The sequence below is a fragment of the Cajanus cajan genome, chromosome 9, assembly GCF_000230855.2.
Source record: "Cajanus cajan strain Asha chromosome 9, NIPB_CcT2T_4, whole genome shotgun sequence".
NCBI lineage: Eukaryota > Viridiplantae > Streptophyta > Magnoliopsida > Fabales > Fabaceae > Cajanus > Cajanus cajan.
The window spans coordinates 50,655,815-50,725,069 of record NC_138525.1 but is presented as its reverse complement, the minus strand read 5'-3'; the positions used below and the strand labels follow the sequence as shown (position 1 = coordinate 50,725,069).

Here is a 69,255-nt window from a genome sequence, read left to right as displayed (position 1 = left end):
AGTTCTTATTCATCTTTGGGTATATAATTATAGGATTTGGTTTTTTAATTAATCATCTATATATTATAAGAATAAAGTTTTTTACAACTAATCATATTTTTTAAATTATTTTATTTTATTTTTATTTAATTAAATAAGTAAATAACATGAAATTATTAAAAGATATGATTAGTTGCTAATATATAAAAAATTTACACTAAGATTAACTTTTTTTCTTCTTCTCTCTTTTTATCATCTAAGTCCTTCGTAGCATTCTTATACAAAATGGTGAAACTATATAAGTATATATATACCGTCTATTTAATTTAAGTATAAAAAAGAAATTGAATCTTATAGTCATGGCTGGACCATATATATATACATAACAATGGTTGGGTCCAGAGGACATATATTCCTTAGTTGACTTCATGTACTTGGACAACCTTAAACGTTGAGGAATATGCATATTCCATGCATTGAAAGTTATTAGAATCAACTTTATTTGATCGGATACATTTTGCGAGCCACTAGTCTAATTTTGAATTTTATTAAAATATATATTTTTTTTATTTTCTATTTTCATTTTTAAATTTACAAAATTGTAATATTACTTTTAATCTGTTTCTTGTTTTTAAAGATTTGTACATGAAATAGAGAAAGCAAAAAGAAAATGTTGGTTTTAATTTTTCTTCTACAAATATTTGAAAACAAGGAATAAATCGAAAACAAGGTAACCGTTCTATAAATTAAAAGTGATAATAGGAAATAAAATTAGGAAATGAAAGTACAAGTAATTTTACCTTACTTTTGTTTTTGTTTCTTATTTTCATTTATTTTTTCATCTTTTTAATCACAAAATTATCTCTTAATTTTCAATTTGTTTCTTATTTTCAAATACTGTATAGAAAACAGAAAAAATAAAATAAAATAGTGCTTCTGAAAAAAAAAGTTGCATACTTAAAAAAAATGAAAACCAGCTTGCAGTTTTATAATTTAAAAGTAAAAAAACAGAAAATAAAAATAAGAAATGAAAATGTATTTTCTTAATAAGTTCTATCATACAAAAACAAAGAAAAATAAAATTACATGCACACTTATATATCCACTCTCATCTATCTTTTGAAGGGAAAATTTAATACCAGAGCTTGGGGTCGGAGACGGGTTTTCTCTGATATAAATATTCACCTCTAATGCGATCATTATTGACTTCTCAATAACATTTAAATTATAGTAAAGTTAAATTGTGAGTTGAATTTATATTTCAAATGTGATTTTCTTCTAAGATTCTCACTATGTCAAAGTTTTATTATTAGAGTTAATCACCTATATACTGTCCGTGTAAATTTTTTTTACACTGACAACTAATTATATCTTTTAATTGTGTTATGTCACTGTTACAAGTAAATGTGTTTATAGTGACATAGCACAATTAAAAAATATAATTGGTTGCCAGTTTAAAAAAACTTTACATTAGCAGTGTATAGGTGATTAACTATTATTCTTATTACTATGTATTATAAATCTAGCTGTACTTGATATTTGTTTTTAGACTAAAATCCTAATTTGGTCCCTTATAATATTTTTTTGTTTCAATTTAGTCCCACTTTAATTTTTGGTTTCAATTTGGTCCCTAATAATTTAAATTATTGCAATGTCAGACTTCCGTCCAAATTATTTAGACAGAGTTAACTGTTGGCCACGTGGATGCATAGGTGGATGCAAAATTTTTTTAATGCATCTGGAATCAGAACGACCTGTTCTGGTTACACTATTGGTGTGTTAATTTTGCATCTGGAACGGACCATTATGGTTGCAAAATTAACACACTAAGAGTGCAACCAGAACGGGCCATTCTAGTTTCAGAACGGGCCGTTCTAATTCTAGAATGCCAAACACAAACGGTCGATGATTATAGTCAGTGACGGATCCATAAATTTTAGATCGTGGGGGCAATACTTATTCATATATTTGTAATATTAAAATTTTTACATATAATTTTTAAAAGTATAAATATATATTATAGTTATTTTTTATAAGTTTTTATATCTACGATTAAAGATGAAAATAAACTAGGTCAGATTATGTTTATTATAATTTAACAAATTTAAACCTAATTTTCATTAAAAATACATTTTATAAATATGATATATTTATCTGTCATAGACATTTGTTAAAATGTTTGGTTATAACTACAATCTTAAAAACCTACTTAATATTAATTTAACACTAATAAAATCATAAAAAAACATGTTAAATCTTATAAAAATCAAGTTTAATTTATTTATCATATAAAGATGTTTTTAATATGTAATATAAATTTTTACAATTTTAATTTTTTTTATCAACATGTACAATAAATAGAAAACACAAAAGTTTGACAAATATCAGATAAATGAATAACTCCTAAAAATTTATTTTTTATACATACGATAATTTAAATATATATATATATTAGAATATTATTTTTATTCTTTAAAATATATTATTTTTTAGATAAAAAAAATTGTGTATGTGTAAATGTTTTATTTTCAATCTTTGAACCACATTGTTGCATTGTGTTGAGTGGTTGGCGTTCTGGAACGACCCGTTCTGAATCCAGAACAGCCAGTTTTGAGAACTAGAATGGTCCGTTCTGATGCACTCATTGGTGTTAAATAATACATCTGGAATGGGCCGTTCCAAATGTAAATTTTACACACCATGAGTGCAACCAGAACAGGCCGTTCCACGTGACATTAAATTTACACACCATGAATGCATCTACGTGGCATCCATGTGACCAATAGTTAACTCCGTCTAAATAATTTGCATGGAAGTTCGACATTGCAATAATTTAAATTATTAGGGATCAAATTGAAACAAAAAATTAAAGTGAGACTAAATTGAAACAAAAATTAGGTTTTTAGCCTTGTTTTTATTATTAATGTAGGTGTTTAACCATGAACATTCCTTAACTCTCATGGTTTTTTATTGAGAGGGAAAGATTTAAAGAAAAAAAAAAGAGTAGAAGAAAGATAATAGGTGATAAATGATTTGATTAAAAATAGATAGAAAATAGAGCTAAAGTTGCAATTGTTTTATAAAGTAGAATTAAGTGAGAAATTGAAATTTTTGAATTGTATTTTATGAAATTAAATATTTATGTAAAAATAAATTATTTAAATAATTACCTTTTTACCTTTTCTTACTTTATGTGAAAATAAATTTATTTAAATAATTACGTATATGTAACCATTTTTAATTTTTTTTTATATTTTACATATTTAAAAATTTTGTAATTATTAGGATTTGAGCCTTTTAGGATTTGGGCCATTTAGGATTTGAGGTGATGGGCCACAAGTATGATATCGTTGCTATATAATGTAACACCTCTAAAACGGCAATTGTTATATATACCTTTCATTTTTAATAGATACACTTTCTTTGTTTATTTTATTTTTTAAAAAATTAAATATTTTTAAAATAAATTTTATTTATAAAAATTATCTTTTTCATTCACTCCATCTTCCATCACTCTTTTTTTTTTTTTTTATGCCACTGTATCCTTCTCTAATTATTTTTCTTTGTTTTTTTTTTTTTTAAATTTTCTTTTCTCCACCAATCAAGACAATTTTTTTTATTCATCTTTATTATTTTTTGAACTCTATATTTTTGTACTCATAACTTCAATATTTATTAAACCTTACCCATCCTCAATATTACATTGAATATAAGGTTGTGAAATTTTGAAGACTTCATTTCTAAAAGTATGACTCATTGATTTTATAGAATTATTAATTAAAAATAATATCTCTTTGTTATTATTGATCTAAAATTGTGTTTTTTAGTTGTTAAATTATATTTTCAAAAAATACTTTTTAGAATCATATTTTATCAAAAGTATATTTTTGTCTTTTAAAAAATACTTTTTTGAAGTATGTTTTTTCTCTTCTAGGAATTACATTCTGAAAATGTATTTTTATTTTTTTGATTTGAGATTGAGTGCTAATTTTTTTTCTTCAAAAAGTTCTTTTAAGAAAAAACATAATTTTGGAAATTACTTTTTGGAAGGCAAATTTATATTTATCAAGAAATAATACTTTTTATAAGTATATTTTTCTACTTTGAAAGGTACCTCCTAAAAAAAGCATTTAAGAAATAAATAAATGGTAATGAGATGTATTATTAATGAATGTAGGTGTATTTAACATAAGTTTTCTAAAACGACATATATAATCTAAAGCATCACTAAAGTAGGATTAGGGTACCAAGTCATACAAATCATTATATCATTATGAGCAATGCTACAGCCTCCAAATACGCGTCTAAATCGTCATCTGAAATATTAAAATATTAATATTTTTAAAAATTTATTATAAAATAATTATTTAATTTAATAATTTATAATTTAAATTAATATTTTAATTATTCAGAATGATTTCGGAACATGTTTTCAGACAATCCATCATTTCCCTATCATTATTATTGTACAAGTATATTTGTGAATCTGTTCGTAAGTTTGAATGACTCATGTCAATCACATAAAGATTCAAATGTCACATGTCAATCATAGATGGATAAAGATGATATGTCAATCAAGATTCAGATATCACATCTTAATATATGGTACTTCATAAATAATGGATTCAAATACAAATCATAATTATTTTTCAAATAATTATGTGATTAATGGTTTAATACATGAAATAAACAATCCTATAAATAATATTATATTATAAAATAATCGATCAACATTAAACATAATAAATGTCATTATAATCGATATTTACAATACACAAATCATTGTTATATTTTATATATATGTTTAATTTTATTTTCATTGGATAAACTATAATCAAATTAAACTTAATTTTTTTATGAGACAAAAGGGATAAATTAAAACTTAAATGTATGTTTAATATTTTCAATAATTTTTTTTAATATCTATGATTTTATTATATGTAATTCAAATTAAAACTGATTTGTAGGATTTTCCACCGCAATTAAGAAAGTAATTAGAATCTAATTTTAACTTTAAATGTGCACCATTTTGAATAATTTAGAAGATCATTGAGGTCAATCCTCATTTATTTCATCTCAAGTAATTAAAATGGATAGTTGATGCATTCTTTTTTAAAACAATTATATCTAACAATAAATATTTAAGATTTAGGGTTTAGTCTCTATACTCACTTTTTATATTTCTTTCCCTTTTTTTCTTCTATTTTTTTTTTATCATTTTATCTTATCCAATATACTACATTGGAATTGGTTTTTTTTAGGTTAAAGTGTGTGTGGGTTAAAGATGTAATGACCCACCCTAATCTCTACATTTAACAACTTATAACTAGTAGCGGGACAATAACTAATAACTTAGAGTTATATGTCTTTTGATAACTAAACATGTACAATATATCATTCATGTGAAAGTGAAATAGCTATACAAAAATATATGATATAAATACAAAAGTTCAATAAAAGCAAACTATACATCCTAAGTTGTTAATCAAACAACTCATTTCTAAAGTACTACACTATGGTAACACCAAAATATAAACGACATCGTCATCCTCTTGATAGCCACCTCAAGAACACCTCATACCTATCCCTGCTCTACTCTTATATCACGTATGATCATCGCAATCCAAAATACATGGAAATACACAAGAGTAAGTTAGAATTCAAAGAAATTAACTTATATTACAACACAAGGTATAAACGACATCAATATATCATAACATCATGTAATTTACCACATGCATCTCACAACACTTTCAACATTATCAACATATAATCTCTCAACAAAATCAGTATCAACTTCTTAGACAAAACATTCCACACTATCAACAACATTTCACCACAGATCAACATTGCACATTAACAATACATTTTAAACAACACAATATATGCATAACACAAAAAATACATACATTGTTATATATTTCAACCAAAGATCTCCTACAACACAAGGTGAGCAATTTAAGTAGCTTGACCCCACCAAACCAACAACACAAGGTGATCTATTCACTACTAGAAAGATTGTATTCTAAGTCGGTTATTTTGCCATATCTACATCGGTTTTAAAACTGACTTAGATAAGGCCAACGTAGATGAATGAACATATCTACGTCGGTTACGTAAAAACTGACTTAGATGTATTTATACATCTAAGTCGGTTTCAAAAACTGACTTAGATATATTTATACATTTAATTCGGCTTTCACAAAACTGTCTTAGATGTGCACATACATCTTAGTCGATTTTACAAAAAACTGACTTAGATGTATATATGCACATCTAAGACGGGTTTTATTCAAAACCAACTTATATGTGCATATATACATCTAAGTCAATTTTTACGTAGAATCGCTGTAGATTGTATTTTTTTTAACCAGGTTAATTTTTAAAATAAAACTGATTCAATTATAAATAACCTGCAAAAATTGATTGAATTATCCGATGTAAGAGAAATCAACAGAGACCAATTTGGGATCGTTATCATTATAGAAATGACTCAATTAAATCATTATATAATATATATAATATTAAAGAAACAATATACTTGGAAACCAAGTATCCATTAAAGAAGAGTTTTTCTCTTACAAGGAGAATAGAAGCTCAAAAAAATTAGGTCACACACTACATTAGACATGCACTGGGTAGCCTAATATTGAAACCACATTCACCTATTTCTAAATTTTACATGTAATACTAGACCTTTCAACATGATCTATTTCTAAATTTTTCTAAAAACAAATTTTTCCAATGAATTCGAATGCATTCCAATTTGGTTTCCCCCAATGGTGTAGCATCTTCAAAAAGCTGCAACATATATACATCATAAAAAGCATTAAAAGAAATTAACAATATTTTTAAATGTACCTCACTCCAACCATTTGTTACTTCCCTTTCAATTATTTCTGACATCCAATTCATGACATAGTATCCACATTCATAATGTCCTTGTTGTTTATAACTCTAAAACGAACACCAAATAAAGTAGTATAAATAGTTTTGTTTAATTAAGGTAATAAAAGAATTTGTTAGGCACATTGACTTTAATTACGAACCACTTACTTACCATGGGGTAAATCCATTCTAAGTTCTGTGATAGTGCAGTAGATATACCACTCATGACATTATACACAGCCATAACACTAAAGAAAATAAAATGAACGTAAGTTACATAATTAAAATTTTATAATAAAGAGCATAAAAGTAAGTGTTTTTTATCATTGATTTTCTTATCTCAAGTAACAAAGAAGAGATCGGTTTATATAGCTTACAGAAATAGTACATGAGAAGCTACAGATTTAGCTGATGTGGCAACAAAACACAAAACAAAGTAACTTGTTTGTGAATGACCCAACATTGGTCAATTAGCCATAGCCTTGTCCAAAGAACTTCCAAATGCACCCTGCCTGCCACAACTTTCCTACAGGTCATATTCTATACGAAATTTACATAACTGTTCCTATAAAACTAATAACTGTCTACCATCAAACCACACAAAGTAAATTTGATGACTTAACGAGTTGGAAAAAGTAAAGAACATAAATAAATTTGCAAATATCAAAAGTGAAGTGTAAAGGAGAAACACTTGAATTAAAAAAAAGGAACAAAGATAATCACATTCCTGTCAATGTACCTTTCCAGTTTTTGTATCCACCACAGTTGAAATTTGCAGGCGCGAGAGAGCTACAACCCGGAGATAATCACATTCCTGTTAAGATAAAATAATTATATTCAGCAGATGATTTTTTTTAAAAAATACTGTTTATTACCTATTCAGAAGCAAAAGTGGCAGCCAAATACCAAATATAAGAATTACATATAATAATTATTAATCAATTATCCTACTTCGTCTAACTTTAACAAATTAAAATCAGTTGCTTAATATTGTGAGTTAGGTTGATAACTGCCGGGTTCCAATGGCTTTGAACATTCCTATCTAAAGCTGGAAATATGATGGACAGGATCACTTGACGGTTATGTGCAATCAAGTTGACAATGTGGTCATTGTTCCATAAGAAAAAGGCCCTTTTAGCTACCTGCAACAATCCATGTTGAACAGAAAAAGAAAATATTTTTTCAGCTATTAACAAACACATCCGTGGAAACAAATGATTCTCAAAAGTATGGTTACAAGTGTCTTAAGGTAACAAAAACAACTTCCTTTCCACGGGTTCAAGGAATATGGAATTTGTAGAAACAGAAAGAATATTTATCCTTATTCCCATAAAACTTTAAGATCCAACAGGAGTTTGCAAATGAATTCAGGATGACAAGAGTGACAAGCTGCTTTCATATCCATCATAGACTTAATTAACACAATCTAATTAAGCATCTTGCACATATAAATTGTTGAGCTTAGCAGAGCTTGAAGCCTAAAGGAGTTTTGATGATCACAACATAAGTATACAACAACAACTTGGAAGCACATGTACAACAACAACTTACAACTTGGAAGCACAAAAACAAAGTCAAAGAAAAGTCAAGAAAATGCTATGTAATGGAGCAATGTAATAGAGTCTAGAAATTAAGTTGTTTTGAATGAGTTTTTATATTGTGTGTGCTTAGTATGTTTTGTGCATAAGCAACTCTATATCTAAGGCTAAGTAGAGAGTATGTGATGATGAATTAAGAAGATTAGAAACTTATTTTGAGGTATAAAATGAAGTTTTAAAAATTAACTCAAAATAATCGATTATCATTAAATATAATCGATTATTCCAGCAACAGGAAAAATGGGATGCCTTGCTGCAATAATCGATTATTTTCCAAAATAATCGATTATCCCAGAAACAACTCTCTGGAATAATCGATTATCCAGCAAAATAATCGATTATATTGTTCTTGGTTGATTTCTAGAAAATCTAAAGAACAAAATAATCGATTATTCTTTTAAAATAATCGATTATCTGCGTCTGAGACTTTTATAAATAACTTGAACTTTTTGAAACTTCAGACATTGAGTTAGAACTGATAATCAAACTGTGAAAAGCATTTTGTGGAGTCTTTGTGACCATCTTGGAGAGTTTTCTTTGTGAAATCCAAGAGTGAAAACGTTTGTGAACAACTTTGTTAGAAGATCATCATCATTATATCTTGAAAGGGGAAGATAAAAGATTTGCTTCAAGAATTCTAGGTGAATTCGTTCCTTTGTTCTTTGTGAATCTTTGTAAAATCTTGAGAAGGGTTTCTCAAGTGGTAAGGTTTCTTGTAGTGGGTTTCTACAAGGGGTGCTTTCTTGGGGTCAAGAAAGTGGTTATCTTTAGTGTTGAAGTATATGCATGTATGTGTGCTTGTAAACCTTCTTGCTTAAGATAGTGGAACAAATCTTAATCAGGTGTTGATTAAGGACTGGATGTAGGTCACATGTGGAGTGGCTGAACCAGTATAAAAGACTTGTGCAATCTTCTTCTACCTTATCTTTTACTTTGAGTAATTGCTTGATTGAACATTAAAGAAGATAATTCTTGATTAACATGTGTGTGTGAAAATTGTTGGTTTAAATCTGAATTAGAACATTATATTTGAACCTCACAATTTTGTAATCAAGAAAGCATATTGCATTCATACTTTCATAACAAGTCTTTAAGAGAGCTTCATTTGAAAAATTTAGTCTTAGAAAAGTTTAAGTGAAATAAAGATCCTAAATACTCTGATAATTTTTAAAAAGGTCATAGAATCCAATTCACCCCCCCTCTTGGATTGTGCCATTCTTTTCTAACAATTGGTATCTAGAGCAAGGTTCTTGAGAGTTATTCAAGATTTCAAAAATGGCCAACAACAACCTACCCCATGGTGAGGGTGTGTCTATTCATAGACCTCCTGTTTTCAATGGTGAAAACTATGTCTATTGGAAAATTAGGATGAGAATTTTCATAGAAGCTATTGATATTGCTGTATGGGATGCTATAGAAAATGGACCCTATATCCCTATGAAAAAAGATGGTGATGAGTTAAAGGAAAAACATTGGAGTGAATGGAGTGATGAGGAAAAGAAAAGAGCCCAACATGATAAGAGAGCCAAAAACATCATAACATCTGCATTGTCTATTGAATTTTTTAGAATCTCACAATGCATATCTGCTAAAGAAATGTGGGACACTTTGCAAGTCACTCATGAAGGAACAAGTGATGTGAAGAGATCAAGAAAGCATACTCTCATTAGAGAATATGAGCTGTTTAGAATGAAAAATGGTGAATCTATTTCTGACTTTCAAAAGAGATTTACACACTTGATAAATCACCTTGTTGACCTTGGCAGGAAATTTGAGAAGGAAGAGCTGAATTTAAAAGTGCTGCAATGCTTGGACAGATCATGGCAAGCAAAGGTGACAACCATTGAAGAATCAAAGGATTTGACCTCCTTGACATTAGCTACTCTCTTTGGGAAGCTGAGAGAGCATGAGCAAAAGCTGCACATATTTGATGAACATGAGCAGCAAGATAAGAAAGGCAAAGGAGTGTCATTGAAAGCCTTGAAATCTGCCAAAGGAAAATAGGTGTGTGAAGAAACAAGCTCCGATGATTCCGAAACCGAGAACTTCAATCTGCTGGTGAAGAAGTTCAGAAAGTTCATGAGAAGAAAGAAGAATTCTCCCTACAAATTCAATAAAAAGACAAACAAGAAAGAGGAAGCAAGCACATCCTCCTTCAATTGCTTTGAATGTGGAAAACCGGGACACATGAAAGCTGAGTGTCCAAATCTCTTGAAGAAGCAACAAGAGGAGAAGAAATTTAAGAAAAATGGAAAAGGGAAGAGAGCCTACATTGCTTGGGAAGATAATGACTCAAGCACATCAAGTGATGAATCCGAATGTGAGGAGAACAACTTGTGCTTGATGGCTGGAACTGACCAAGACACAATTGTAAGTGACTCTGACCTTGAATCAAATCCGGATTATGATCAACTCTAACAAGCTTTTATACAAATCCATGAAGAAGCTGTCAAATTAGGAGCCTTAAATTCAAAGCTGAAAAACAAGCTGAAATGGTATGAAAATGCTTTAATTAAAGTTGAACAAGAGCTTGAAGATTTGAAGCATGAGCATGAAAATCTTCAAACTATGTTTAACTTTAGTGAAGCTCATTCCTCAAAAGATGTTTGTGAACATTACAAGACTTTTGAAAAAGAAAATGATGATTTGAAATCCACTCTTGCAAAGTTCACAATGGAAATTCAAACTTAAACATTCTTTTGGGAAGACAAAGAAACACTTTTGATAGGAGTGGACTTGGTTTTAACCAAAGCATGAGCATGCCATTTAAGTCAAAGAAAGAAGCTTTTGTGAAAAACCAAAACTTTAGAAAATTTAAAAGCAATTTCTCTAGACAAACAACTTGTTTCTATTGCTGTAAAAGATGCCATACAATTAGGAACTGCTATTCTAGAAAATATGGAGTTCCAAATGGAGAGATGGTTTGGGTTGAAAAGAGTCAAAGGCTGAGAACTAACCAACAAGGACCCTTCACATGGGTACCTAAATTTTTCCTCTGAATTTGTGTTGTAGGAATGCTTGAGGGCCAAAAATCTACTTTGGTATCTTGATAATGGCTACTCAAGGCATATGACTAGGGATCCTTCAAAATTCTCAAGTCTGAAATTGAAGAATGAAGGGTATGTTACCTATGGTGACAACAACAAGGGGAAAATTCTTGGCCATGGCAATGTTGGTAATTCCTCCTCTCAAACATTGATTGAAAATGTATTGCTTGTTGATGGTTTGAAACATAATTTGCTAAGTATTAGTCAACTAAGTGATAAAGGCTTTAAATTTGAATTTGATGATACATGTTGCTTGATTTGTGATAAAAAGACAAAAGAAATCAGATTCATAGGAAAAAGAATTGACAATATATACATGCTTGACTTAGAACACTCAATAGCAATCTCAAGTACTAAGTGTCTAATAACCCAAGAAGAAAACATATGGCTTTGGCATAGGAGAGCTGCACATATTCATATGGATCATTTGAATAAGCTGTGTAGGAAAGAATTAGCGGTTGGTCTACCTAAACTCAAGTTTGGTAAGGACAAACTATGTGATGCTTGTCAAAAGGGCAAGCAAGTGAAGGCTAGCTTTAAAAGCAAAAATCAGATTTCCACAACTAGACCTTTACAATTAATTCACATGGATTTGTTTGGTCCTTCAAGAATGTAACACCCCAGTTTTCAAAAAGGTTATTGTTATTATTATTATTATATGGTATTTGATCATAATTATTTTAATAATTATATAGAAATATTATTTTGGACAATTATTTTGTACGTATTAAATAAGTATTTTTATTAGTATTTTTAAATAAATATTTATATGTTTTAAGAGAAGGTTGATTTTATATGATATTTTGTTATTGAAATTTATTATTATATTTTGGGTAAGAAATATATTATTATTATAGAGGAAAAATATTTTATAATATACATGTATTTATTTTATTTAATTATTTTGAGGAGAAAGAGAAGTGGGTTAGAAGAGAAGGAAAATGGGTTGGGTTGACCCAGCCCAATAGATTAATTTTAAGAAAGGAATCAGGTAGTGTTAACCCTATCTGCCTCATTTGCATTCTGAAGGGTTAGAAAAAAAAAAGGAGAAACAAAGAGCTCTAAGGAAGAGTACTCAGGAACGATCTTAGATCACACCAAGACCATCCGTCTTCTGCTCATCCAGGTAAGGGGGGGAGTGAGAAACCTCGCTCTGGGTGTGGGATTATATGCTGGGTAGTGGGATTGGCCCCTAATCCTGTGTTTGTTGCATTTTTTGTATGCTTATGTATGAGGGGTTTTTCCCAATTGTATCTGTTTTGCCTATTATTTTCTTATATGTGATTAATCATATGAATTGAGATTTCTATGGGTTCCTATGGGAAACCCTAAGGGAATGCATTGATAATTGTAAGAGGCAAATTTTAAATGTTTTCTGTTTTACCTTCTGAGTTTTCTGTTGTGTTTCTTGATATTTGCTGAGTGTAAATATGTATATAATCTTGAAAATAAACAATTTTTGATATGAATTAGAGTGCTCTGTGGGTTCCTGTGGGAACCCTATGAGAAACGGGCAAAATATGAATATTTTCTATTTTGCTTTCTGATTGTTTTGATGTATTCCTTGTTGAATGAGATGTATAAATATGTGTTTATTTTTGAAAATAGATCAGTTTTGATATGATTTTGAGTGCTCTGTAGACACTATGTGAATATGATGAGATGATGTGAAAAATGATGATTATGTGAATATGATGAGATGATGTGAAAAGTGATGACTATGTGAATATGATGAGATGATGTGAAAAGTGATAATGAGACATGATAATGTGATATGGGAATGAGAAATGATAATGAGATATGAGAATGCATAGAGTCTTGAATGACATGCATCATTTGCATAAGTGTTTTAAGGGTACGATATGGAATACACCGCCAGAGAAGGCCCCCTAGTGTAAAAGCTTTGGGGATTAGTCCTTGGGGATAGCTCGGTTTGGAAGCCCCAGTCTCGCCCATTGTGTGCATAGGATGTATCTTGCGCGGCTTAGCTATCCCGACGAGACTCTGGTAGTATATCCTTCTAGTGAGAGTGCGCAGAGGGTGTGACCCGGCATGTACTCCTAGACTACTCTTCATGTATTACTAGCGGCAATATGCCATGTGATGTTTTACTGGCGCCACATGCATGATAATATGTAGTCCGTGTCCATGCATATGCATTCTTAATGTTATATGATAAAGTGATGGTTTATGTCTTGGATGAGTGTGATGTTATTATTAATTTATCTATGTTATACTTATTTTGTTTGTGTTTGGCTATTCGGCGTATATTTCTACACTGTGAGCCAGAGTGAGATGTTTCTCACTCCCTTTTCTCGTGTTGTTCTGTTTTGACTGTTATGCAGGTGATCATCAGCGTGAGGCTGAGGATGTTGGTGATGAAGCTTAGGCTTCTATGTTGGGTTTTGCTCTGATAGGACATGTGACATCGGGACATAGATAGAATTAGTTTAAAGATGTTCTTATTAAATTATTTTAGAAAATTCAGTTTTATTTCTTTGTAATTTTACCGGCATGTTATTTGGATTAAGTTTATGAATGTGAACTCTTTACCCTTACGTGATTGGAAATTTGATTTTTATTGATGAAAAATTCTATTTTTTTTTATAATTACTGTATATGTATGTTGGGGTAGAGGGTGTCACAAATAACCATGAGCCTAGGCGGAAACTACTATGGTTTAGTGATTGTTGATGACTACTCAAGATATACATAGGTTATGTTTCTTGCAAATAAAAATGATGCTTTTAATGCCTTTAGAAAATTTGCCAAACTTGTTCAAAATGAGAAGTGTTCAAACATCACCTCTATAAGAAGTGATCAAGGAGGTGAGTTTCAAAACATAATGTTTCAAAAATTCTGTGAGGAACATGGTATAAACCATAATTTCTCAGCACCTAGGACACCTCAACAAAATGGGGTTGTTGAGAGGAAAAATAGGTCCTTAGAAGAACTTGCTAGAACAATGTTGAATGAAACAAACTTGCCAAAATATTTTTAGGCTGATGCTATTAACACTGCTTGTCATGTGTTAAACAAAGTTCTGATTCGGCCTATATTAAAGAAAACACCCTATGAAATATATAATGGTAGGAAGCCTAACATTTCATATTTTATAGTGTTTGGGTGTAAGTGCTATGTGCTGAACAATGGGAAAAAATAGCTTGGAAAGTTTGATGCAAAGGCTGATGAGGCAATCTTTCCTCTATAAAGAATTTCAAGCTGTATCAAATGGATGTGAAAAGTGCTTTCCTCAATGGGTTGATACAAGAGGAAGTGTATGTTGAACAACCACCAGGTTTTGTGGACTTTAAGAATCCTAATCATGTGTATAAGCTCAAAAAGGCACTCTATGGCTTGAAGCAAGCTCCTAGATCATGGTATGACAAGTTGAACAAATTTTTGATTGAGAATGACTATGAAAGAGGAAAGGTGGATAATACATTGTTTGTAAAGAAATTTAAAAATGATACAATGTATGTACAAATATATGTGGATGATATTGTGTTTGGATCCACAAATACCTCTCTTTGTAAAGAATTTGCTAAAACCATGCAAGGAGAATTTGAAATGTCAATGATGGGAGAGCTTACATTCTTTTTGGGATTGCAAATCAAACAAATGCATGATGGAATTTTCATAAGTCAAAGCAAGTATTGCAATGAACTTCTGAAAAAGTTTGGTATGGAAGGGTGCAAGGAGGCTGCCACACCTATATCAAACAATTGCAATCTTGACTTAGATGAGAAAGGAATTGTTGTTGATAGTTCAAAGTATAGAGGCATTATAGGATCACTTTTGTACTTGACAGCAAGTAGGCCTGATATAATGTTTGTTGTGTGCCTATGTGCAAGATTCCAAGCTAATCCTAAAGAATCTCACATGAAGAGTGTGAAGAGAATTCTCAAATACTTAAAAGGTACAACCAATGTAGGTTTGTGGTATCCAAAGGGAGTCTCACTAAGTCTGATAGGCTACTCAGATTCAGACTATGCTGGGTGTAGACTAGATAGAAAGAGCACAAGTGGAACTTGTCACTTACTAGGTAGTGCACTTGTTTCATGGCATAGCAAAAAGGCAAGCTTGTGTTGCTTTGAGTACAGCTGAGGCTGAGTATATAGCTGCTGGAAGTTGTTGTGCTCAAATTCTTTGGATGAAACAACAGTTAAGAGATTATGGAGTTGAGCTGAATAAAATTCCTTTGAGATGTGACAATACTAGTGCAATAAATCTGACCAAGAATCCAATTTTGCACTCTAGGACAAAACATATTGAGATAAGACACCACTTTTTGAGAGATCATGTGCAAAGGAATGATTGTGTTGTAGAGTTTGTAGAAACTAGCAAATAACTAGCTGATATTTTTACAAAACCTCTACCAAGGGAAAGATTCAACAATTTGAGAATTGAATTAGGAATAATCAATGAATCATGTTTGAATTGATCATGCTTTGAGAATGATAATTAGAGATGTTTGGAAGAGATTATTTAAAGTGACAAATAAGACGATGAAATTTGAGAAGTTAAATTTCTGAGAAGAAAAACTTCTCTGGAATAATCGATTATCTTAAGTAAACCCATGAAAATAATCGATTATTTGGGTAATAATCGATTATCTGGAACATGAAGAATTCCAAGAGCCTTTGAAATAATCGATTATCTACTAAGAAGGAACTCAAGAGTCACTGTAATAATCGATTATCTTGGGAAATAATCGATTATCTGGGAGTTGGAATCTGAGAAGTCACTGGAATAATCGATTATTCTGTAAATAATCGATTATCTGGGCTGTGTAAGGAGATATTACCCTCTGTAATAATCGATTATCCTTAAAATAATCGATTATCCATATCAGATTGCGTTTTTAAGGGATTTTCCTTATGCAAATAATCGATTATTTGTATAAATAATCGATTATCTGGGCGGTTTTTTTAAAATTTCCTAAAACGGTTATCTACGCGCCAAACCCTTGGAACCTCCTATAAACCCTCACTCAGAAAGTGTTAGGGCATAATCCTCCTCTTCTCTCATTTTCTCTCATTCTCTCTCAAACCCACAAACCCTAATTCTCTCAAATCCTTTCAAATCTCTCATTTTCTTCATCTTCTTCAACACCCACTCATGGCATCCTCATCAAAGAGACCAAAGAAGCTTGAAGTGAGGGGGAGCAAACGTCCTCTACCCTCTGGGCAACTGATTACGAAATGGTTTGTTGATGAGAAAGCTCAAGAGTACTATTTTGAGTGGTACGCCGGGCAGAGAATCATTCCTCCGAAGACCCTTAAACTTGAATGGTTTAAGAACGAAGGTTTTAGTTTTCCAACACTTTTAGAGCACCAAGAACTGGGCAAGTTTTTGGAAATGGAAGGTCCCTATTATCCTGAGTTAATCAGGTTATTTCTCTGTTTCGCCTCGAGTAACGACGGTATTATGCAATCGGTGGTGAAAGGAAAGCTGATTAAGCTGGACGGGCCAACTTTGAAGGCTGCTGCAGGGCTGAGCGGCACTGGAAAGGAGAAACCTCAACCTTTCAATTTTGGGGATTTTGAAGAGCTGATTACCTTCCGGGACTGTCAAAGGAACCCCGTGAATACCAATTATGAGAATTCCTGGCGGGAGGTATGAAAAAGAATTCCCGTTTAATTTCTTTCATAATTGCTTGGATGTTGAAACCCAGGTTGCACAATCATGCTCAAATGTCACGGGATGACATTCTGTTAATGCATGTTATTAAAAAGAAAATCAAGATCGATTGGGTATCGGTCGTAAATGATTGTATATGGAAAGCTAGGCGGAAGGAAGATGGTCCGATTCCGTATGCTTTGTTATTGTCCAAGATTTTTGAAATTACTGGTGTAGATTTATCTGGGGAAAGGAAAATCGTTTTACATGCTTCGAACAAAATAGAGAAGTCTTCTTTGCATCACATAGGGATGCTCAAACAAGAAGACAAATGGGTGTTTAAAGGCGATGTACCCCCTACTCCGGAGCAGGCAACTGATGAAGACGGTGTTCCGTCCCATGATGAGGATCAACCACCACAGGTGGAAGCTGAGCCTGGCAGGGAGCCTGAAGCGGAGCTGAAGCCGTTTTCACCTTTTGAGCAATTGATGATCAACAAGATTGATGCGGTCATGGAAATGTCAAGGAGACATGAATCTTTGTTCTCTGGGATTCTTGACAGGTTTGATGACCTGGATCATGAAGTGAGGCTGCTCAAGACTCACCTTGGCATACCGAAGGATGAGGATTGATCTTTGTTGTGTTTCTGTTTAGTTTTAATTAGGAGTTTAAATTCTGGTTTTGAACAATTAATTTCGGTTTGGTTGTAATGATTTCAATTTCTGAACAATTTTAATACTTTCTGTTGATTGAATAATTAAATTCTGATGAATTTGGAGTTTATTTTGCTGATATGATGGCTTGATTGTGGTTCCAAATTATGATTTGGAAAGCTGGTGCTGAAATGCTCTGTTTTGTGAGCATATGTGTTGATATTTTGGTTTTGATTTTGCTGGTTGAAATGCTCTGTTTTTTTTTGTAGTAATGTTTTTCTTGGCTTGACTTGTTCTGAGTTGTGGATCATTGGTGCACAAATGATTTAATTTGGATTGCTGAACCAAAGTTTTTTTTGACTTGGTTATTGATGGATATACTCTGTACATGGCTTATAATTGTGAAACTTGGCTTACTTTGTTTTTGATAATGCCAAAGGGGGAGAAAAGGTTGTGTTGTGTTGTGTATTAGTTGTTGTTTTTGCAGGTATTGTGCTTGTGTGTGTATTGTGTAGGTTGTATATGTTGGAATTAGGCACAATGGCTAAGAAGTTTGAAGCACAATTGCATGAGTTGATGTAGTGTGAATCATGGGTTGTCATCATCAAAAAGGAGGAGATTGTTGAGCTTAGGAGAGCTTGAAGCCTAAAGGAGTTTTGATGATCACAACATAAGTATACAACAACAACTTGGAAGCACATGTACAACAACAACTTACAACTTGGAAGCACAAAAACAAAGTCAAAGAAAAGTCAAGAAAATGCTATGTAATGGAGCAATGTAATAGAGTCTAGAAATTAAGTTGTTTTGAATGAGTTTTTATATTGTGTGTGCTTAGTATGCTTTGTGCATAAGCAAATCTATATCTAAGGCTAAGTAGAGAGTATGTGATGATGAATTAAGAAGATTAGAAACTTATTTTGAGGTATAAAATGAAGTTTTAAAAATTAACTCAAAATAATCGATTATCATTAAATATAATCGATTATTCCAGCAACACGCAAAATGGGAAAATAATCGATTATTCCAGAAACAACTCTATGGAATAATCGATTATCCAGCAAAATAATCGATTATATTGTTCTTGGTTGATTTCCAGAAAATCTGAAGAACAAAATAATCGATTATTCTTTAAAATAATCGATTATCTGCGTATGAGACTTTTATAAATAACTTGAACTTTTTGAAACTTCAGACATTGAGTTAGAACTGATAATCAAACTGTGAAAAGTGTTTTGTGGAGTCTTTGTGACCATCTTGGAGAGTTTTCTTTGTGAAATCCAAGAGTGAAAACGTTTGTGAACAACTTTGTTAGAAGATCATCATCATCATATCTTGAAAGGGGAAGATAAAAGATTTGCTTCAAGAATTCCAGGTGAATTCGTTGCTTTTTTCTTTGTGAATCTTTGTAAAATCTTGAGAAGGGTTTCTCAAGTGGTAAGGTTTCTTGTAGTGGGTTTCTACAAGGGGTGCTTTCTTGGGGTCAAGAAAGTGGTTATCTTTAGTGTTGAAGTATATGCATGTGTGTGTGCTTGTAAACCTTCTTGCTTAAGATAGTGGAACAAATCTTAATCAGGTGTTGATTAAGGACTGGATGTAGGTCACATGTGGAGTGACTGAACCAGTATAAAAGACTTGTGCAATCTTCTTCTACCTTATCTTTTACTTTGAGTAATTGCTTGATTGAACATTAAAGAAGATAATTCTTGATTAACATGTGTGTGTGAAAATTGTTGGTTTAAATCTGAATTAGAACATTATATTTGAACCTCACAATTTTGTAATCAAGAAAGCATATTGCATTCATACTTTCATAACAAGTCTTTAAGAGAGCTTCATTTGAAAAATTTAGTCTTAGAAAAGTTTAAGTGAAATAAAGATCCTAAATACTCTGATAATTTTTAAAAAGGTCATAGAATCCAATTCACCCCCCCTCTTGGATTGTGCCATTCTTTTCTAACATAAATCTCCCAACAGAAGATGCAATAGATATTATCTTGAATCAAAAGTAAAAGATTATCAAGCAAAGAACCATTTACTGTATGTCCCCAATTGATGTTTGTTCCATCATCAGTACAAATTCTCTTTTAAACAATCAATAAAAATTACACGACATTGTGTCTAAGAAAAAGAGTCCAAGTTCAAACTTCCAATAAGATCAGATAAGTTATCAATTTTTTTGGTGTACAATGGCAGCAATAGGATTTGACATTTTGAACATAAGACTTGATCCAAACTATTCAAACTTCTTACCACTAGGTCGACCTTAGTAGGTTTATATATGTAATTAGTCTATTACCATTATAACTCAATTTCAAGTCAGTAACTGAGCTACCATCTTACAATATATTCACAGCAGGCAACAAGACTGTTTCCCAAAAATTTGAATCCTGTGAAAACCTTTGGGTAGATATCAAATACTGAAACTAAATATAGCTGCGATATAACAAGAGATGGTAATATTTAACTAAATTATCCTCTATAGTACCATTAATATTTAACTAAATGTCACTATAATTTACACAAAAACAACACTTCACAAAGAGCTAGGCCATAAATGCCCAAAACTAACTCAAATATAGAAAAAGATAAGAGAAAAGGGTTTCAATAAATTGACATAGGAAAGTGAAATTAGGAGGAAAATGATGCAGAGAAAATCGGAGAAACGATAGATCGATGAAAAGCAACATAAAAGAGAAAAGGGTAACGGAAAAGAAAGAAAATCGCAGCGACTTATGGATTCGAAAGCGAGGAGATGGAGAAGCGTGGTGTTCTCGGAATGGAATGAAAGCCTAGTCGCAATCGATTCTCTCTCTCTCTCTCTTAGTCGCAGGTTTTCTTTCCTTCTCTGTTCGTCTTTTCGCGTTTTTCTTTTTTTTTATTCACTCACGTTTTTGCACATAGTTTACGGAATGAAGACCGCGCATAGCGCCTCTCCGAACGTCAAACTCGAATGGGAGAATGAACTAAGAAAGAAAACAAGGGTTGCCGGTGGTAGGGCTGTGGGTGGGGGATGAACCGAGAGAGAACAAAGTGAATGGCACGCATGTTGAGAGAGAACCCGCGCGAATTTGGGGTTCATATCTAAGTCGGTTTTAGAGAAAAAAACATCATAAATCACAAGGGTTATCCAATTCTACTACGGTTATAATGTGAACTGTCGTAAATTACATTACCTTTATTTACAAAATTGTCACCGCATCTTATTCTACATTGTTTTTTAAAAAATCGACTTAGATTGAGCGACTTAGATAGATCAGTTTGTAGTAGTGATTGAGGTTTACTAGATCAACAACAAATTGGATATCAATCCATAATAGAATAACTTGGTTTCTCGAATGTCACCATTTAAATAATGAATTTAGTACCAATGTTAGGATAGGATAGCTAGGTATGGGTCTACCACAAAACGAGCTAACTTAACCAAGTCTCTTATGGGACTAGTCCATTGGCTACCCACCAAACACTACACCCTTCCGATACTCGGTTACGAACTAAGCTATCGACTTTGTACTTTGCTCAATTGGTCACTTTATATATGTGTACCTCAACCTTATCCACACACGATACCAACTAAGGTTCTAGAGAAGACTCTTTTCAGGGTCAATTTCCTAAGAAGAATTTTCAACAAATTAAGCTCTCGGAGAACCACACCACAATATCCATACAATGAGATATGCAACTTTAAAATAATTTCTACTTTAGTCCTAAGTTGATCAACACAACTCAACAACACTATACCTAAATGCCTAAAACATTCTCAGCATTCATCATCTCAACAACACAACAACATCTTGCATATATCATATTTATTAGAGTTAGTTAGAGTGTAACAGAAAATATATAAATACTTGTAAAGTGTGTTCTGAATCAATTGAGGAAATGAAAAATGAATATTACACAAGTCTCATTTTCTTCTTCTCTGTTTTCTTCTAACATGGTATACAGAGCCTTTTCTTCTTGGGCCTGATTACTCAAGGAAGTTTCCGCCATGCTCGGTTCTTCACCGGTTACGTTTACGCACTCTTTATCAATTAAACTCGATGATAGCAATTTATTACTGTGGAATCAACAAGTTGAAGCGATTATCACAGCACACAAGTTGCATCGTTTCGTAGTGAATCCTTTAATTCTAGCAAAATTTGCTTCTGATGTGGATCGTGAACTTGATTTTGTTACTGATGCGTATCAACAATGGCTAGTTCAAGATCAGATGTTATTTTCGTGGTTGTTGTCGTCTCTTTCTAAATCTGTTCTTCCTCGTGTTCTTGGTTGTAAACATTCCTATGAAATTTGGGATAAAATTCATAAACACTATTACTCTCATCTTCATGAAGAAACGTCAACTCCGCTCCGAACTCAAGAGTTCGAAGAAAGGACCTTTTCAACCTATTTTTGAATATATCTTGCGAGTTAGAGCAATTATAAACTCACTAATTTTTGTAGGAGAATTAGTTACTGATCATGATCAAATTGATACAATACTTGATGGATTACCAGAGGATTACAATTCTTTTATTATGATGATCTATGGAAGATCAGATTCAATTTCTGTGACAAATGTTGAGTCACTTTTACTGGTTTAAGAAGCGCAACTTGAGAAGTATCGTCAAGATCTCACTTCTCCTTCTGTTTCAGTTAATGCTGTTCAAGGACCACAAGATTCTCACTTCCAATCTCAATCACAATTTGTTTCAAATCGAGGTGGATTTCAGTTTTCCAATCGTGGAGGACGTTATCGTGGAGGTCGTTATCGTGGTCGAGGTCGTAATCACGGTGGTGGTCAGAGACCTATGTGTCAATTATGTTACAAGTATGGTCACGATGCTTTTCATTGTTGGAACAGATTTGATGAAGCATTTATTTCAACCTCTAAATTTAAATCAGAGACAGGGACATGGATCTGCTCAACAACCACAAGCGTTTGTCACGAATCAAACACCTAAAGGTTCTTTTCAGCTTCAAGAATCACAACCATCAGATTCTCAAGCTTGGTACCCTGACTCAGGAGCTTCACATCATGTGACAACTGATCCACATAATTTGCTTCAAAGCAACACATATGTAGGTCTTGAGCAAGTTCACATTGGGAATGGACAAGGTTTATCTATCACCTTTGTTGGTTGTTCCAAGTTTGTGTCACCACAAAATTCACACATAACTCTTTCTCTCAATAACTTGTTACTTGTTCCATCAATTACTAAAAATCTTGTATCTGTATCTCAATTTGCTCGTGATAATGATGTCTTCTTTGAATTTCATTCAAATTGCTGCTTTGTGAAATCACAGGTGTCTAAAGAGGTTCTTCTCAAAGGCACAATTGGTAGTGATGGTCTTTACTGTTTCAAGGATATTCATCTTGTCAAAGATAGTTTGAGTCACTCTTCATCCAATTTTTCTATAAATAATGTTGTTGTTTCAAATGTTGATAACTCAAGTTCCTTTTGTACTTGGCATAATCGTCTTGGTCATGCTCATTCTAATGCTGTCAAAATAGTGTTGTCTCTGTGTAATACTGCATATAACAATAAATCAGTCTTTGATTTTTGTAATGCTTGTTGTTTGGGAAAAGAACACAGATTACATGCTCCCTCATCTCTTACCTCATATACTCATGCTTTTGATCTTGTTCACAGTGATCTTTGGGGACCAGCTCCATATGTTTCGTCTAATGGATACTCATACTATATAACGTTTATTGATGCTCAATCACGGTATACATGGATTTATTTTCTCAAGTCTAAATCTGATGCCTTAATTGCTTTTAAACTTTTATTAGCTATGGTTGAGACTCAATTTACTACCAAGGTAAAAGCTGTTCAGACTGATTGGGGAGGAGAATACAAACCTTTCTCCAATTTTCTTGCTAAAATGGGAATTAAACATAGGCTGACTTGCCCTCACACTTCACACCAAAATGGATCAGTTGAACGAAAACATAGGCAAATAGTTGAAATGGGATTAACATTGTTGGCTCATGCTTCTATTCCTTACACATATTGGGATCACAATTTCACTCAAGCTGTCTACTTGATAAATAGACTTCCAATTGCTGCCTTATCTACATTTAGCTCACCATATCATGCCTTCTATAATGCTATACCCAATTACAAGTTATTACGTACATTTGGTAGTGCTTGTTTTCCATTCCTTAGACCATATAATCATCATAAGCTTCAGTTCAAATCAGCTGAATGTGTTTACTTAGGCATGTCTCCTCAACACAAAGGTCACAAATGTCTAAGTCCTGATGGTCGTGTGTACATTTCAAAAGATGTTCTATTTAATGAATACAAATTTCCTTATCCCAATCTGTTTCCACCATTGTCGACATCATCACAATCTTTAACTTATTCCTTTTATCATTCCTATAATTACATCTCCTTGTACAAATACCCATCCTATGCAAACTCGTGCAAAATCTAGAATCTTTAAACCACGTGTCTTACTAACTCATGTTGAGCCTACAACAGTAAAACAAGCCTTGTCTAGCCCTCATTGGTTAGCTACCATGCAAAGTGAATATATTGCTCTCATGAATAATAATACATGGTCCTTGGTTGATCTTCCTCCTCATCGGCATACCGTTGGCTGTAAGTGGGTGTTTAGAATAAAAGAAAATGTTGATGGTAGTATTAACCGGTATAAAGCTCGCCTTGTTGCTAAAGGATTCCATCAACAACAAGGTCTTGATTTCACAGAGACATTTTCACTGGTTATTAAACCTGTCACCATTCGTATTATCCTTACTTTGGCTATTACGAATCACTGGGATATTCAACAAATTGATGTGAATAATGTCTTTTTAAATGGTCATCTCACAGAAGACATTTATATGGAACAACCTCCCGATTTTGAAGTCTCAAACAAAAAGTTGGTGTGCAAGTTAAATAGGGCTCTTTATGGCCTTAAACAAGCACCACGTGCTTGGTATGAATGTCTTACCTCAACTTTGCAGCAGTTTGGATTTGTGCCCAGCAAGTGTGATCCCTCACTTTTTATCTACTGCAAGAATAATGTTTGCTTGTATGTCTTGATCTATGTTGATGACATTATCATTACAGGTTCCTCAAGTTCTCTAATTACTGATCTCATTCACAAGTTACATGTTTCTTTTGCTCTTAAGAAACTTGGAAACCTTGAGTATTTTCTGGGTATTGAAGTTAAGCATATGTCCTCTGGTGCTGTTCTTCTTTCTCAGTCAAAATACATCCGTGAGTTATTATCACGTACCAACATGCTTAAAGCAAAATGGATATCATCTCCTATGGTGAGTAATTTCAAGTTAAGCCGTTTTGGCACTGATACAGTTTCAGATGGACAGTTTTTTCGTTCCATTGTTGGTGCGCTGCAGTATGCAATAGTGACTCGTCCCGAAATCGCTTATAGTGTTAACAAGGTGTGCCAATTCATGAGTAATCCTCTTGACAGTCATTGGCGAGCTGTTAAACGAATTCTTCGCTATCTCAAAGGCACTATTAACTATGGTTTACTTTTTCAACCAGCAACTTCTAGCACCAAATACTCTTTAGAAGCTTTTTGTGATGCAGATTGGGCAAGTGATCCGGATGATCGCAGGTCAACTTCTAGATTTTGTGTTTTCTTTGGTCCCAATTTAGTTTCTTGGAGCTCTAAAAAGCAATCTCTTGTTGCTCGTTCTAGCACTGAAGCTGAGTATCGAAGTATGGCTCATGCTACTATTGAAATCATATGGATTCAATCCTTGTTAAAGGAACTTGGCATTGTTTCTGACACTCCAACTCTGTACTTTGATAATCTTGGTGTTGTTGCTTTGTCTCACAATCCGGTGCTGCACTCTCGCACTAAACACATGGAACTTGACATACATTTTGTTCGAGAGAAAGTTGTTTAAAAAATTTGATTGTTCAACATGTTCCAGCTTTTGCTCAAGTAGCAGATATATTAACAAAACCTTTGTCATCCACTTTCTTTTGTAATCTTCGAGACAAACTTAAAGTGTATACTTTGTCTCCACCTTAGGTTTGAGGGGGAGTATTAGAGTTAGTTAGAGTGTAACAGAAAATATATAAATACTTGTAAAGTGTATTTTGAATCAGTTGAGGAAATGAAAAACGAATATTACACAAGTCTCCTTTTCTTCTTCTCTGTTTTCTTCTAACAATATTCAACACAACTACACAACCACATGACCTGCAACTCAACTCAACTTTAAACTAGTAATTTACAACATAATTGTGAGCATACAACATATCAACTTTTAACATATGGATTTCATTATCATATAACATCATCCTTACAACTTATTCATCATCATTTAGCAATAAAACAATTCAAACAACAAGTGTTCACCATACAACTCATTCATCAAGTAAAAAACCAACTGAATTAGAGAAGAAAATTATTTGAATAAGTTCTCACGCTAAGTGTGTAATCTCACACTAAGTCTCAGTCTTCCAAAGAGTCATGTAAAAAATTTGCAATTTCCCACGTTGTGCGTGAAACTCATGCTTAGCCTTACAAACCCAGAAACTCCTACATAGTTGAAGAATAACCCAACATCTATGAACATCATCCTATCTCCAAAATCCTCTCAATTTGTGCAATAATACATGCATGCAACCTCAGAATCTTCAAATTATAATAACATGCAATTCAAAAAATTAAAGAAAAAGAGACCTGCAACTACAACACACCAAGTAGATTTTCAAATTCTTAATTTTTGTACAAAGAACACCAAAAACCCTCAAACTGTCCAATCTTCCATCTCAAAAATCCATAGCCACGAAAAAAATAAAATTCATGCAATAATAGAACACAAATCAATCAGAAGTTGAGTTCTAGCTTACCTTACCCTCAAGCCTCACAATCTGAGAGTCCAAAGGTAAGAGGAAGAAGAAGAGGCTCCATGAAGCTTTCGCACCAAGCTCCGAAACGAATTTTTAACACTCCAAGTTTCAATCTCTGTTTAAGAATTTGAGAAGAACAAAGGAAGGTTTCAAAATCCTTAGAGCTCATCTCACTACTCTCTCTTTAACTCCTTTGAAGAAATGAACTTATGAAGTCCATTTATGAAAAAAGGCCTTAAATACATTTCTCTTACAAGTCAAACTTGATATCTATTCGGTGATTCTTCTAAAGAATTAGAAACTCGTTAAGAATCTCATAATTGTAGAGTTTCTCAACACCCAACAACAACTCAACCCAACACATATAATAAATGAACACTGCTATACAGGCCGAATAATATTCCAAATCATAGGTCGAATTATTAAAATATTATTATCTTTTAATAAATATATTATAAAATAATTATTTAATTTAATATTTTATTATTTAAATCAATTTTTTAATAATTCGGAAGAAATTTTGGCGTCTTCTTTCAAAGAATGCATCATTTTCCATAATAAATATAACAACTACAACATCCTTCAATTTACAATGTTACAAAAGATGAAAAAATTGGTAAGAGAAATTCAAAGATGATAGATTTTTTCTATGGATCACAAGGGGTATGATTACACATTAAAAAAAGAAAAAAATGTAAGAGATGTTTTTTATTTGTGACCATAATATGTAAGAGAAGTGTGTATGACCCTGACAAGAGTAGCAAACCAAAATAACTCATCTATAAAAAAATTCAAAATAACTCAAATAAGTTAAAATAAATGTAAAGTCATAATTTAATAATTAGGAAAATGTCGTAAATCCTAATATTTAAAATTAAATTTTGAGTTCAAGAACGGATATATATATATATATATATATATATATATATATATATATATATTATTTCTTTACAACAAAAAATCTATATAGTATTATCCACCTAATAACGTGCATTAGGAAAAAAAATGTTATTTCTTATTAAATAACCAAATTATTAATGATTCTTAAAATATTTTTTATTAAAAAAATTATGTAAAAAAAGTATATCTATTGAAAATTAAAGAAGGTGCATATATAACATTTTTTTAGAGTTGAAATATTTAGAAGCGAACATACATTTATACTCACATTCTTTTTATATTTTTTACTTCTCAACCTATATTATAGTTTTCTTTTCCTCCCAAATATCTTTTATAAGATTTTTTTTTAATTGAAACTCAATTCAATATTAAATACACAAATCTCTCGTGGAGACGGACGGGTATTTGCTGTTTTTTTTAAGCAACAAGATTTAAATTTTTTTTTGTCTTTGAAATATCTATCGCCGATAGCACGTTAAAAGCACTTTAAAGGATGAGATAGCTGACCCCAAAATTTAACGCAGCTGCATACACAAAGCACAACAAGATTCAAACTTATACATATTATCTTAATTATTTGTATCATATCCGAATTAAAGATGCAATTTCTTTTAATTAAAAAGGTGAACGGACATAAAGAAGCTTTACGTACAATAGCCATTCATTCACCTTCGCGACTTTGTAGCCGTTGGTGGCCCATTGTTATCCTCATAGAGACCTAATTAGACAAGACTTTACACTAGAAAGTAGAACCAAAGAAATCGCTGAAAGATCATGCTCTTGGTTAAAACCACTTTTAAGCAAAACTTACAAATTAATTAAACCTTAAACCATGAAACTAAGACAATGATATGGCACGAAGGGATTTTATTAGGGTGAACTATCCATCATTTTGATGTTAACTAGTTTCTAGTGATGTTTCTCACACAACCACATATTTTCCGATTATAAATTTCGAATTTTAAACTTTAATTAAGAGTAATACAAAGTAATAATTTTTTAATTAAAAGATAAGAACAAGGTAATATTTTATACCCTCATTCAATTATAAATTACAATAATGAATTTATTGCCTTTTTTAATAACCAGAGTTGCACTAATGATGGATTTTATTGATTGATAGTTTATACAGACAATTTATGACCATCAAATAATTAAAAGATATTCTCTTCGGACCATAATTTATTATATTTAAGATTTTTGCACACCCCATTTTTTATAAAATATTTAATATTAATATGTTAAGTTTAATATATCAATACTATCATTTAATATCTTAAAATATGTAAATAAAGAACAATTATAGAGTAGGAATAGTAATTATAAAATAGGAGTATATATGAAAAAAGTAATAAAATATTACTTTGCATATGTAAAACATAAAAAGAAAAATTGTAAAAAAAAAATTCTAAAACATAAAAAAATTATGATGTGAAAGTAGTTTTTTTTTTAATTTATAAAAATTACATAATAATATTAATAAATTTCAAACTTTTAACTTTGTGCATATTAATTTAATTCTATCACTAAATTATAACCTAATGATTTTTATTAAAAGATAGTCTAATTAATCACGAGTCTTGAATCTGTGATAATGGAAGAAAAATGCATATATGGACAAAACCTATAAATTGAAAGCTGGAATGTAAAAGATAGACAATACCCACTTTGAAGGTTATCTGTATATATTATCCTCTTTGCAAAAACCTATAAATTAGCAACACCTGGGAATCATGCAATGCAAGATTAGAACATGCGTCGCGAAATTCAAAACGTAGAAAAAGCCATACATGGCCACGCACATATGTGACTCATAAGTTGTACTGAACAAATAAATCACTTATCAGAAACCTCAGCTATATATGGAAGGGAACCTTACAATTTAAGGAACAGGACATTTAGGAAATAGAATCAAACAATGAAACAAACAAACATGGCTGCAAAGCATAAAACCAGTTATGCAACACTACAAATCATGCCATGATGAAATATACATATATATGAGATATGGATAAAAATTAAAATAAACAAGCTAAAAGTATTAATTTTTTTTATTACTTAGAGTATCATAAGATCAAAAGTCAAAAACCAAACTAATTTCTTGAAATAAGAATATTCATTTCATGGATTATTCTCTCTTAATTGACAAAGTTTAGAGTTCGAAGCTGTAACAAATAATTAAAATATCACGAATTCATTACCCATTTACACTACAGCAAGTCGGTAAAAACGAAAGTTTTTGGAATCATATGTTCAAAGACAACACATTTACAATTATCACAGACCAAAAATTGGAGTGTGATATTTTTTTAGCAATGATTTTAGCTTTTACTTTGTTTGGCAGCTCCATAATTGAGTATCTTCCAGAGACGTCTTTTAGCTTTACTATCTAGACAGCCATCTGTATGATTTGTATCTTTCATCTTCCCTTGTCTCCATCCTTATTTTGTAGGATGAAATGGTAATTATAATCCTTATTATGTATTAGGGTTTAAATGTCGAAATATGTTATTTAATTTCATGAATTTTACACTTCATCCTCTCATTTTTAAAATGTTGTAATGTTATTACTTGTAAAAAAAAATAACGATTTTGTTAATCTTCAATTTGTTTTATCAATCCAATGCTACTTTTTGCCACCCCATTTCATCTATTTATAAATTATATATATATATATATATATATATATATATATATATATATTAATTTACAATGATTCTTTAACTTATACACTATCGATAAGTAATATAATCATAATACACTATATAAATTAATGGGAGATAATCCTATTATTTTATATTGAGTTAAGTTATATTCGATTACATATATAGTATTTTTTTATATATAATTTTAAACACGTCTTAAATATAAGTTTTAACCCATCTATTTAGACTTGACTTAAATTTTAAAAACATCTATATCATACCAAATAAAAAAGACAATCATCCTAATTAATTAGTGGGAAATAATTAAAGAGAATCGTCCTTGTTAATTCTTATCCATTTTGATGGCTCTCTGGGCCAACAATTGTCACTGCTATAATGCACATCACTCTCATTATATAGTGATTTTTCTCGTACGGAAAATCCCAAATTTTGCACTATAAATAAGGCATCCATCACTTAAGGCAGAATCATCTCATCACTAATTAATTTCATAGTAAACATGTCAAACACTGCTGGTAAGGTGATCAAGTGCAGAGGTGAGTCATGATATGTCTTCAATAATGTGCTTGTGTGGCCAAAGTTGTTATTGTTACGTAGCATTGTATAAAAGTAATTAAAGTGTCGAAGTGTTAGAAGATTATTTAGGTGCATGCATGGAATGTAATGGTTTGGTGTAAAATGCAGCTGCGGTGGCATGGGAAGCAGGGAAGCCACTGTCAATAGAAACGATAGAAGTAGCTCCACCCCAGAAAGGAGAAGTGCGTTTGAAGATCCTCTTCAACTCCCTTTGCCGTACTGATGTTTACTGGTGGGATGCTAAGGTAAGTACGTAAGTTATCCGTCTTAGAATAATGAATTTGAATCTAATCTAAATCCACAAAAATCGATTTGTTAAAAAAGGTTACTTTCCATCATTTCTATATTATTTAATTGTCTAATATATAATGATGAGTGACTAGAATTCTTTTTAATAATCATACTTTTTTTGGATTTATAAATTTGTGATAATTTTCTTTTTAATTATGTTATTGATATGAAATATTTATCAATTTTGTTAATAATTAATTTCTGTAAAAAATTTGGTTGATCAATTTTTAATGAAGTTTTTTCTTTTAATTATTTTTTTATATATAAAACTTAAATATGGGACTTTGATTAAAGAGAGACTACTCAAATCAATAATTTATTAGTATTCGCGACATAAGTTGCTAATAACTTGAATTCTTTAAAAGTTTGTTTAAGTAACTCTTTTTATAATCATTTTAAGAGAAAATAATAAAAATAGAATAAATTTTTCTATAAATTGAAAATAATTTTTTAAATAAACTAATACGGGTCTGTCTGTCACCGTTCTTCTCCCCACTCACAAAATAAACTAATACGGGAGAAATTTTATAAGTTAACTTATAAAAATACGTACTTATTTATTATTTCTATTTTTTTCCCAAAAATACTTAAAAAATTATATTTAAACATGTTCTATAAATGTGAGAGGATTTTGGACTTTAACTGTGAATAGAAGAATACTTTACTGGTACTTAACATTTTCAAGGGATTAATCTCATCTCTTCTCTAAAATAATCTAAACAAACTGAAAGTCGTACAACTGCAATGAGTTTCTTTCCAAAATAATGCAAGATGTATCCCACTTTTTGTAGTTTGCTAGCTACTGAGAAGGAAAGGCATGTAAATAATATACAATAAAAAATTTAGTAAAGGGAAAATAATGTTAACATATTACTACAAAAAATATATATACTCTTATTTTTTAATACTCAAGAAATAAAAAATAATAAAGATAAAAAAATAAAAAGACCAAAATAAAAATGAATATATTATAGATATCAAAAAGTACTTTTTATGTATATAAAGAAATTAGTATTTTAATTTGTACATTTTACGGACTAAATATTTATTATATATAATTAAAATTATAATAAATTATATATAAAAATGAATATTATATTTGATTATATAATTATATTTAAAATTTATACGAATAAATATTTTTAAATATATAAAATATATTTTAAATTTAAGATAAATAATTTATATTATAAAACAAGATTATTTTTAATTATTAATAATTTATTTTAAAAATTTTAAATTTTAATTTATAAACAAAAATTTTAAAAATACCTTTATATAAGATAATTATTCGTACTTAATATATAGGAGTTTATTATTTAAAATTATTATATTTATTTATTTATTTCACATATGTTAAAAATAAAAAAATAGAAGAACATTCAAACTCCTAAATGATGAATAATATATATCACTATCACTTTAATTTTAAAAGTATGAAAAAAATATCTTTGAAATAGTATTTTTTTAGAGGATGTTTGAAATAGTAAATCTTTAATTAATTAGAGACTTTTTTTGACAAGATGATTTATAAATCTTTTTTAATTTTATATCAAATTTGATTTTTATTTATCTTAATTATTTATGAATTAATTTTAGTATTTTAAAAATAAATTATTAATAAATAAAAATGATATTATATTATGATATAAATTATTTATCATAAATATAAAATATTATTTTATTTTAAAAGTATTTATTTATACAAAATTTAAATATAATTTATATATTCAATATAAATTTTTTATTTCTAAATATAATTTATTATAAATTTTAGTGCATATAAAAAATATTTAATCTGCGTATTGCAAATATTAAAATACTAATTAGCATATATTTAAAGATTAAAATAAAAGTAAATGATCACTCTTAGAAAATTAAGTAAAACAAATGAAATTCGAATTTTCAAAGACTTTTCTTTTAATTTTTTATTTTTAAAAACTAAAGTGTTAGCCAAATGTATTTTAAAAAAATTAATAATGTTTAAAATAACCAAATCCTTTAAGATATGATGGACCCACATTTTATGGTCTGATTGGTTTAGAAACGCGGCAAATCGACATATGCAGATTTATTATAGTAATTTGTAGGACACACGTTTCTTTCAAAGCATCTTTGTCGTTTATGAATATTATTCTTACGTGAGTCATTAATTATTAGGATTATTTCTTTCAAAATTTCATCATGCTTAACTATCTGATTATATAAATTAAAGCAATTATATTGAAATTCAGAAATATTTTTTAACGAATACATTTTTAAAAATTTTGATTTCTTATATTTTTATATTTTTAAATTAAATTTTAAAAATTATCAATAATTAAAAATAGCCTTATATTATAGTAGTATAAACTAGATGTACACAAAAAAATAATAACATAAATCATTTTTTATAAATATTAAATATAATTTACATCATAAAAGATATTTAATTATTATAAATTTAAATTATGATATAATTTATATATTTAAAATTATGTATCTATTATAAAAATTAAATTTTTATTTTGTCCACCATACAATTTAAAATAGTATTAATTAGGTTAAATTATATTTTTTTTAGTTCTTTATCTTATTTTTCAGATTTATATTAATTTTTTATTTTTTTAAAATATTTATTTTGATCTTTTATCTTTTAAATTTACGTCAATTTGGTTATTTTGAATTCTTTTTTTTTTTTTGACTAATTGAAGAGTTGAAATATGTCTCATTAAATTCACTTATATGAAAACTATTGAATGTAATTAAATTCACTTATATTAAAATTATTATATACATGATAAAAATAAGAAATTTTAAAAAAATTAATTTCTAACTATTATTTATGAAATATATTTTTCACAAATTTTTTATCATATTTATAGTTATTTTAGATTTAAGCACCAAATACATTTCATGATTTTCATATGGATGAATCTAAATTACAAGTTTCAAATCTTAAATCAATAAAAATTGATTCAAAATCATGTTATAAAATAAAAAATAATGACTATTTTAAAAAAAATTAAATCGATCTAAATATAAAAAGTGAAAAAATTAAAATGAACATTTTAACAGATAAAAGATTAAAATAAATTAAAAAAAATCAAATAAAGGAAAAAATTATAATTTAGACTATTAATTATAATATAAAATTGAATGTGCTGATCAATTTAATTTAAAATATTACATTTTTTACTTTTAAAGAAAGTATTTTTTAAATAAAATAAAATAAACATACTCTAAATTTCATTTCATAAATAATTTCTGAGTTATGAAGTGACTGTTGATGTTACTGAGGCCAGGCATTCATGGTGTTTTTTTTTTTTTTTTTTTTCAGGGCCAGAATCCACTGTTTCCTCGTATCTTAGGTCATGAAGCTTCAGGGTAAGTTACTTTTGGAGAAAACTATTTTTCAATTGATAATTAATTAAATAATTCATATTTTGTGGATACAAAATACTTCCACTTACTTAACAGTTGATCAAGTAAATTCAATAACCCTATTTTGGATGAGTGGAAGGAGTGTGAGAGGAAAGAAAAATATTTAAAATTTAAATGGAAGAAAAAACGATTTTTTTTTAAAAAAAGTTTCTCTCTAAAAGTCATTTTTTCTCTCTATGTTTTTCTTTCACTTGTCTCCAAAAAATTAAAAATATATATTATATTTTTTTTCTATTTTCTTTTCTCCTACTTTTAAGTCATAATGCTAAATTATGTGATGCTTAATTATTACAGTCCAACATAATATAAAGAGTAAAATTCAGACATGATGATAATAATATGTATGAAAATGTAAGTTGGTGACAATTTATGTTTTTTGTGGATTACAATGAATGAACTAGGATTGTGGAGAGCGTGGGGGAGGGTGTGACACATCTGAAACCAGGTGATCATGCACTTCCAATATTCACTGGGGAGTGTGGCGAATGCACACATTGCAAGTCAGAAGAGAGCAACCTGTGTGAGGTGCTAAGGATCAACACTGACAGAGGAGTTATGCTTAGTGATGGCAAAACAAGGTTCTCCAAAAATGGACAACCCATTTACCACTTTGTTGGAACCTCCACTTTCAGTGAATACACTGTTCTTCATGCTGGATGTGTTGCCAAGATCAACCCTGCTGCTCCACTTGACAAAGTTTGTGTTGTCAGTTGCGGATTTTGCACAGGTTTGTAACAATATAGCCTTAATCATCAGATGTTCATAGTCTCAACTAATTTTCACATGTCACGTGGTACTCCTGAATTATATAATAATTTCTTGGTTTGTATGAGGATCATACACTCTACAAGTCATAATGCTTATAAAATGTTGCAAGCAATAGATGTTTTTTTTAATGTATATGTATCAATTTTGTACATGCAGGTTTTGGTGCTACTGTAAATGTTGCAAAGCCAAAGCCTAATGCTACTGTTGCTGTCTTTGGATTAGGAGCTGTTGGTCTTGCTGTATGTTATCCTTCTTTGCCTTTTTCCTACAATAAATTAAAAGACTATAATGGCAATAGTTCTTACCTTATTGTAATTTGCATTTTAGGCTTGTGAAGGGGCAAGAGTTTCTGGTGCATCAAGAATCATCGGGGTTGATTTACTTCCCAATCGATTTGAACAAGGTATATTCAATTATGCCAAGAATTGGTGGTACAGTTCTTTAACTAAAATTGGAATTTACTTTGGTATTAAACAATTACCAAAGTAAATCTTCAAACTTGAGTTGAGAATTGTATCAACAACAAATTATACCTATACTTTGTTCATTTAATTATTATTTAGATTTTAAAGATTAAATGGCTAATTATAATGCTATTCAATTACTGATGAAAATCTCCATTTCCTTATTCTTGGTCAGCCAAACAATTTGGGGTAACTGACTTTGTGAACCCCAAAGATCATGACAAACCAGTACAGCAGGTCAGTGCATACTTCATAGACAATTTAACAAAGTTTGATTTTATAAGTCCACAAATAGTATCGATTCTTAGGTTGGATTAGTATGTACAGGATATTTGGTTCGAACTTTGGTGTTGTTAAAGCAATTTTGAAGGATTAAAAGAATAATATTAGCTCTATTATTTCATTACTTTTGTTAAGCTTTCAAATAACTTTATTTTATACATTGTAATTTAATTGATGCCAAGAGAACTAATGCTCTCCTTTCAAATAAAAAAAATGAGAACTAACTCTCTATCTTGCTGTGATATGTGTCATTTAAGGTCCTTGCTGAAATGACTAATGGAGGAGTGGATCGTGCTATTGAATGCACTGGAAACATCCAAGCATCGATCTCAGCATTCGAATGTACTCATGATGTATTTTCCTGAAACCTCATAGCTATTATTGTTACCCTTGTTAGTAGTTAGATCAGCATGTAGTTGATCTTATTATTAAATTTAAACTTCTAATGCTTCTTATTCTCAGGGTTGGGGTGTTGCTGTACTAGTCAGTGTGCCAAAGAAGGATGTTGAATTCAAAACTCATCCTATGAATTTCATGGAAGGAAGAACTCTTAAGGGTACCTTCTATGGACACTACAAACCTCGCAGTGATATTCCTTCTGTTGTGGAGAAGTACCTCAACAAGGTGATCACACATCTAGATCTTATATTTGGTTAAATGAAGAGTGCTAACAACCCTATCTAACACAATCTATTTAATTAGTTAAAATTTCATGAAAATCGTAAAATCAAGAGAAAGAATCATTAATTAAGATGTAAGACTCGTATAATTTTGTGATCTTTAACAAATTTTAAATGTATGTCAGATAGTGTATTATTAGCATTTATTATCTATTATGCTAATCTCTTGTATCATTTTTTGTACATTTAATGCAGGAGCTGGAATTGGACAAATTTATCACTCACACTGTGCCATTCTCAGAGATCAACAAAGCATTTGAACTTATGCTGAAAGGAGAAGGCATAAGGTGCCTAATCCGCATGGAAGAGTAAATCAATGACAATGATGTTCTCTGCTATGAGAACAATGTTTGTGTGTAATGTGAAAAGTGAGATGAAGAATAAATTTTGCATGTAATTCAGTCATTGAATTCATGCTGTATGAGTGTGTAAAGAGGTAATGGGGTGATGACTTTGTTGGTCATTGTCGTGGTTTTGTGACTTCTATCACAAATGTTGTCTTGTAACTTTGTTGTATTTTCAATAATATTTCTATATCTATAACTATATAAGTATAAAAAAATTGAGTGTCATCTCTCACTCTTCTAAGTTATGTGGTATTTGACAGTTTTTTTAGCTCTCATTTATCCTTTTCCCTTTCTTTTTATCATACACCAAATCCACACTTAACATATACATTTTTTTTCTTAATTATAAAATATTTTTAACTAAATTATACATTTTAAGAAAATTAGTTAATTTATTTAAGAATATTAAATTTGTTAATAATTTAAACTATTTTTTAAAATTATCCTTAATATCTCTTAAATTAAATTTTTTCTTTTTTAATTAATCAATGTTTAGAAGAGAGATCTTTATTCTACTTTAATCCAATTAATTTCAAGTATTTATTATTTTTTTTATAAAAAGAATTGTTTATTAAATAAAGATATTTTAAAAAATATATAATTAATTCAGCTAACAATTAGAAAAAAAAAATCTTATAAAGAGAGACAGATAAAAAAAGTAAAAAGAATCTTATATATAAGGACATAACTAGTAATATTTTTTCTTTGAATTCCTCTCTATATTGTTGGATATACAACATTTCTAATTTGAAGTTAAATATATACTATTCCAGGGTGTGAAAAAAAAAATCTATCTTTTTCATTATACTTACAAGGATTTGATAATTGATAGTTTGATATCATGCATGAAACAAATGTTGTTGAGGCTTTGTGACTTCTACGACAAATGTTTCTTAAATTTCTTGGAACTTTCAATACCAAAAAAAAAGTTGTATTTTGAGTAATAAAAATTTCGTATTTAAAATGTTTGCTAATAAAAGGTAAGGAATTGTGCCCGTGAAAATAAATTAGTGGTAAGTTAGATTAGGATTATAGTAATTTGGGTTATAAATTATAATTGCCTTCCTTTTTCTTGGCCGAAAACCGTAGAGGCCCAATGGGTGTAGAGTGGATACTATTATTTTTTTTTTTCTTTTGTCCTTCCACGGGCCAGTGTATCTTTGAGCCCATAAAATCTTGACAGGTGTCCCTTTCTCTATCTGGGCTGGAGGCCCAAGTTTTTAACAGCTGTGTTAAGATAGGCAAAATGTTCATGATATATACACCTCCTTTTTTATATAAGTACACCTCTTTTTAAAAAAAAATAATTAAATTTTTAAAATATTTTAATTTTTAAAATATTTTTTAATTTTTAATTTTTAATTTTTAATTTTTTAATTTTTAATTTTACATCCACAACATTTAATTTAATATTTTTTTTTCACATATCTTTCCTCTTTTTTTTCTTTCAATTTTTATATGCACCTCCTTATCTTTCCTTCATCCACCTATTTTGGTAACATGTGAAAACTAAAAAAAAAAAGTGTGTAAAAAAGAAGAAAAAAGTAGCAAATTGAAAGTTGAAAGTGTATAATTAGAAAATTTTAAATAAAAAAATCTACAATATTTTATAATTTTTTTTTAAAAAAAAAAGGTGTACTTATATAAAAAAAAAAAAGTGTATATATTACGAACCTAGCCAAAATCTTATGGTGGGAAGTGTTTGGTCATGTTAGATTTAAGAAAGAAGATTACTGTTGAGCTGATGTTTTTGTTGGGCTTTTTATTTGGATCGTACACAAGACTTGAAACAAAAAAGAAAACTCTAATTAACTAGTGGACTAATTTTAGTGTTGGGTTATCAATCGAATGTTAGGCTCATGATATATACATCTCCTTTTTTTTTTATAAGTACATTTCCTTTTAAAAAAATTATAAAAAATTATAATTTAAAAAAAAATTAATTTTACAGTTTCAACTTTTAATTTGCTATTTTCTTCTTCTTATTCACACACTTTTTTTTCTATTTCAATTTTCACATGTTACCAAAATAGGTGGAGTGAAAGAAAAATAAGGAGGTGCATGTAAAAATTGAAAAAAGGAGGAAATATGTGTGAAAAAAAGTATTAAATTAAATGTTGTGAATTTAAAATTAAAAAATTTAAAACAAAAAATTAAAAATATTTTAAAATTTTAATTATTTTTTTTAAAAGGAGGTGTACTTATAAAAAAAAGGAGGTGTATATATCATGAACCCGAATGTTATTGATTACAGTATATTATATTTGTACTTTTTTTATTTTAAAGATTTTACTTGATACACATTTATTTTTTGAAATTCAGTAATACTCTTAAAAGTTTTAAAAAAATATTACATTATCCTTTTGACTCATAAACAATGTCAAATCTTTCAATATATTTCTATTATATATGATTTACACATAATTTTTAATGAATTTTTTCTTTTAAAATTATCGTTAACTTTCTCCATTGAAATTAACAACTTTTGAAACAAATATAATACCAAAAAAGTTTATGTTTTTGAATTTTTCATTTGAATATCAAAGATGCATTACTTATTAACACGCAAAAATCACTCAAAGAAATATCAAGAAAATTATATTTGTTTCAAAAATCATTAGTTTTAATAGAGAAGGAGATGAACATTTAAAAAAAAAAAATCTTAAAAGTCATGTTTAAATCATATGACACGAATATATTAATAAATTTGATATTGTTTGTAAATTGAGAGAGATAATATAACTTTTTTCAACTTTTAAAAGCCAAATTATATGTCTAAATAATGAAAAGTATCATATGTAATCTAAAAAAATACATGATGCAAATATAATTTCCACTATTAATTAAGGATGTAAAAACTTGAACCTGTAATGTTACAGTATAATGTATGCGATAACATACAAGTGACCGTGCAAAAGACACAACATTCACTTTATGGAATGTGTAATAGGACACTTAGCACAGTGTTATGAGGTATCTCTTATAGGATATATTTTTCAACATTTGAATGTCATGCTCGTCTCTTTGGTTGAATTTGGTAGCTTTGTAAATGAAAAAAAAAAACATTAATTAGTAGCTCAAAGTCTCAAACACAGTTCCACAAGCGGTAGGGGTTGATCCACGCTTAAACAAGGTCAGGGGTTCGAATCCTGTCTTGTGTATGCAGCTGCGTTAAATCTTAGGACCAGCTATCCCACCCTTTGAGGTGCTTAAACAAGGTCACGGGTTCGAATCCTGCCTTGTGTATGCAGCTGCGTTAAATCTTGGGACCAGCTATCCCACCCTTTGAGGTGCCTCCAACGTAGTGAGGAGATTAGTCACTGCTGTCAGCAGTGGATACTCCAAGGACGAACAAAAAAAAAAACACAGTTCCACAAAAGTAAATTATTTTCAAGCTAACCCATATTTTAGTGAATAATTAGTAAAAAATTATAGTTTAATCAATCATGCACTTAAACTATCAAATGAATAAGGTGTGATAAATTATATGATTTAAGTGTTTATAGAAATAGATAATTTTATTAGTTTATTAAATATCGTACCGTTATATTTTAGTGGAGCTAAACTCCTAGGTCAGTGTCAAGGTTGAATGTGAACTCTTAACTAGTCTGAATTTAATAAATTAACATTTAACAAAACTTGTAAACTTTTTTTTTTTTCACCTCACGTTGTGTTAATATTTAATTTCGTTTTGTTTGTTATCATGTGATATTACATAAATTTTTAATGAAAAATATGAAAATATTTACATTTTAATATTTTTATCATTGATTAATGTATAATTTTCTCATTAATAGTTATCAACAATTAAACTTCTAATTTTTTTAATTTAAAACAAATATTTTATTATTATATTTAATACTTCGTGTTATATCATTGAATAATCTATGTATGTACAAATAATATTCCAAAAAAAATATTTTTTTTCATAGAGTACAAGTGTATTCCATAAGAAACAATATTAATTTGAGTCGGTAAAAACATTAAAAAAGAGAAAGTTCTCTTTCTAAATGTTTAATATTAGGAAGAAAAAGATACTATATGTCTTTCTCTTTAAAAATAAAAAGTTTGAAAATGTCGGAAGTTTAATTAGTGTCGGAAAGTGAAATTTTAGAGATAAAGTTGTTTAAATAAATGACTTAAATGAAATATTTATTATTATTATTATTATTATTATTATTATATATGCATAAATAATATTATGTATAATATTTTATGATAATATTTATTTATTTAAATTTTTTGCATTTGTATTGTTTTTATTTGACTAAATTGTACTTTGATTCTCTATAAAATTAAATTGTAATTTTGGTCTCATTATTTTTAATTTCACAGTTTTAATCCTCTAATTTTATAAAATTTACAGTTTTATTCTCTTCGTTGAATATTTAACTATTGAACATTAAAATTGTAATGTTAGTCATGATTTATCATTAAGTAAATGACATAAGAATTAATATTTAATAATATTTGGACTAAATTTTACTTTTAGTTTTTATTTTTGTTTCATAAAAAATGGTAAAATTATATGAAAATGGGAACTAAATATGCAATTTGGAATAAATGGTATAAAATATCAATTATCGTATCATTTATTTAATATTAAAGCATAACAAATGTTACAATTTTAACAATTAATGGATGAACTTGTGAGAAAAGTGTAATACTGTGCATTTTTATTAATAATTGTTGATTTTATTAATTTAAATGTTGTTGTGACTAGTTGTTTATTAGTTATAAGACCTTAGGGATTTAAGAATTCTCATGAGTTTTAAATTGTTAAGAGTTGTTTTGAGTTGATGTCAGGTTTGACCTATTAAGGGAAAAGTATATAATGTCTTTCTTTAAAAGTGAATTTCATAAGTTCATTTCTCAAATAAAGCTAGAAAGAAGTTAGAGAGAAAAACTATAGTCAAAGTTTCTTCCTCCATCTTTTGAATCTTCTACAGAGTGTAAAAGTCCCTTTCCAAAATCAGTGTGGTTGAACTAAGATTCAAGTCACTAGAGTTGAGAATATGAGTCTCAAAGTTGTCATATGGAACTTTTAGAGGATTCCATTTTCCCTTCCTTCTACCTCGTTTTTGAATGATTTGAGGTAAGAGAAGCTCTTAGATGTTCTTTTTGAATTATTGGTTGAGTTTTTGCTTGGTTTTACATCATTGTAGCTATGTTGTGGTTAAAATCGAGAAGTGGTTTGTTTTCTTGGGGTTTTTGGTATTGGAAGAATAATTGGTGAATTTGACTCATATAGTGGTTGCATGTTTATTTTATTGATGAAAATGGATTGATAATGATGTATAGACACTACTTGGTGCATTGCAGGTTAGGATTTTTTGATTTTCAAGTGAAGGGAGCCAAATCCATGATTCTATTAAGTGTAGAAATCAACATCACATTAGTCACAACTTCAAGGATTCGAGCATGACCAGGCTAAAGGCCTTCTACCTTACTGTTGATGAGCCAGGGATTGATAACATTTGGCGTGAGTTAAGGGAAAGTTCATTAACTTGATCACGTCGGGCGTGGGTTGAGGGTTGGATATGCATGCCTTTAGAACTCTCTAACTTGGTGATGTTGAATCCTAATTGAGTGGTGCCAAGCGTGACCAATACAAAAGCTCTCTACCTAGACGATGTTAGACTCTAGTACTATGACATTAAACATGAGTCTGGTAGAAGCTCTTTGCCCAAATGAGGTTGGGCATGGGTTTAACCATGTCAGGCGCGATTGACGCACATGGGCTTTTTGCCTCATTCACAACGGGCATGGGCGAGTCAGAGACTTTGACCTCAATGACACCGAGTGCGAAAAGAATGACATTGGGTGTGAGATGCTAAATGAAAATGAGTTGTTTATTTGACTAAGTATTGAATATTGTGTGTATAAATGGAAATGCTCACATGTTGTATGTTATTATATGACTTTAATTTCTTATACATTGATATAAGATGATGTATTCAAATATTTAAGTTGTTTAAAGTTGTAATTTGAATGAAAGTTGAGTTGTATGTTGAGAATGCTAAATGCATAGAGTTGAGTTATGTTGCGTTGATTGACTTAAGATTAAATGATAGTTATTATTTTAAAAAATGAATATCCTATCATGAGAATATGGTGTTGTGGTACTTTGAGAGCCTAATTATTGAAAAATCCTTCATGGGAAATTAATTCTTGAAGGGAAATGTTGAGTCTTCTCTATAACCTTAGTTGATATCGTATAAGACCAAGTCGAGTCATATGTATATAAAACGACCAATGTAAAACCAAATGGGGGAAAGGTCAAGCCATACATATACAAAGCGACCAAACCAAGTAAAATACAAGGTTCGGAGCTAAAATCCCTAATTAAGTATTTGTGCAATATTTGGAAGGTAATTCACAGACTAATTGTATAATAGGATTAGTTATGCATGTTAAGGTTGTGGTAATTTCACACCCAAGTTGTCTTAACCTTGATAGGAATATTAAACTTTCTTAGTTTAAGTGGTGAAATTTGAGAAATCATGTTGTGTTGTGAATTTTTATCCAAATTTGTTGTTGATCTAACAAACAAAAAAGGTCGTGTTTAGTTTGTTAGGTAGGGTCTAACCACTTAAATTGCTCACCTATATTTTAAAAAATCTCTTAGTTGAATGTGTGATGATGTCTATAGTTGTTATGTTGTGCATATGATGTGTTAATATGTTGTGTTGTTCATATGCTATGTTGAAATGGTAATAAGTTGCATAGTTGTGTTGTAAGTTAAAAATGTTGTCATGTTGTTAAGTTGTAAAGGTGTGTTGATCTATATTATTAAGTTGTTACCTTAAATGGTTCTTGAATGTTGAGTTATTGAAGTTGTTGTATAGTTAGTTAAATACTTCTATATCATGTTGTTTCTTTTGAAATTCAAGCTTACTTTTGTATGTCTTTACGTGGTTGGATCACAATAATCATACTTATTACGAGAGTAGGTTAAAATAAGTAGAAGGAAAAAGTATGTTTTGGAAGCCATGGTTGAGAATGGTGGTGTTGGTTAGGCTACTCTTATGTAGTTGTCCTATAGTTATTGTGTGAACGACAACAAAGATTTTATGTTTTCAATTGGATTAGTGTGTGTATATACATACACATAAATGTACAAGATTTATAACATAGTTCCCATTAGGAAATTTTTATGTTTTCAATATATATTCTTATAAATATATTATTGCATGTATATCTATGAATGGTTTGAATGATAATCTTAATTTAGATAGAATTATGTTTTTTTACTGCTTTAGTTGTTATGCCATACAGTGTAGGGACTTGTTGAATTGTTAAAAAAAAATCAAAATGACGAATTTTATAAAATTAAAAGATTAAAATAATAGAATTAAAAATATAGATGAAAAAATTTTATATTCAACGTTATAAAAATATAATTTAATCTTTTTATTTTTATTGTTCAAAATTATATTAATCAAATCTTAGACGAATTAAATATATTTTCCTACTTAAAATTTATGATAATTTCATGTTGAATTATTTTAAATACTCCTTCATCAAAATTCATAAATTTAACTTTCATCTAGCTGATGCTCCATGAAATCAGTTTTTTTTTTTTTTAATGCTTAAGCTGTTTTTTTTAGAGAGGATTTTAATTTAAATTTTTAGTCACTTATAATATATAAAAAAATTCATAAATTTAAAATTACTGGATAAGAAACTACTGTAATAATTAACACGAGCATGGCGTGTAAGTTGTGTGGAACTGCGGAAGCATCGTTAGGACACGAGACAGTACAATGCTGAATTTAAAGCAAACAAAAGTGGACCCACACCCACGCTGTCGGCACAGTCACATTAAATCAGTATTTATTTATTTACTTTTTAAAATATTACTAATATTTTTCCTAAAGACTTTGAAGTTTGTGAAAAATATTTATGGATCTATACAAAAATATACTGTAATTAGAAATTAGAATATATAATAAAAGCTCCTTCAGGGACAAATATAATAATAATTTATAATATTAACCTTACCTTGCTTTCTCATTTCTTTTCACTCTCCTACATGTCACTGTTTCCTGCACCCAACACAAACAACGTCGTTTTCCTCGTATCGTGTCCGTTTACGCTGAATCATGAAAACAAAACAAGATCCACCACACTGCTCGCTAATCACGCTCACGCCCATGGAGATTCTCAAAACCTCTTCCTTCGTTAGACTCACCGCGCTCGCGCTCTTCTCCCTCACCCTCTTCCTCCTCCTCTTCACGCGCTTCTCCCCCGCGCCTCCTTCCTCCCTCCTCTTCTTCTCCTCCTCCGCCGCAGCACCCTCGCCGGAGCAACCTCCGCCTCCGCCGGGGAAGAAGGCGTTCCCCGTGCCTCCGCTGCCGGCGGTGGAGCGGATGGGCGTGCTGGACGGCAACGGCGTCATGACGGAGGATTTCCGGGTGGGGGAGGTGGGTCCTGCGTTCGACCAGGCTTTGCTAAACGGTGGCGTTTCGAGGGGGGGTGAGGGTGGTGGTGGTGTGAGAGAGAAGGTGGAGAAGTTGAAGGTGTGTGATGCGAGGATGGTGGATTATGTGCCGTGTTTGGATAATTCTGAAGCGGTGGAGAAGTTGATGGGGGGCGTCAGAGGGGAGAAGTACGAGCGCCATTGTCCGGAGGAAGGGATGGGCCTCCATTGTTTGGTGCCGCCGCCCTCGGGCTACCGGAGGCCCATTCCTTGGCCCAGAAGCAGAGACGAGGTACTTTTCGGGTTCGGACTCTGTAAGTTTTTTGTTTCTTTGTGGAAGGGTCTTTTCTTTTTATGTCTTGTCTTCTTTAGGTGGTGAACGCATTGGTGAGCAATGAGGGTGCTAGTTAAGGAATTAAAAGTGGTAAATTTTCGTGGGGAGGTATTTAGTATTAGTATTACCAATGCAGCCTTTTTAATTTGTTAGTTCTTTAAACAATGCACTTATTAGTGGGGAGCTTTTATTTAAGGAGAAATGCATGACTTGTTGAAATACTTGGAGCCATTTGGGTACATCTTAGAAGAAGAGTTGTCCAGAGCTTCTCTACCGAAAATAGAGAGTATTTTCTTGAAGAAAAACTCTTAAAAGCTCTTCTAAACTTGTATCCAAACATACTCTTGGTATATGTTTGAATACAAGATTAGAAGAGTTTTTGAGAGCTTCTTTTTACTGGAGATAAAGAACCATTTTCGGTAGAGAAGCTCTGAGAAACTCTTTTAAGCATGTACCCAAATAGGTTCTTACCGTATGTTTCAACTATAAGCAGAAGATGAGAAACTAGTGGTAGTTGATAGAAACTTAATTGTTAGTTAAGAGTAACGGATTTTTTTAAATCTGAACCTTCATCATTACGATAATCCAGAAAAGAAATTTCTTCTTATGGATTCTTGAGCACTAGTGAGGAGAGTAGATTACATAATTTTGGGTCCTGTGAAAGATGAGAAGGAGACCAAGAAGGACTTTGGAAGAAATTGTTAATAGGGATTGTACGAATTCCTGACAATTTGGTTTTTAATTGAGCTTAATGGGGTCAGTTATGTGAACTATGTAGCCACTAGCCAACATTACCTAGTGGGATAAGTCTTAATTAGATGCTCTGGGTGCAGAATCTGATTTTGTGGTTAACCTGCTGAATTTTGATTTAACAAACTCATGAAATTTAAATTTTAAATCGTGTGGCACTTTTCAATTGGTTTGGATTGGGAAGAAAGGGTTTGCTAAATTATATGCATTTACTTACAGATTTGGTTCAGTAATGTACCCCATACACGTTTGGTTGAAGATAAAGGTGGCCAAAATTGGATATCAATAAAGAAGGATAAATTTGTTTTTCCTGGTGGTGGAACTCAATTTATACATGGTGCCGATAAATACTTGGATCAGATTTCTGAGGTTGGTCTGGTATTCAAATTCGTTCTGATATATGTTGCTAACATACTGAGAGCAGTTTTGAAATTGAATGTGCAGATGGTTCCTGACATTGAATTTGGTAGCAATATCAGAGTTGCTTTAGACATTGGCTGTGGAGTGGCAAGTTTTGGCGCCTTTTTGATGCAGCGTAACGTGACCACTCTTTCGATAGCACCAAAAGATGTTCATGAAAATCAGATTCAGTTTGCTCTTGAGCGTGGTGTGCCTGCCATGGTAGCAGTATTTGCTACACACCGTTTGTTGTTCCCAAGCCAGGCATTTGACCTGATCCATTGTTCAAGATGCAGAATTAATTGGACTCGTGATGGTACTTCCTCTCTTCGTTTAAACTTTTCAACTCTCACTGCTTGTCCCCTAGCATTTCCTAGTTTTTAGAAGTTCGTGTGAAAGCATAAATTCTCTGTTGTTGTTGTTTCACCATCAGCAATGTGACCAAAACAATTTACACAAGTAATTGAGCTACCAATGGAATGGATTGGTGATAGAATATTAAGTATACTCGAAAAAATATATATGGTAAAGAAAGACAATATAATACTCAGGCACATGTCTACACCACTGGCAATGAAAGGTAATGGCGGTGCTCTAGTTGACCTTTCCTTTCTGTGGAGGAAACCGGCTTTGAATATTTGATGATTTGCTTTGAATGTTGGAGGATTGAAGCTAGGAGCAACTAAGGTTGAAGAAAAAGTCAAATAGGAATTACAATTTCTTGTTTAATAACTTGTTTCTTGACTTCTATAATTTTGGCCCTCTCATTTCTTAATTCTTGGATCTCCTGATTGTCTTGCAAAATGAATTGTTGTGCTGTGTGAGATGACAACATTGTTCTTTTAAGTTTTGAACTTTCTCTAGATTTCTTCATTTTTTGACTCAATGAATTTAAGAAAAGATAGATAAAAGTACAATCACAATTATGCTCAAAGATTTTAGTTCTTTATACTGATGTTCTGTTTTATTTGGCTTTAATGGAGATGGAATTTTGCTTCTTGAGGCCAACAGGCTCCTGAGGGCAGGTGGCTACTTTGTCTGGGCAGCACAGCCGGTTTACAAACACGAAGAGAGTCTTCAAGAACAATGGAAAGGTAGCTCATAATTTCTGTGTTTACCAGAACAGTAGTACATCTTTCGATAGGTTTATTGTTATTTGTTGATAGATACTGAATTGTTAGTGGTCTACTATTTTCAACCTTTATTCTTTCTGTGATTTATACTCTAAAATCATATGGTATCAAATGGCCTAAAACTTTATATACCGAGATGAGATATTTAGTTTTAAACACCATCATCTTTGTACTAAACAGAAATGGAGAACCTGACAGCTCGCATTTGTTGGGAACTTGTACGAAAGGAGGGTTATATTGCTATATGGCGGAAACCTATGAACAATAGCTGCTACCTTAGTCGTGAGACTGCTGTGCATCCTCCATTATGTGAGTCCAATGATGATCCAGATAATGTTTGGTATGACCCCACTATATATTGTTTAATTCATCTATGTTATATATCTCATTTGTGGTCATGATTACTTGAACTGGAATGTGATGGCTAAGAAGAGTCAAAGATGTTAAAGATTGATTGTCATCCCCAAGAAAGTTTCCTGAAAGTTATAGTGAAGAACTGTTGCAATTTCTGCCTTCTATATGGTTCATATTATCATAGTTTGGCTGGTCAATTAGAATATTGTGCCTGCATTTCGTCATAATGCATTTTTTTTCTTCCTTCCAAATTTGTCTTTCCATTTTTATACTAGTAACATTATAGCCTTAAAAAAGAGAAAAAGAAAAACCTGATTAATTTAATATTTATAAAAATTGTTTCGAGATGAGTCTGGCTAGAAAGAATCTACTCTGGATGAGCTAGAACCTTCTTGAAGAATCAATAACTAACTTCTGGACATGCTACAAAAAATTAGATGGTCTGGAACATCTTGAGTAATAAACTAGACAAAGCTTTAATGTTTTGAATTATGTTAATTAAACAAATATCAGTACTTGTTATAACCACAACATTTTGCAGGTATGTTGGTCTTAAGGCATGCATTAGTCAATTACCAAGTAATGGATATGGAGCAAATGTTACAAAGTGGCCTTTGCGCCTTCATCAACCACCAAAAAGGCTCTATAGCATCCAATTGGATGCCATCATATCCAGAGATGAACTCATTAAAGCTGAATCAAAATATTGGTATGAAATAATAGAAAGTTATGTTCGGGCTTTTCGGTGGCAGGAGTACAACCTAAGAAATGTAATGGACATGAGAGCAGGATTTGGAGGGTATGGGAGTATTACATTTCTTGATTTCCTTTTGTTTTTTGTTTTTACAGTTATTAGGTTTATGTACAATGATTGTCTGACCTTTCTGTTATCTGTGTGTATTATGACGAAACTTTCACTTTGATAACTGCAGGGTTGCTGCTGCACTGCATGATCTCCAGATTGACTGTTGGGTTATGAATGTTGTTCCTGTTAATGGATTTAATACCTTGCCTGTTATATATGACCGAGGGCTGATAGGAGTTATGCATGATTGGTATGAGAAATTTGCTTGTATATTTGTTGAGTTATTTTTAATCTGATCTGATTTGATTGGTGATTTCATACTGAATGAAGTTACCATGGTAACAGCATAATTATCTAAGATTGGCATGTGAAATCAGAGGGCCTTATTGGTTTCTGGTGTAAGAAAAAGGGTCAAGTTCCATAAAATTTGTTCTAGAATATTATTTTTCAGAAAAGCATGTGGAAAATGATTGAAACAGTCTTGAACTATATTCACTATTTGTTGATATTGTTTAATCTTGCATGAAAATGACCAGATCATGTCTGGGGTTGGTACCATTCGTAACTGTTCTCTGCAAACATACATGATACATACTTCTTCATGATTTTCATTTTAGCAAGGTTACATTAGTAAAACTGATATGTAAATTTGCCTTTTTGTTTTATCTGTGTGGGTTGAGAGCACATTGTAACTTGTAAGAATTCAAAGTCCATTACACAATACCTAGCACCACTTATTTATTCATTTGTTTGAGCATAATAAGCAATTAAGCACATATTGGCATAATGAGATCTAAACTATAAGAGATCAATGAATCTACTGCAGTAGTTAATTTATTCATTTGTTTGTTCTCCTTTTGAAACCAGATGCTTAATATTTTCATGCATCTCCTTGTACTTTCTTAATTTTGACTATGAGTATTGAGTAGGGAATTTATCCTGAACTTCGAATTCTTTTCACCTTGACAGGTGTGAACCATTTGATACATACCCTAGAACATATGATCTGCTGCATGCAGCAGGTCTCTTCACCGTTGAAAAAAAGAGGTGTGTCATGAGTCATCACACTATACTTGTTTCTCTATAGGCATCTGCCATTATTGGTGTTTGATAAATTGTTTATTTGTTTCAGGCAAAAGTGTAACATCTCAACCATTATGCTTGAGATGGATCGGATGCTAAGACCAGGTGGGCGTGTATATATACGCGACACCACACTTGTTATTGGTGAACTTGAAGAAACTGCAACTGCAATGGGATGGTCAAGTTCCATAAATGATGTAGGAGAGGGTCCCTACTCAAGCTGGAAGATACTAAGGTCTGAGAAACCGTTCTGAATTGCTCAATTGTGCCAGTAACTAATAGAACACCATATGTTAAGGTCTCATGCAACCGGAACATGGTACTCCACCTGATATCTCACATAGTGCCAGAGATATGGCCAAAACTAACCCATGTATTTTGTAAAAAGAGAAAAAAATCGTCTATATGACAGAAATGGTCTTTGTTAGAATTTGAATTCATACTAACAAGTTTTCTTGCAAACACTTGAAAAAAAAGTGTTTGCTTTGTATCAACCACTACAGCATTACTAGATATGTTTAGACTTTAGATGATAATTTTGTTTATTTGGTTCTCGTGTAAGCTTAAGTTATTGTGTAGACTAAATCAAATGCTGGAAATTTGTTTATTATGTGACAGAAAGCTTCACCTGTAATATGATCTGATCCCTCCCACCAGCTTGGGTTTGAAATCCGTTATGTACTTATGTTTGTTGTTGTGACAAGATGGCCGAATATTCCAATTCATAAGCATGTGCTAATAACAATACCATTTTGTGATTCCACATGACCATATCCGGATGTCATTATGGATTTATGGATGTGTTGGAAAAAGGATCAAATAAAGTGGAACCAAATGTAATGATATCATATTTCATTGTTTTGATTGTTTAAAACTGAATGGAATGAAATTGATTTTGATGAAATTCATTGTATTTCATTTTCTTTAATGTTTCTCTTCTCTTTCCCTCTGATATGTGAGCTAGCATTCCATCATCAATCAGATATGTAAACAAGGAAATGGTAACTTTATTTAATTTAATTATATTATGTTTAATCAGATTCTATTAGTTTTTACTCACCATTAAAGAAACAATTGGCACCTGACATAAAGCAAGGATACAATTGGCAAAACAATTTAGTTCACACTTTTTTATTCTTAAATAACTTGAGATACGAGACATATTAGGATTAATAAGGCTTCTCTCATTAGCTTTTCTTTTCTATTTTCCTCTGTACCTATATTTGTCTTAGTTTTAGATTAGATAGTCCTAACCATGGTTAGTTAGATTATTATTTTTTTGATTACTTATAATTGTGTATAAAACGATAATCATGCTCTCTATGAATGAGTATGATACAAGATGATAATTTCTCTCACATAACAATGAGCATGGTATCATCGTGTAACTATTCTTCGCTTCTGCATTGTTCTCTGTTTCGCCAAGTTTTCCTTTTCGTCTATTGTTCTCTTTTCTGATCAACAATGGCAAATTCAATTCAACTCGCACTTGCCGATCACCTCGTCAATCCAGCGAATCCTTTGTTTCTTCATCCAGGAGAAAATCCAGCTTTAGTTCTTGTAACACCTTTGCCTTTCGATAACAATTTTCCACAATGGAAGCACAACATGCTCGTAACCCTTGAAACCAAGAATAAGGATCAGTTTGTTCTTGGAACCCTAACCTGTCCAAATCTCTTCGATCCTCTTCACAAAGCATGGTGCTGCTGCAACAAAATGGTTATGTCATGGCTTGCGCACTCAATGGCTCCTTCAATTCGTCAATCTGTTATGTGGATCGAGTCGGCTTCAGAAATTTGGAGAGACCTTTGTGATCGCTTCTCTCATGGCGATAAATTTCGCATTGTTGATCTGCAAGAAGAATTGCAAAATTGAAAACAAGGTGAGCTTACTGTTTCACAATATTACACTCGTCTGCGTATACTTTGAAAAGAATTGTCAATATATCACACAGTTTTGGCTTGTTCTTGCCCTGTTGCATGTTCTTGTGGAATATTTTCCAAGATTTAGAAGGAATGTGATGATGATTGCGTAATCAAGTTCTTGCGAGGACTCAATGATGAATTCTCTCAAGTTCGTTCTCAAGTAATGCTTATGGAACCTATGTCTGGCCCCACTCGCACTTTTTCTCTCGTTCTTCAGCAAGAATGCGAGTTTGGAGGTCAAGTTCCTCCAATTCCACAAGAATTTGCAGCTTTGGCTACATTCAATGATGATTCTGCTCGCAACAATTCTTCTACTCGTGGTCTATTCTCTAACACTCGTGGTGGTGGTCGTTCTGGTAAAGGCAACAATACAGACAGATCTACCAGATTTTGCACTAAATGTAAAAAGACAAATCATACCATTGACACATGTTTTCAGATTTATGGTTTTCCACCGGGGTACAGGACAAATGGTAAGAATACTTCCACTACTTCAAACACTTCAAAGCCTTCTGTGAACAATTTTGATTCTACTACTTCTCTTGTATCTACCACTTCTGCTAAGGATGATGTCACGTCTCAGAACACTTTCAGTTTTTCCAAGGATCAATATCAAGCATTATTGGCCTTGCTTCAACAGTCACAAGATTCCTCTCCCTTCGTTAACAGTGCTCACAAATGTTCTGTGAGCACTCCAGGTATCAACTTGTTCCAATCCTCTTGCATTCTTGATAGTGGTGCTACTGACCACATTTGCCCTTCAAAATCATATTTCTCTTATTTGATTCCTATAAAACCTGTTTCAGTTAAATTGCCTAACAACCAATCTATTTTTTCTTGTTATTCTGGTACTATTCACTTTGGAAATCTTACTCTTTATAATGTATTATATGTTCCTGATTTTTCTGTTCACCTAATCTCCATTCCAAAACTTGTTACTACTCTCAATTGCATTGTTATTTTTTGTGAATATGACTGTATAATTGTGCAGAGATATAAGGGCCACTTACCATTCATTGATACATGCACCATGGGTATGAGAGGGTGTATTCAAGTCCCGCCAATCCTAGATCATTAAAAAAGGGTTACCTATCATTTATCCACGTACCAAACTCAATAGTGTTGGACGTGAAGGGGGTGTATTGGAAAAAATCCAAGTCCCACATCGACTAGAAATTAGGCAATTAAATAGTATATAAGTGAAAATCAACTCTCATCTTACAAACTGATTTTGTAGGGTTGAATTAGGCTTAAATCTACTATTCTAAGAAAACAAACAACTTTGGAATTTGTTTCCAATTAGGATCACGTCAGTGCCACTGTAGTTATGCTCTATATTGCCTCAAGACTTGGATCAAAGAAACACAAAAGCTATTTGATTGCTTCAAGTGGACGTAGATCAAAGGAACACAAAAGCTAAACCAAACATGCACTCCATCTAAGCCAGAAAATTATTAACAGGCAACCTAGACTCTTTGTTTTAAAAACTTTAGAGAAGATTCATTGTCATGCTAATGTCCTCTGTTTGAATTTTTGCATCTGACACATCAAAATGAGATGCGATAGAAAATACTTCATCCGAATCACCTTTTGTCTAATGTATCCTTTTCTTCAAATCTTGTATGACACACTAAAATGAGACGTGACAATGTTTTTTTTTAATATTTTAATCTTAAGTACCTTTGTCTAAACTTAGAATAAAAACATCCTAGTAGAAGTATTACTCCAGTGCTCCCCAAGAACTTATCAAAACAATTTTTCTACAACTAGATAGAGGTTCAACATCAATATGCACTAATTGCAGAGTTAACATTCAAAATTAAAGAAGCTTGTGCCACTTCCTTGTCAATAACTCTTAAAAAGGTTGAAGTATATATTATACTAATAAAGAAGCAAATTGTTGTTGGCTAAGAGGAACCCCTTCTCTCGAGGCTGGTTGAGATTTTAGCTAGACATTTGACAGACTTTCGGATACCCATAGTACGATGATTCGATGATTGACATGCACTTCAAGGTTATCTATATTTTTTATTTGAGAAAATAAGTTAATAGTAAAACATGCATCTAAAAAATAAGAGCATAAAGTTACCATTTCATGAGTCTTTGAGTTCTATGAATGTACGTTTGTGTTGGAAATATTTTATGAAAAATATAAATAAAAAAAATTGGATCTTGTAGACAAATTGAAATTAATATTGAAGATGAAAAATTATCATTAAAATTACCATTAAAAATTCATAGAAGAGGATGTCTATGTATAGGTTTACAATCAATTTAAAGTTCTTAACAAATCTTACTAACAACTTTACTTGTTGAAATTATATTGAATAATTAAAAATAAAATATACAAGATAAAACTGTAACAATGAGAAGTATTCTATCTAAAATTTATTTAAAATTTAAATAAAGGAAAATTTCATAAATCTAACACTCCTCCTTGAGATTTATTATGAACATCACAAATTTTAGTTTCATGAACTCCAAAACTTGATTACTACAATGTTATGTCATCAAGTTGTTGCACATCAATTTCTTGACCCAAATTATTGTCTTCATAGTCATTCAATTTAACTCTTACTGTCTTTAATGCCATTTGTTGGGATTTGTCATGTCAAACACATCTTGTATAAAATTGTGACCAAATCTTTCATACCAAACATTACTCTCATCAATTTTAGCAATAAAATCATGATCCTCAACTAAATCAAATTTCAAATAAAAACTGTTTTTGATCATTTCAACCTTTATAATCTCTAAATCATGTTCATTCATGATAAAACAATAATTCTCTTTAAAAGAGACTCCATATCCATTCCTTAGCATTTGCGGAACACTAGGAACATTTTGATCCAATTCCGAAATGTAAAAAACATCTTTGACAATTATCATACCTTTCTTAGTTGAAATAGAAATTGTTCCTTTCCCATTGACTTGCACAATTTCAACCTTTCCCATCTTGACTTTTGATTCAATTGATTTGCCAATGAAGGTAAAAAATGATAAATATTTAGTTACGTGACTAGTGCAATCACTGTCAATGAGTTAGGTATTTAATTCACGTGAATTGAATTCTTGAGATGCCATAAATAAATACTCATCTTCATCATATTTTTTTCTTCAATCACATTTGCTTGTTACATTTGCCTATTTTTCTAGTTGTTGTTCAAGCTGATTCTTCTTTAATCTGAAATACTTTTCATTATAGCCATTTTTATTGCAAAAATTATGGTGAAAAAGAGGTTTATCTTTAAACCAACAATCTTCTTTAGCATGTTGGTTCTTTGGCAATGAAAACAAGGCAAAAATATTCCTTTTCTCGAAGAACCTTCAATTTTCCTTTATTTTTATTGAAAGTTCATGACTTTCCGAAATTCCTTCCTTTGTGCTTTGTTCGAAAGGCACCTTCAACAATTTTATCACTTTTAATGGAGACTCTTTGCTTTTGTGCATGAAACTTGCCGGTCAATTCAGTAATTGTGAAATTTTGCAAATCACAAGACTTTTTAATTGCAGAAATCTTGGCTTCAAATCTTTTAGGCATTGAAACCATGATTTTTTCGACAACGTTTTGATCTGTAAATGATGTTTCACCAAGAAGTCACATTTGGTTCACAACATCCATTAATTTGCCAAAATAATCTTTGACAGATTCATTATTTTTTTTTATCTTCATCAATTCAAATTCTCTCTTCAATGTGAGAAGCCTAACAGATTTGACTCTACTACTACCTTCAAATTCATCTTGAATCTTGTCCCACACCTTTTTAAGTGTTTCCAAGTCCATATTTTAGTAAAAATATGATATGCGAGTCATGCATGTAGATAAGTGATGGCTTTATCTTTCTTCAACTTCTCCTCCTCATAAGCTTTTATTTGTGCAATGGTTGGATTTTCTCTCAATGGTGGTGGACCAGCATTAGAAATTACAACATTTCATAAACCTTGAAATCTTAAAATAAATTTCATCTTGACAATCCAAATATTATAATTTTCACCATTAAACATTAGAATTGCAAGTAAACTGGTGGAAGTAGACATCCTTGCACCAAAAAAAATCGATTGAACAATAAATGACTCAATTTAACACTCAACCTCACTGTGTTTAGTGCTCAATAAAAAATTTTCCTCATAGCCCATAGAAAGAAAGTTCTTGATACCACTGTTGAAAATATCTTATGAAAAATATAAAAAAAAAAATACATTGGATCTTGCATACATATTGAATTTAAAATTAAAGATGAAAAATTATCATTAAAATTACCATTAAAAATTCATAGAAGAGAATGTCTATATATAGACTTACAATCAATTTAAAATTTCTAACAAATCTCATCTACTAACAACTCTATTTATTGAGATTATATTGAATAATTAAAAATAAAATATAAAAGATAAAATTATAATAATAACAAATATCTTATCTAAAATTTATTCAAAATTTAAAATTTAAATAAAAGAAAATCTCATAAATCCAACCGTTTGTATTTTTAGATGTTTTCCAACTTTTCTGTACATATTAAGAGCATGTTGTAAGATTCCTTTTCACTCTTTTTGTTTATTTTACTGTATTGATTGAAGGTTATTTTCAGGTCGGATCTAGATAAATATGGATGATAGTGATGAGCTTAGGCCTCTCTCTCTTTTTGAGTTTTAACTATGATAGATGTGACATAGGGGTTTAGAATAATATATGTTAATTGCATTTATTTCAATTTTGTTGATTTTAGATATTGAATGATGTTTGATTTTCAAAAAAAGAACTTTGGAATGTCTAATTATATATATATATATATATATTTTGTTATTTAATTTAAGATTTCTTGAAAGATGATTATAACTTATATTTTAGTTTGTGTAATGAATACATTAAATGTTTATTGTATATAAATTATAATAAATATTATATTTAAATATATAAATTATATTTAAAATGTATAAGAATAGATATTTTTAAATACACAAATTATATTTAAGATTTATGATATATAATTTGCATCATGGAACAAGAGTATTTTTGGTTATTGATAATTTATTTTAAAAAAATTAAAATTTAATTTATATTCCTTCTAATCCTTATTACAAGAAGATATTTATAAATTACAAAATGAAATACTATCATAATTATTTTATAATTAAAAAATCATGATCTACCAAATTAAGTTCCTACATGGCCCAACATCGGAACCTTACGTTTCAGCACACCCTTAGAGAAGGGTATTATGTGACAGATGGACTAGCTAAAAAGGGGATTCAACTTAAGGAAATTTAGCTATTTTTAATGTTTGTCCATGGGATCTGCATAATTTGTTTTTTTGCAGATACTGCTGGAGTAGTTTTTAGAAGGAAAATGTAATGTGTTTCTTTTGTTTCATTTAGTTTCCTGAAGAATCAAAATAAATAAATAAATCTATCCTTCTTAAATAAGAGAATTTATCTCTTATCAAAGTTTATATATTAATAAAGTTGATAAATAATCATTGGAGAGTTCAAAAGGTGTGAGAAAAAATATTTATTTCATTATTTTTTTTTATTATTCAACAACAAGAAACACATATTTTTACACTCTTTAATAGGGGTAAAAATGAAAAATAAAATTACTATTTTATTATAAAATATCTTATAAAAAGGATAAACATTTTCTTATAAATCCTGTCTTAGAATAAAGATCAAGAATAAATAAATATGATATTTAAAATTGAAATAAATAAGAAAATAAAATAATCTCTAAAAATTCTCTCATGACTGAAAAATGTCCAAAAACATTCTTGTTAAAGAGAAGTTCCAAAATATATTTTCATACAAGATAATTGATCATATTTAATATACATGTGATAAATTATTTTCTTTAATAAAGTATTTATTTGAATTTATATTTTAATTTTTTATTTATTTTAAATAAATAAAATTATTTTGGGACAAAGGGTGTCAAAGTATGACACTATGACTTAAATTGTTACTTATTTATTATTATTAGACTTGTGCCCGTGTATTGCACGGAAAATAAATTATTATAGTCAATTAATTTTATTTTAATAATTAATATATATATAATTATGAAAATTAATTGAACTCAACGATGAAGAAAAATATCTGAATATACAAATAAAATGACAATGATAAACGATTGAAAACATGATAATATGAAGTATTAGGAAAACTAAATTGTATTGTATCTCAACTTCAAAAACATCAACATCTACAATATGAGATAATGCATTAACCTGAAGAATAAAAAACCTTATAATAACTTATAAGAAGTGTAATATTAAAATGCTATAAAATTGGTAAAATTATGTAATGACTTCTGAACACATCCATCATGGAAAATAAGCTTGTGAAATGCTAGAAAAATTGGTAAAATTAGAACTAAAGTAGACATGTTTTCCTTTTATAATGTTATTATAAAAAAAAAATACAAGTTACCTATGTTAGAGTTTGAAAGACTTCCTTATAAACTACATTAATAATAGATGTTGAACCATTTAACTCATCATCACAAATAAGAATTTTCAGACCACTGCGAGATGTGACTCGAGATATTGTGACATATAATTGGCCATGTGAGAAAACAGGTTGTGGAAGATAGATGACAACATGCTTCAATAATTGACCTTGGCTTTTATTTATTGTCATGGCAAAGGAGACATTTATTGGAAATTGTCTACGTTAAAATTTAAAAGGAATTCTCTTATCTGATGGAATTAAGGACAATCGATGAAGAAAAACCTTTTGTCCAATATTGCTGCCTGATATCACTTTTGCCTCCAAAACATATTTACCCAACTGAGTTATGATAAGTCTAGTTCCATTACACAACCCAGAAGATTGATCTATATTTCTCAATAACATTATCGGAACACCAACTTTCAATTTCACCTCATGATTTGGAAGTCTGGAAGCAGTGATAATATTAAGGAATTTAGAGGAATGAACATCATTAGGTGTACCTAATTGCCCTTTAGTAGAACATGTAACACAAAGAGAATCTAGGGTTTGCTGGATTGTAATCCTTTTGCACTCTCTTAGAATACCACATCATTGTTCTACATTTTTGACACTCACAAGTTGGATCACCAATATCGCAATAAACTGTTTATTATTATATATAAGAAAATAATAAACCTTCATGTAATAGATTAATGGTTAAAATATGAAACTTAAAATAAAATACAATATTGAAGACATACAATCGGTGGTAGTGGATACATCTTCATGTATACCATTAATGAGTACATTTTGCTTTGAAGTTCTGATTAATCTACCATTGTTCCATATTAATTTTATTGTTTTGATTTAATGTGCAGTTTGCTCTTTGGCTAGATAATATCTTAACTATAAAACAACAAAAATAAAAGAATAATCAAATAAGAAATGGTAAATATAAACATTATAAAATTAAATAATATAATTATATCAAAAGAAATAAAACCCCATAAATTACCATTTGTGACATTCAACAATGGAGATTGAGTAAATTGTTCTGTCATACATACACCTCTTATAACAACTTTATTTAAGACAGTGTTAGATCAATGTGCATTATGTGTGCTATCATTGACTGGAAAAAAAAATAACCTTGTAAATAAGTTTCTCTATAAATATTTTTGAGAAATAAACAATATATCAAAAAAATTTGGTTAGTACTAACTTGTTAACCTGCCAGTTGTTACATAGGTACAACTTTACCAAATAATAGTTTATCTCCAATAGAAGAGGGGGAACCATTTTCATTGTTGGAGCCTAGTAATAATGATAACAAAATATGAATAATCATTAATAGAATGAGACATCTTTTACAAAATTTAATTTTACCAATACTACATAATTCTACTTGATTAGATGCACTTCCTCCAATAAAATCATTTAGATAATGCCCACGAGAATGATCACTTAGAATATTATTTCCTGAAATTGTAAAATACACACTCATATATTAATTACATTTTAAAGTGCTTTATATAATTAAATACTTTGACAGAAAAATATTTCTTATTGTTAATATGTAACATTGGGACATATTATCACTCAAAATCTGAATACTCAAAATTTGAAGAAACTAAAGAAAATGTTAAATATCTATTATAAACAATTTATAATGTTTAGCATTGAAAGAAAATTTAAGAAGTTCAACATGTCAATAAATAAAATTATTTATTTATTTTCTTAAATGACTCTCGCTTGGGAGTCAAATCTAAAAGGACAATGCTATCGAGAGGATATGGAATGTACTAACAGAAGCCAAATGTCCACCTATTAAGTTCCCTTTTTCCTTTTAAATTAATAATTAAAACCTTCCAAACATCCAGAAAGAGCTATACAATAACCCTTTGTCTTTTCAATATGAATCAAAACCATAAACATTTAGAAAACTATAGTTTGGCAAGCAAATAAAAGGTTAGATAATTTAAAAATCATCTGCACGGTCTATGTTTGGTAGTAAATAAATGAGGCAATGGAAACTTTAGCATTGAAAGAGGAAAAAAAGTCATATTGAGAGAAGAATAGTCACAAAGGAAGAAATATATATACAGTAGGATTTTTCAAAAAAAAAATTTAGTATATGTATGAGGCATAACATGTTCAGCTTGAATGATGATTAAATTTTAGAAACCAATAATCACTCACGGTATATACAGAAAAATAAATGATGCATTAGATAAATTCATAAATTGAATCATTTGTGTTCAAAAAGAGAGAAAAAAGAATAACATTGAGAGAAGAATATTCAGAAAAGAAGAAATAAAAAATAAAGAGAGAATAATATATTTTAATAAAAAAATTTAAATAAATAACAACACATACCTCTTTTAAAGTATAAAGTGTCTATCTTTTGTCATATAAATAACTCTGTACTACCTATGATATAATAAAAAATGAACAACTTCTAACATAACAATCTAAATATAATGGAACTTTAATATTTTAATATTAAATATCTTTAATTATTGTTGCAACCATTGAAAATAAAAATGAAGAGTCACTCACCTTTTAATCATGCGCTGCAAGAAACAAACATCAAATGCTCATCAAAGAAAGTAAAATCCACCTGCTTTTATTAATTGACTTTATCTAAAAAAACCACCCACCAAATGCGCAGTAAAGCCACTCTCCAAAAGTTTTTGTTTTGTTACTATAAAGCAATCAACAACTAAATGCTTTAATTATCTAATGAGGTAGTGATTATTTTGGCTTATTTGTTTTAACAAATTATCACTAATAAAAAAATATACTAACTTTTGAATTTTTTTCTTTTTATTTGTGTAACGTTTTAATTTTGTAGTAATTGTTTTATATTCATTTATTTTTTCTTTTTTACTTGTGTAACATCTTTACTGATATAAACTTTAGTTTAATTTTTGAATCAGTAATCAAAGTATAAAATCTAATTATTTTGAAAATCATTGTAGAAAAAAAACTAAACAAAATTTATAATATTTGTTTAAAAAGAAATTGTGTAAACACATAAATATAATTAATATTACAATATATCTTTATACAATATTTTTGAATACTTATAAATTAGTTTTATATTTAGAAATTTTATAATAAATTTTAAAAGATAAAATTAATAAAATATGAAATAATATTATTTTTTTATAACATACACGATTGATGTACATTTATGTTCATGGTATTATATGATTGGGTTCAGATCTCGTGCAATATTTCTCTGTTAATAAGAATTATCCATTGACATTAAAAAGTTGTAACCAATACATAAGAAGTTACGTATAAATACTTTTCATTGTTGTTAAAACAATATTATCAAAAGAAAAAATTGAAGTGAATGACATGTAATGAGTTGGCAACAAAATAGAAAGGTCAAATTGAAAAAATTCAACAATACTACATAGAAATTCATCAATTAAAAATGCAAGAATACAACATGACTATTGTAGTAATTAGTCTTAAACAAAATAATTAGTACATACAAAAGTGACGGTAAGTCTTTTTTAAAAAAAGATATTGAGTTATAAGATTTGGTTAAAAAGAAAAAATTTAAAAATTTGGATCAGACTAATTTTATTTGTTTTAAAATAATGTTATTATTTGAATTATAATAGGTAAAAAGAATTAAAAGAATAAAGGGAAAATATACATTAGCTTCTAAAAAGTAGTGATGTATTTTAATATAAAAAAATTGATTAAAACATTATTTTATATCTTAATTGAATCAAATCAGTAAATTAGCAATTACACTAAGGTCATTAATAATTATATATGATCAGTGTTAACTCACGTCTCAGCAAAGAGTAATATATAAATCAACTAAAAAGAATAAAGTTATGTCAAACAACTCAAAAATAAATTAAGAAATTTGAAATGAAAAGGAAATAAGAATTACTTAATTTTAAAACCTAATAATATCAATCTACTTAATTAATAGTAATAACAATGAACTTAAAAACATATTAAGGAAAGACTAATATCTATTTAATATACAATCATGTTAAAAAGTGTTTCAAGTTATGTATAAATACTTTTCATTCAGGTTAAAACAATTTATCAAAAATAAAAATTGAACTTTAGGTCATGTAATGATTTGGCAGCAAGTAGGGATGGTAATGAGGCTCCATGGGGGCGGGTAATAGTAAATCTGCCCCCATCCCGCTGGATAAAAATTGGCCTTATACCCACCCTATATCCGCGCGGGTATCCATGAATTTCTTGAATACCTACGGATATCCATGGATATCCATGGATATTTATAAATTTTTTAAGAAATTAAAAAAATTATATTACAAATAATTTTAAGTTTATATTTAATGTCATTAAAATATTAAAAATAAAGATTTAATATTAATTTTGAATTTGTATTTAACATTAGTTTTGTTGAAATAATAATAAAAATGCAAGATAATCAATAACTTAAAATACATCAATCTCACAAGTAAGTTAAAGTCTCATAACAAAGCTACAATAATTCAATCTCATAATTTCAAACGAAAGTAAATAACTTAAAATACATAAATCTTATTGGTCCAATCAAAGTTAGAAAATTAATCAAATTACATCCAACATAATTCTATAACATGCTTAACACATGTTGGTAACTTATTTATCAACCTCACTTTTGTAAGAAAATAAGATGAGAGAGTGTAGTTTTAGGGTTATGTGATACAAGGATAATTAGGATATTTAAGAAATATTATTAAGCGGGTACCCGCGGGTATGGATATCATCATACCTGCCCCGCCCCATTTATGAACGGGTAAAAAATTATCCGTCCCCATTATCTGCGAGTACCCAATTAGCCTATCTATTTATTATCCGTAGCGGATTTTATCCACAGATACTCGCGGGTGCGAGTATTTTTGTCATCCCTAGCAGCAAGATAGAAAAGTCAAATTGGAAAAATCTAGCAACACTAAATAGGATATTTTATCAATTAAAAATGCAAGAATATAATCCAGAAATAATAACTATTAAGGAAAGACTATTAAGTAAAAGCTAATATATTAATATGAATAAAAAATAAAGAATTAAAGAAATATATTTACAAAAGGGTTATTATTTGAATAAGACTAATTTCATTTATTTTAAAATAAGGTTATTATTTGAATTATAATAGGTAAAAATAATTAAAAGAATAGAGGAAAAAAATACATTAGCTTCTAAAAAATAACATACGTGCAAAATTTTTTATCAATGTCTTTACTAAGATCATTAACTCATTGTAATTGATTCTGAAAATAATATCCTTACTAATCATAATTTTTTGGTGAAGATGAAAATTTCAAACAGAAGCAAAAACAAAAAACTACACTATCCAACAATGCAATTTATAATTGTTATAATTTATGGAAGAAAAAAAAAACCTCTTCATCCACCAAAATCATCTCCAAGGAATTTGTTTGCAATAGATTCTTAAACTCTCACAGCCTCCATAATCTTGTTATATGAACTCTTATCTTCCAATCAATTTTCCTTGCTGCAATGTCCTTTAGTAATGTAAACCTCTAAGCCATGTTCTCTAAAAAGAAGATGAAAGTAAAAAGAGAAAAACTTTTAATAATACGTTCTTTATACATCAACATTGAAACAACCAACCTCTAAAATTAAAACTTCATACATGCTTACCTAAAAATGGTTTTTCTATGATTGATAGAGAAAGTGTGAATCCTCATATTAGAAGTACAAAAGTACCCAAATCAGAAAGTGGACAATGTATATATGGAGAGAGTATTTTTAGAAATAAAGAGTATGATGGAATAGGACAATCAGAATAAAGTTTTGAAAAGAAAAAATGCCTTAAAAATTAGAAGATAGTTGAGATTAATTGGCATTGAAAAATTGTAACTAATACATTAGAAATAAATATTCATAATTGCTTCTCTAAGTGGAGCAAGCAATTTGATGGGAAACGTATGAAGTAGAGAGGAAGAGGAAGGATTTATGGTATTATATGGTTGAGTTCAGATCTCGTGCAATGTTTCTCTGTTAATAAGAATTATCAATTGGTATTGAAAAGCTGTAGTCAATGCATAAGAAATAAATATCTATAATTACTTCTTTGAGTGGAAGATAAAGTAGAAGCAATTTGATGGGAAACGTATAAAGTAAAGAGAAAGTGGAAAGATTTTTCTTTAATTCAAAAGTACTAAAGGTTTATAATTTATTAAATAAAAAAATAAAATTCATAATAATTATGATAAGATAAAGTTACATAAGTACCCTTATTTTGAACGAGAAAAGAGAGTTACTGACTTCCTTCCTTTTATTATAATAAAGATAAAGATAAAGATTTTATTATTAAAAATGACCTTAACAAATACATTTTTTAAACTCGACATTTCACTTTGGTAAAATATTCTGCCAAATATAAATTAATAGTGAGAAAGACTTTCAAATGACTGTTTATTCTTTCCTTAAACATGCCTGAATTTGTATTATGAAAAAATGCTTCTATTATCTAAACATTAAATATTTTCCAAAAAATAAACATTAAATAATCAATATTATATTTAATATATTTTGTTACTATTTTTGTTTATTATTTTTCACATATATGTGTTTTAAAATATTTTACAAGATTAAAAGAAATAGTAAACATTTTTCTAATTTAATTATTATACCAACAACTAAAAGAGGAAAAAAATTTCAAACATGACATGAGGCACTCTCACTCTCGGTATAAGAATTTGGCTTCTAAAAGGGATTCAACATAATCGATTGATTGATTAATAAGGATCAATATTGATCCATATATTATGTGAAGAAACGAGCATTAAGGTTGATTTACATGATAAATTTATTAATAAACATTGATATTATATTATGCTAATAAGAGTGAAAAATCTCTCATTTTGTCAATGAGTAGATAATATTTTTATTGATGTATTGAATCTCTCTAATAAATTTCACATTATATTTGACAAAAGTCAACAATAATAAATCATTTTCTTCTTCTTTTATATATATATATATATATATAACTACATTATTAATACGAAATATCTATTGTAATGTAGTGATGAGATTTTTGAGTTTAGCTGACTCTAGAGAGAGAAGAGTATATAAGGGTTTCTCTGATAAGGAAACTTTATAAGTTCATTTTCAAAGAAACTAGAGAGAAGTTTTAGAGAGAAGGACTTTGGGTCCGTGACCTCCTTTCTCTCTCAAATTTCTCTGGTTGATTCTTCTTCTTCTCTAGATCACTAACTTCTTCTGTCTTCTCTTGGAATTCAGGCTAGGAAGCTTGATTTTGAAGGATTATAGTTCGAGAGTCAAGCTCGGAGGAAAGTTTTTCTTCTTCCCAAATTCTTGGCTGTTCGAAGCCAATTTTCAGGTGAGGGAAGCTAGAATGTATGTTGTTTGGTTGCATGGGAGTTTAGGAACTCCATTGATGTATGGAATTCGAGAAGAAGTGGTTGAATTGGGTGATTTCCTCATTTTTGGGGTTTTGGGAAAAATGAGATTTTTGACAATTTTGATACATTGATTGGTTGCATGTTGAATCTGAACTCGTTTTCGAGTTGTAGAGAGTCTATATGTTGCATTTCTTTGATTGCATGTGGTTGAAGTTGCTGATTTTCAGGTTTTGAAGGAATTTTCGAGGATTTTGGAGGCTTCTAGTTGAATTTGCGTCAGGAGCATATTATTGGCGTCGAACTTGTATTCATTAGAAGCAATTTCTGGATGAATTCACACCGGGCACGAGCTGGCTGCGCTGGGCGTGAGTATGTTTTGTAACACCCAATTTTTTTTATTTGATGGCATTTTCGTAATTATTGATGGCATTTTCGTAATTTTAATAAAGGCATAAGGATAATTCTAGGTGTCGGAACGGGCCGTTCCAAAAGAGGGAATATGCTTGTTTTTAAAGACCCAGAACGAGGCCTGGAACGGGCCGTTCTGAAAAGGAGAACGGGCCGTTCTGAAATCAGAACGGGCCGTTCTGCTGGGTTTTGGAACGGGACGTTCCGATTTTGGAACGGGCCGTTCCAGTTGAGAAATTTGCCCATGTTTGAAGGATCCGGAACGGGCCGTTCCGAAATCAGTACGGGCCGTTCCGGGTGCGTTAGATTGCCTATAAATAGGAGGCAGGGGGTGAAAATTTTATACTGAAGTGAGAAGTGAAATCTTAGAGAGAGAAAGAGGAAGAGAGAGAGAGAGAAAGAGAAAGAAAGAGAGAGAGAAAGGAGGAGGGAATCCAGAGGAGGAGGCTTTGCCCAAGTTTCAACTCCGCTTATCCAGGTAAGGGGGGAGTGAGAACCTCGCTCAGGGGTGTGGGGATAATTGTTGGATAGTTGTTTGTCGGATTGGCCCCCAATCCTTTGCCGTTGTTCTGTTTGATTTTCTATTTACTCTGCTTTGTTCTTTGTTGGAGGTGCCGTTGTTCTGTTTGATTTTCTATTTACTCTACTTTGTTCTTTGTTGAAGGTGTCGTTGTTCTGTTTGATTTTCTATTTACTCTACTTTGTTCTTTGTTGGAGGTGCCGTTGTTCTGTTTGATTTTCTATTTACTCTACTTTGTTCTTTGTTGAAGGTGTCGTTGTTCTGTTTGATTTTCTATTTACTCTACTTTGTTCTTTGTTGAAAGTAATAAATGAATATGAAATTAATGTTAATAATAAATGAGTTTTAATATGAACAAGAATGCTCTTTGGATCTCTGTGAATGCCTGTGCGGACCTTATGAGGAGTAATTATGACATGACCATGGAAATATGGACAAATGACATGAGACCTAAGAATGGACTATGAGACCTAAGAATGGACTATTGAGACAAGCTGTGATAATAAGAATATGAAAAATAATGACATGATATACTTGATGAAATCTTGTAATAAGTTAAATGTTGAGTTCATGAAATAATGAATGTATGACATGCATCATATGCATATATTACTCCAGGTGTGCCGCTGAGGCCGCATACCAACGATGCTAACAAGGTGTACCTTAGGGTCACCGACAGTTGATGCTAACAAGGTGTACCTTAGGGTCACCGGTGATGTAACATGCTAACAAGGTGTACCTTAGGGTCACCGGTGATGTAACAAGCTAACAAGGTGTACCTTAGGGTCACCGGTGATGTAACAAGCTAACAAGGTGTACCTTAGGGTCACCGGTGATGTAACAGTTGTAACCAGGTGTGCCTTAGGGTCACCAGTGATGAATTGTGAAACTTCCTTATGGCGCCACATGCATGCATTTATGAGTCGAGTCCATGATATCATTGCATGATAAATGAGTGTATATGTGATATTAATGATGTATGTGTATTTGTTGTGTGTGTGTGTGTGGGTGCTATCTAACTTTTATTTCTGCACCTGAAACTGAGTGAGATGTTTCTCACTCCCTTGTTATTTTTGTATATGTTTAAATTATGTTGCAGGCGATCAACATCATGAGGATGTGGTTGATGAGGCTTAAGGCTTCAGTTGGGCATGCTCTGATAGGATGTGACATTGGGGCATAGTTAGCTTAGTTTAATATGTTATTATTTTAATAACTTTAGTTTCTCTTCTTTTGTAATTTCTAACGAAGAGACAACGTAGATAAAGTTTATAATTCAAGGAAAATATATGTTAAGAATTGTAATTTAAACGTTCTTGATAAAAGACCAAAATGTACATCTTTGTTATATTTTTATTATATGATTTGGGAGTATAAATTAATCCCTAACCAGGAGGCACTGCCACCTTTACTGGAGTTAATTTATATTTCCTTTATTATTATTTGTATATATATGATTTCTTGTTTTTCACTAAATTGTATTGAAAATCTTAACTTCTTTTCTTTTATAATTTTTACACTGGAGTTATGATTTATGAGTTACGAATGTGAATCTTCTACCTTGTGATATTTGAAATATTTGTCAACTATGAAAGATTTTATTTACCCAAAAAGAAGAAAAGAAATATTTTATTGTTATATTTGTTGTATATTAATAATGGGGTAGAGGGTGTCACATGTTTGGTCTTTAAGTCTTCATGAAAGTTGTAGCCTTGGATGTTAGCTTTCCAATGACGCTGGAATCACCCAAAAAGGAGGTCTAGAACTCCAGATATGATTGTTTTAGTGAAGAAGGGTCAAACTGCCAACATTGGTTATAACTGTTGCGATTTTTAGAATTTTTAACAAGGTAGATGAAGGAATTAAGACTTGGTGTATTCATGAGAGTTGTAGGAAATCTTCTTATTTTTCATATGAGATAAGGATGAGAATGGTAGGAGTAGTATAACTCCTGATACGCTATTTTATGTGAAGGTTGCTATTTCACAAGAAGTAATTTGGTTAAGTTGAAAGTTGTTTTAGGTGCTTAGGTTGATTGGTATTGTTTGGGTGGGTAAGTTGGCATGATAGATGGGTTGTAAACATGTAGTATGAGTTGTATTATGTGATGAAAATGTTGTGTGTTGATAATATATGATTAAATATTGATTAATGATATGTTGTTGGTGATGCTTTTGTGATGAAGATGGGATGTAAATAAGATGCATGTTGTAGTTGAGTTATGAAGTTGTGTAGTTGTGTATAGGTGCTAAATGAGTTGTTGTGCTAAATAGAAATGTGTTGAATATGTGATACGTTG

At 30.3% G+C, this 69,255-nt stretch overlaps 4 protein-coding genes across 4 annotated transcripts; 3 read left to right on the top strand and 1 right to left on the bottom strand.

The window, feature by feature from the left end:
• The first annotated feature begins 30,569 nt into the window (after positions 1-30,569).
• Positions 30,570-37,237, top strand: LOC109813968 (alcohol dehydrogenase 1). The gene is made up of 10 exons (XM_020378313.3): positions 30,570-30,717; positions 30,866-31,002; positions 34,368-34,414; positions 34,873-35,198; positions 35,396-35,478; positions 35,567-35,642; positions 35,879-35,940; positions 36,243-36,338; positions 36,448-36,609; positions 36,861-37,237. Exons 1-10 carry the CDS (start codon positions 30,681-30,683, stop codon positions 36,975-36,977), a joined length of 1,143 nt encoding a protein of 380 aa, XP_020233902.1. The 5' UTR covers positions 30,570-30,680; the 3' UTR covers positions 36,978-37,237.
• A 7,801-nt stretch (positions 37,238-45,038) lies between these two features.
• On the top strand, positions 45,039-50,995 carry LOC109795776 (putative methyltransferase PMT10). The gene is made up of 9 exons (XM_020355319.3): positions 45,039-45,726; positions 46,738-46,887; positions 46,963-47,233; positions 47,901-48,011; positions 48,231-48,390; positions 48,946-49,203; positions 49,337-49,459; positions 50,179-50,256; positions 50,342-50,995. The coding sequence occupies exons 1-9, from the start codon at positions 45,118-45,120 to the stop codon at positions 50,544-50,546; spliced, it is 1,965 nt and encodes a 654-aa protein (XP_020210908.1). The 5' UTR covers positions 45,039-45,117; the 3' UTR covers positions 50,547-50,995.
• A 761-nt stretch (positions 50,996-51,756) lies between these two features.
• LOC109792989 (uncharacterized) lies at positions 51,757-52,167 on the top strand. The gene has a single exon (XM_020352447.2). It carries the CDS (start codon positions 51,757-51,759, stop codon positions 52,165-52,167), a length of 411 nt encoding a protein of 136 aa, XP_020208036.2.
• Positions 52,168-54,800: 2,633 nt separating this feature from the next.
• LOC145952150 (uncharacterized) lies at positions 54,801-55,172 on the bottom strand. Its single transcript, XM_083064379.1, has one exon. The coding sequence runs from the start codon at positions 55,170-55,172 to the stop codon at positions 54,801-54,803; it is 372 nt and encodes a 123-aa protein (XP_082920505.1).
• Positions 55,173-69,255: the final 14,083 nt, after the last annotated feature.

What these genes read in the sequence shown, in the direction of transcription:
- LOC109813968 (XM_020378313.3), top strand. Translation starts at nt 30,681, where the DNA reads ATGTCAAACACTGCTGGTAAGGTGATCAAGTGCAGAG. An exon ending in TAGGAGCTGTTGGTCTTGCT is followed by an intron (nt 35,479 to 35,566) that starts GTATGTTATCCT and finishes TTTGCATTTTAG; the next exon opens with GCTTGTGAAGGGGCAAGAGT. An exon ending in CATTCGAATGTACTCATGAT is followed by an intron (nt 36,339 to 36,447) that starts GTATTTTCCTGA and finishes TCTTATTCTCAG; the next exon opens with GGTTGGGGTGTTGCTGTACT.
- LOC109795776 (XM_020355319.3), top strand. Translation starts at nt 45,118, where the DNA reads ATGAAAACAAAACAAGATCCACCACACTGCTCGCTAATCACGCTCACG. An exon ending in ACTTGGATCAGATTTCTGAG is followed by an intron (nt 46,888 to 46,962) that starts GTTGGTCTGGTA and finishes TTGAATGTGCAG; the next exon opens with ATGGTTCCTGACATTGAATT. An exon ending in TTCACCGTTGAAAAAAAGAG is followed by an intron (nt 50,257 to 50,341) that starts GTGTGTCATGAG and finishes TATTTGTTTCAG; the next exon opens with GCAAAAGTGTAACATCTCAA.
- LOC109792989 (XM_020352447.2), top strand. Translation starts at nt 51,757, where the DNA reads ATGGCAAATTCAATTCAACTCGCACTTGCCGATCACCTCGTCAATCCA.
- LOC145952150 (XM_083064379.1), bottom strand. Translation starts at nt 55,172, where the DNA reads ATGGGAAAGGTTGAAATTGTGCAAGTCAATGGGAAAGGAACAATTTCT.